A 72,089-nucleotide genomic window follows, 5' to 3' on the forward strand; every position below is an offset into this window, starting at 1 on the left:
AGGCATCTCAATTTTTGGTGACTGTGCCAATAGTTCAGATGATCTGTTCAGTTCTCACTCTGCTTTTCAGAACTCTGACTTACTGCTACACTCTTCTCTGCATCTGGAGATTCCTCTGGTCCATTGATCTTTCCATCGAGTAGGTGACTTTCCAGGATGTGGGATCCCTTTCTCCTCCACAGTTCCCTTTCAGGAGCGCCTGTCCAGCTTGAATTCACCTTCTCTCACTCTCCTCTTTTCTCTTGCTTTACCTAGTAATGTCATGAGATTCTTGCCATTATTGGAGTTTAGGTTCTTCTGCCAGTGATTGGTTGCTGTTCTGTGCACTCATTTATCCTGTAAATGTGTTTTTTTGTGTTTGTGTTTGTGGGAGAGGGTGAGCATGTCCCCCTACTCTTCCACCATCTTGCCTCCTTACCACCTGAATTTCTTATGTTATGAACTTCTTAATCACTAGGTACCTGTGAGGAAGTCTTAGCAATAATTATTTTCATGCCTTCCAACATGGCCAAATATGCACCAGGAATAGCTGATTATAATACTAAGAAATAGTGTTAGGCCTTGATTGAAACTTGATTCTTACAGTTCTTATCCTGAATTTGTGGTCCTAAATGCCTGAGGATAAAGTATGAAAGTATTTATTTTCACTTTCTCATGAACCTGATATGATAAGAAGCAAAAAGTTAGGTTTACTTGAGGAATTTCCAGCTGGCAATTCTACAATCTTTTCTAAACATAAGTAAAAAAGAGATATTGCAAATCTATATTAACCTTGTTTTCTTAGAAAGGATATCAATAGGTTATTTTTCATTGACTTTGAAGATGTACCTCTCCCATTAACTTTAAAACTTGTGTTGCAGATTTAATATGTTAACCCATTCTCTGCATTTTTTATAAAATGCTCCCTTGCAGAATAGAACATGCATGAGGGGAGAGTAGTAAGTAGATTGTGCATCTGATTATTTAGGGAGTACATAATAGATATGTTATGCTTTTACCTGAATGTACAAACACACACACACACACACATATAATGTACCTATATACACACATAAGTACAAATATGTGTATAAAATTTTGCTATTATCAAAAATATGACAGATCAAGGGAAAAGAGAGGGATGTGTGCTTTTTCACTTTAAAATGTATTTTCTATTTTTCTTACCTTCTATTTAAATTTTTAGAATGTATGCATGTACATGTAAGTGGGTTACCATGCTGTACAGTTGAAAATTGACAGAATACTGTAAACCAGTTATAATGGAAAAATAAAAATCATTATATATATAAAAATAATTTTTTTCAGATTTATTGAAATATAGTTAATATATAACACTGTGTAAGTTTTATGTGTACAAAATGCTGATTTCTAACATTTATATACTACAAAATGATTACCACTAGAGCATGAGCTACCATCTCTCTCACCCCACATAATTACCATTTCTTTTTTATGGTAGGAACATTGAAGATGTACTCTCTTATCAAGTTCCATCATATAACACTGTATTATTAACTATAATAGCTCTGTTGTAATTAGATCCCAATAACTCATTTGTCTTATAACTGTAAGTTTGTACCCTTTGACCTCATCTAGAGATTTTCTCCAACCACCATCCCTTGGCAATCACCATTCTACTCTCCACCTTTACAAATTTGGCTTTTCTTATATGTCACTTCTGAATGAAGCCATACAATAATTGTCTTTCTCTGTCTGACTTATTTCATTTAGCATAATGCCCTTGGTCCACCTATGTTGTGCAAATAGCAGGACATCCTTTTAGTGATAAATAACATTCCATTACAAAAGCACAAACACACACACAGACACACACACACACAAACCATATTTGTTTTTGGAAAATGTGGATCACAGATCTATTCATCTATTGATGGATTTTTAAGTTCTTTTCCTTTCTTGTATATTGTAATTAATGCTGCAATAGATATGAGAGGGAAGTTATTACTTCAATATCCTGTTTTAGTTTTGTTTTTTTTTTTTACTATAACCTGAAATGGGGTTGCTGGATCATATGTAGTATGGTAGTTTCAGTTTTAATTTTTTGAGGAGCCTTTGTATTTCAATCATGTCAGTTGCAATGTCTCTTCTTTCATGTATGACTTTACATATTTGAATCTTCTTTTTCCCTTGGGTATTCTATCTAAAGTTTTGTTAATTTTGTTTATCTCTAAAGAAAAAATAACACAGCTCTTAGTGTTGTTAATTTCTTTTTTTTTTTTTTTGGTGGGAGGGGAAGTCTCCATATCATTTAGCTCTTCTCTGTTCTTTGTTATTTCTTTCCTTCTGCTAATTTTGGTCTTACTCTAGTTTTTTGTAATATAAAGCTAATTTATTTGAGAACATTTTTTCTTATTAATGCAGGTGTTAATACCTATACACTTCCTGCTTAGACTGACTTTGCAGCATCAATATGTTTTGATATATTATGCTTTCATTTTCATTTATTTCATGATTCTTGTTTAAATTTGTCTTTTGATTTCTTAAGTGATTGGTTGTTCAAGAGCATATTTAATTTCCACATATTTGTGAATTTTATATTTTTATTCCTATTATTGATTTCATTTTCACATAATTTTAATTGGAAAAGATACTTAATAATCTCAATCTTCTTATATTGGCTAGGACTTGTTTTACAATCCAACATAGGATCTTTTATTGAGAATGTCCCATGTGCCCTTAAGAAGAATATGTATTCTGTTGCTTGGATGGTATGTTCTATATTTGTCTATTATAGCCTTTGGTCTAAAGTATGTTTCAAGTCCAACTTTTTAAATTCTTATTTTCCATCTAGATGATCTATCCATTGTTGAAATAGGGGTAATGAGGTCTCCTACTATTTTGTATTATTATCACTTTCTCCCTTTAGATCTGTTAGTATTAGCTTAGTATATTTAAGTGCTCTGATAACATATAAACATCAGATTATTATGTATTGGTGAATTTATTATTACATTATGACCTTCCTTGTATCTTATCTTGTTTGGCTTAAAGTCTATTTTATCTAAGTATAGCTATCCCTATTATCTTTTGTTTTCAATTGTATAGAATATCTTTTTCCACATTGTGGTTGTGTTCTTAAAGCTGGAATGAGTGTCTTGTAGGCAGCATATAATTGGATGTCATTTTTTTATTCATCCATTGACTCTATTTTTTTGATTGGAAAATATAAGACATTTACCTTTAAAGTAGGTGCTCTGTACTTCACTTGTTTGTATTTTCCTCTTTTATTGCCTTTTGTGAATTTATGATTTTCTAGAAGGATGTGCCTTGATCCCATGTTCTTTATCATTTGTGAATCTGCCACAAGTTTTTTCTTTGTGGTTGCCAAGAAGTTTATACAAAATAACTTGCACATATAGAAGTCTACTTTAGGCTAATAACTTGCAATTGCATACAAAAACTATATATATTTATCTCCATTTTATACTTCTGATGTCATAATTTACTTCTTTGTGTACTCATCAACAAATTATTATATCTTTGGTCATTTTTAATACTATTTTATTTTAACCTTAATACTAGTTAAGTGGTTGATGCTCCAAAATATTACAGGATTATAATATACTGAGTTTGAGTATATACTCATCACTACCAAAGTGTAGTATATTTTCATATGTTATGTTACTAATAAGCATTCCTTCATTTTAGCTTGAAGAACTCCTTTAGCACGTCTTATAAGGAAGCATATGTTTATAAGTATGTCTTAAAAATAAATAAGTATGTATAGAAGTATGTATGTATATAAGTATATATGTATGCATATAAGTATGTCTTATATAGGTATGTGTTATAAGGAAGGATTGATGAATTCCTTCAGCTTTTGTTCATCTAGGAAAGTCTTTATCTCTCCTTTGTTTCTGAAGAATAACTTCCCTCTCAGCTTTTGGAATATATCATTCAACTCTCTCCTGACTTGTTAAGGTTTCAGTTACAAAATCCACTGATAGCCTTCCTGGAGTTCCTTTGTAAGTTATAAGGTTTTACTTTCTTGCTAGATTCCAACCTTCTCTGACTTCTCATAGTTTTATTTAAATGTGCCTTTAAAAGGATCTCTCTAATTCAGTTTTGCTTGGTAACCTATGAGCTTCATGAACTTGGATATCCAAATCTTTTCCCAGACTGAGAGATTATTAGCTGTTATTTCTTTAAATAAACTTTCTGCCTCTTCCTCCCTCTCTTCTCCTTGTAGCTCTCCGGTGATTCATAAATTGGTCTTTTTGATAATATCCCATAGCTCATGAAGGCTTTCTTCACTCTTTGGCACTCTTTTCCTTTTTTTCTGTGATTGGGTAATTTTAAAATTCCTGTTTTCAATCTCACTGACCCTTTTTCTGCTTGATCAAATCTGATTTTGTTTCCTCTATTCCATTTTTTATTTCATTCATTATATTCTTCCACTTGGTGGGATTTGTTTGAGTCTTTGTATTTGTTTGGTTCTATTGATTCTTTTGCATGATTACTTTGTTAAACTTCATTTTTTTCCTGATTTCATTTCATTGTCTTTCTGTAGGTTATTCTGTAGCTCACAAATTTTTCTTAAAACATGTATTTTTGATTTCTTTCTTTGGTAAAATGGATATTTCCATATCTTTGAAATCAGTTACTAGAAGATGATTCTGCTACTTTGGTGGAATCATGTTCCCTTGATTTTCCTTGCTTTTGTGTGTGTGTGTGTGTGTGTGTGTGTGTGTGTGTGTGGTTTTGTGTTGCTATCTTCTCATCTGAAGTAACAATCACCTTCTCCAGTCTTAGTGACTTTGTGGGGGAAAATACTTAAGTCTGTCCTGCTAGAAATTCTGCAACTTTCTCTGACCATCCACAGATGCATTTTCTCTTCACTTTTTGCTTCCTCTTTTGGCACAATTTTTACACTGGTAAGCCTTCGCTGGATTCTGCAACACAACAGATTCTCCCAGTTTTCTTCCCAGGCAAACCAGCCATCTGCCGAAGCTGACTTGTGCCACCACTAAGAGTGCACAGGGATCTGACCACAGGGTAGTGAGGGATGTGGTGTATAAGTGAGGTTCTTAGGGCATTGAGGGTGCCTGTGGGCCATTCCAGGGAATCCAATGATGAGACATTCTCAACAGCTCATGAGTCTTTTTATTGATGAAATCTGAAACACAATTAGGATCCTTAACCCTGTAATATTTCCCACAATTCCTATTCACCATTCTCCCAGACTCTTACTGCCCTCTTCTCTGTAATGAAATCCAATCTATATTCTGGGTGGAGTGATAGGAATAGTCCCACACATTTGGGGAAACCAAGTGTTCACTCACACATTCTCTTTTCCTTTATGGGATAAATTATAGACTGTGAAGTTTAGTCTTGGCTCGAAGCTGTGTCTCCTCGGGGTATCACTGATATGCATAAAATCAAACTGTTCCTCCTACCCATTCCAATGTGTCCAAAGTCATATTTTTGGGGCCTAACAAAATGCTGTAAATTTTTTGGAATCTGGGGACTTCCACAAAGGCTCTCTCATCATTGAATGATTGTCTTTGGGTTATAGGCCACAGAAGGGTTCACAGTCCAGAGTAAGATTTGTCTCCCTATAATCTGATGCATGGGTAGGTGAACCATTCCTGTCAAAACTTATTCTAAAGAGATAAAGTGTTGAGACAGTCTTGACTGACTTACAATGTTCTATCAATTTCTGCTATACAGCAAAGTGACTTAGTCATTCATACATACATACATATATACAATATTTTTTAATTTTAGTATTATTTTCCATAATGTTAATCCCAGGAGACTGGATATAGTTCCCTGTGCTATACAGTACTAATTGGTACTTCTAATAGAAAAGAGTTTATAGCCCTGAGTCTCAGTTTCTTTCTCTTTTCCTTTCCTTTTCTTTATGAAAAGGCTGATATATTTTGCATATAATTTTGCATGCCTATTAAAAAAGGCCACAATTTGTCCAAATAAGCGGCCACATAAATGACAATTATTCTCTAAAACTGCAGACCCAAAGCCTTAGTTGTCTTTCAATACTTTGTGGACTTGATTCACATTCTTGTTAGCCCCTGTCTGTCTCTGAGCTAAGAGTAATTTTCTTTTTTCTAATAGTATCTTAGAAGTGAGCCAAGTATGGATCATGGATCATCTTGACAAGTTTCTCCTGCTTGAGAAAGTGAGTGACTCAAGAGAAGCCAATGAGTCAATAGGAAGAGACACAATACCCCTTTCTTTCACATTTCAGCTTCCAGTGGGAGCAGACATCCTGAACAAAATTTATCATTAGAAAGAAAGATCTTTTTTGTTTTATTTCTGGTATTACTGACCTGACCAAAGTGTGAGAAACTGATCTTTTGTAAGAGAGCCTATGAGATTTTGAAGCCTGAGAATTCATTACCCCTATCACTGAAGGTCAGCATTGAGTCTTTTTTTTAGGAATTGAACTTTTAAAAGTTTAGCAGCTTAACTATACTACTGTAAATGAAGCTGAAGGCTAAAATAGAGAGAGAAATCAGACAAAGTGACATCATGTCACAAAATTAGACTCAATGCATCCTTATCCAAGTTTCCACTCTTTCTCCCGCCTCGTATCATAACATGCACATGTACACAAGCTAAGAAAGGCAATCTTTTACTGGGAGAAAATAATCACAGACCTGGAAAAGAAGGATTATGGGTCTTGATGCAGGGCTCATGCTAATGTGTTTAAGAAAGATTTTTTAACATCTATTTACCCCTTTTCAAATTTACATCACTGAGGGTTATTGTATTTTTTTTTTTTTTTGAAGGCCCAAATCATTCTCAAAGTTGACTGGAAATTACCTCTTTAAAGTCTGCCTATCTTGTGCACTTGTATTGTGTTAGGTCTCTCCATTCCTCATCACTGAGCTGACTCCTGCACCTGGAAACATTTGTCACGAAATGGTCACTGTTCTATACAAGTGCAATCTGTTACTTGAAACCCTGTTTGATAAAAGAAATAAACCTGCTTAAAGAAGAGAGTCATTGTACACTAGAGAGATAAATTAAATGTTCTCTAAACTCTTAGGAGTGTTTTCATTTTTTCTAACCACTTAAGTCATCTTTTGGAATTAAAACAAGAAATATCACTGACTAGCCTTGCCCCCAACATATTCCTCCTGACTCAGCAAAGCTCTAAGTATTAAACCACATTTTTCAAAGATCAGCATACATTATAATTGTGTGGATACTATTTTTGTTTTATCTTGCTATAATTTATACAAAGAATTTGAAGGAATAAAGATTCACTCATAACGCAAAAAAAAATTAATCATTTTAAAGTAGACAAGAAAAATTAAGTACCATTATATAAAAGGGAAATTTTAGATTCAGTTAAAAATAAATTGTAATAGCTATTCACCTATAAATTTTCTTTCATTATAGTAATTGGGGTACATTTGTAGGACAGAGAGAAAATTCTATTTTATTTCAAAAGTTAAATATATTAAGAGGACTGTTTCTTTGAAATTAATGTTTTTGGATTAATAATTATAAATGAAATTCCAGTAATAATATACACATATATGCACACTGCTGACCAATACAGATATAGATGTTTAAATTTTCTGTGCTCCACTGAAGCCTCAAATCTAAGTGCACTACTATTCATCTAGTATAATCAAATAACAATTTCCCATATTAAAAATTTACCCAATAACTTCAACTGACCTTAAAATTTATTTTTTTTAAAAATTTATCCTTTTAAAGTACAAAACAAAAAATTGCAAAACAAACACAACTAAGAATATACATAAATATGAAAATAAATAAAATTAAATAAATAGGTAGGTGGATTGATAGATAAATGAAGAGTGGCAGTTATTAATCTTGGCACATAAAGTTAGTTTCTAGATTAAGTTTATTACCAACTTTGGTTTTCAATGTAATTTCTCTTACCTTTTTTTTTCTTTTTTTGCTTTTTAGGGCCACACCTGAAGCATATGGAAGTTCCCAGGCTAGGGTTCAAATCAGAGCTGTAGTTTCTGGCCTATGCCACAGATAAAGCATCACCAGACCCAAGCTGTGTCTGCAATCTATACCACAGGTCACAGCAATGTCTGATCTTTAATACGCTAAGTAGGGCCAGGAATTGAACATGCATCCTCATGGGTTCTAGTCAGGTTCATTATAACAGGAATTGCTAATTTTTCTCACTTTAACTTAGGGTGTCTTAAATTTTATGTACTATTATTAATTACTTATAATGTTTTTAATAAGATGGAGCACAAAAAATACTAAGTAACTATCTGACATAAAATTAATTGTATTTACATTATCTTCATTTCTTAAAAACTATGCTGACCCTGTTTAAATATCTTTAGTGAGTGAGGATTATATCATTTACATTAACTGTATTACTGTACTTTTATGTAGTGACACGCTGAAGGGGTACTGAGACTTTATAAAATTATTTGACTCTAGGATAAATGATATTATCCCAGTGTGATTTCTACCACTTTGTTTCCACCTTCTATTATCAACTATGCTATTTCTTGGTGTATGAGTTTGTGTGTGTGTGTGTATGTGTACAATAAATACGTCCAACTGTGGATATAGTGCAATTACTAAGTGGTCCTCTAAGGAAAAAGTTTCTTTCCAAATGTGAAAATAAAATAAAGATGCTTTTGGCAAGCTAAAGTAGCATAAGGACTCTTAAGCATAGTACTTATTTTAATGTTGATGAAAGAAATTAAAGAAGACACACACACACAAAGAATCCTGTGTTCATAGAATGGAAAAGCATACTATTAAAATGTGAATTCCACCCAAATTTATCTACAGTTTCAAAGTAATCCCTATCAAAATCCCTATGGCATATTTCACAGAAATAAAAAAAAGTGCTAAAACTCACACAGAATCAAAAAGACCCTGAATACCCAAAACACTCTTGAGAAATTAGAATAAAGCTTGAGGCATCATGCTTCCAATTTCAGTATATATTACAAAGCCACATAATTGAAACAGTACTGGCATATACAGAAAAATCTAGATCAATGAAACAGAATAAAGAGCCCTAAAATAATTCTATGCATATACAATCAATTGATCAAAAGTGCCTACAATATGGAGAAAAGATAGTCCTTTCAACAAATGGCATTGTGAAAACTGGATATCTACATGCAGTAGAATGACACTGGACCACTATCTTACACGATATGCAAAAATCAACTCAAAGTGGATTGAAGAACTTGAATGTAATGCCTGAAATTGTAAAATCCTAGAACAAAACACAGGAGAAAAGCTTCATGACATTTGTTTTGCAATGATTTCATGAATACCACATCAAACAACAATAGCAACAATAAACAAATAGAATTACATCAAACTAAAGACTTTCTGCACAGTAAAGAAAACAACTAAGTATAGAAGCAACCTATGGAATGGGAGAAATATTTGTGAACCATGTGTTTAATAAGGGGTTAAAATCCAAAATATACAGGTAACTCTAATAAAAAAAGGAAAAACACAATAAAAAATGAGCAAAGGTCTTGAATAGACATTTCTCCAAAGAAAACAGGCATATAAATGGCCAATAGGTATATGAAAAGATGCTCAGTTACATTATTCATAGTGAAATTAAAATCAAAACCACAATGAGATTTCACTTCGCATCTATTAGGTGACATCAAGAGTTGTTGAGGATGTGGAGAAAATGGATCTCTTATACACCAAAGGCAAATAGAATGCAAAATATGCAGTAGTTCTGGAAAACACTATATATTTTCCCAAAAATATTAAAAATAAACTCTCATATTAAATATTTTTAATATTTCCCCCAAATATTAAAAATAAACTCTCTAGCAATTCCACTTTGGATATTTATCCAAAAGAATTGTAATCAGAATCTTAAAGAACTCTCTTCCCTCCCCTGTTCACTGCAGCATTGTACACAATAGCCAAGAGGTAGAAACAACCTAAATGCCTATGAATGGATGACTGGATAAAGAAAATGTGGGATATATACAATGGACTATTAATTCACTTTAAAAAAAAAGGAGTACTACCACATATGACAACATGGATGAACACTAAGGATACTGTATTAAGTGAACTAGGCTAGTCACAGAAGGAAAAATGTTCAATGATTTCATTTATATGAGGTGTACAAAATAGCCAAACACACTGGAGCAGAGATTAGAATGGTGGTTACTTGAGGGGGAAAAAAAGGAAGAAACAGGGAGTTGTTATTAAATTGGTAAATGTTTCAGTTAAAAATGATTAAGTTTTAGAGATCTGCCATATTATCACGCCTATGGTTAACAATACTATATTATACATGTAAAAATTTGTTAAAGTGTAGATGTCATGCCAAGTTTTCTTGCAATAATGAAAAACAAACACAAATAATCAATGCCCTGCCAAAAAGAAACCATTAGTCCCAGATGGTTTCACTGCTGTATTCTCAGAAATATTTAAGAAAAATAGGTAACCAATTCTTTAAAACTGCTTCTCAAGTAGACCAAATACTTGGAAACTTATTCTATGATGCCAGGATTAGCTTAATACCAACATTAGATAAAGATATAATAAGAGTGAAAAAGTACTTACCTTAATCTTAGGAAAAGATGCAAAAATCCTTGACAAAATATTGACAATTCAAATCCAAAAATAAATAAAGAATTATACACCATTACCAAGTGGGATTTATTTCGCATATACAAAGCTTGTTCAGCGTTTGAAAATGAATTGGTCTATCACATCATTAGGCTAAAGAATAAAAATTACCCAGTTATATCAAGAGTTTTTTAAGGCATTTGACAAATACCAATATCCATTCATGATAAAAACTCACAAGTAAACAAGAAAAAAAGGGAAACTTCCTCAAACTGACAGAGAACACACACACACACACACAGAAACACCACCACAGCTAACCCTATACTTAATGGTACAAAGTAGATGCTTTACAATTAAGATCAAGAACAGGCAAATATGTCCCCTTTCACTACTCTCTGGCAATGCCACACTATAAGTGTTAGGCAATGTAGTTAGACAAAAAAAAAGAAAAAAGAAAAAAAGAAAGAGAAGAAGAAAAGAGAAAAGTAAAGAGAAGAGAAGGGAAGGAAAAAGAAAAGAAAGGAAAGGAGGAAGGAAAGGAAAAAGCAAAACAGATTTGGAATAAAACTGTTCATAGATGATATGATTGTATATAGATAAATCCTAAGGCACCAACAATAGCAACAACAACCCCCCCCTCAAAAAAATCCTGAAGCTAATAAGTAATTATAACAAATGTGCAATATACAAGGTTATCATACAAAATTCAGTTGCTTTCCTCCTATATACCAGTAATTAACAACTGTAATTTGAAAATAAAGACACAATACCATTTAACATCATCTGGCAATGATTTTTTAATACTCAAAACTAAAAGCACAATTCATTTTAAAAACAGGTTAAGTTTGACTTTATGAAACGAAATGCTTCTTCTCCACAAAATATAATGTTAAGATATGAAAAAGACAAGACCGAAGGAAAATATCTGCAAACAAACTCAAAGACATATCAGATAAAAGACTTATACCCAAAATATACAGATAACTCTTAAAACTCAACATTAGGAAAACAAAAATATCCAATTTAAAAATGAGAAAAAGATCTGAAAAGTCACATCAAAGAAGATATACAGAATTAAAATAAATATATGGAAATAGGAAATAGCCACAATAGTATTCATCATTAGGAAACTGCAAAATAAAAGACACCACTACATATTTACTAGAATGGTTAAATTCCAAACTTTGACAACATCAACTGCTGGCAAGAATGCCATGCAAAAGAAACACTCATTTATTTGTAAAACAGCACAAAGATTCTGAAATCCTGTCTGACGGTTTATTATGAAATGAAGCTGATTCTTACCATATAATTTACTAATCATATTCCTAAGTATTTACTCAATCAATTTTAAACTTATATCCAAAGAAAAATGAGCATACAAATTCTTGTAGCTTTCATAATCACCAAGAGCATGAAGTAACCCAAATGCTATTAATGGGTGAATGGATAAACAAGCTGTATTAATCCATACAATACTTTTCTGTGATAAACATATACATATGACTATAAGTGTATAAAAAGAGCAGGCTTAAAATTCATATTGCTAAGTGAAATAAGACTGTCAGAAAATGGTGCATGTTATATAATTCCAATTTTATGACATTCTAGATAAAGTAAAACTATAGATACAGTGAAAGGATAAATAGTTGCCAGAGATACCAGAGTGGGGAAGGAGAGGGTTAACTAGATGAAGCACAGAGGATTTTTAGGTCAAATAAATTATTTTGTGTAATACTGTAATGGTAGATACACATTATTATGAATTTTTGAAAATTCATGGAACTTGAAATACAAAGAGGGGATTTTAATGTGTGCAGGATGGAATGCATAAATACCCACGTTAGAATTGAATGAATCAGTCTCTCTAAGGGATTGGGGGAAATGAAGACTTAAGAAACTTTGAAATTGTATAAAGTATGTCAAAATAAAGGCAAAAGAAACTGTACATACATTGTACATTAGTTGGTCAAGTTGTTTTGCAAGGATAACAGTTTTGATATCACTATACACATCCGCCATGTTACATTTTGTTTTACTCTATATCTGTTTTTTCTACTTTTCCTCTAATATGCTATTTTGCCTTAAGTGAACATATTTAGGGTAGTAATACCCCTTTAAGGATTTTTTTCGTTATACATTTTTTTACTTAGCATCTTAGTGTTTGCTCTAGGGCTTACAATATCAACATATTTTGCCAAAATCTGCTCCTGATCTATGCTAATTACAGTGAAACAAGTAATTGTCACTCTTTTATAGCTCTATTTTGTGTTGCCTCCCTTTTCTGTGCTATTATTGTTAAACATAATTTATATATGTTACAAATGCGGCAATGAATTTATTACTTTATATAATTGGTCTTTTCCACATATTTCATGTTTCTTTGTTCCACAGTTCCTCCAATACTGCCTCCTTTTGTGTTAAACAGATATCTTACAATGTGCCATATTGTGTCCTGTGTTTGTTTTAATATATGTTTTGGGTTTCTTTTTAAGTGGCTGCACTGAGGATTACCAGGAATATCTCAATTTACAAGATTCTAATTCAAGCATTCAAAAACTTACATTTTTTCATATTTTTTCATATATCTGTTCTATCCTCCTTTACCATGTTATTTCACAAATTATATATTTATCCACCATAATTCCATCAAAAAGCTTTATCATTATTGCTTTTTACAGTTGTTTTTAACTCCCATAGGGTAAAATAAAGGAAGTTTCAAACAAAAATACATTTATCCTATCCTTTTAGAAATAGCATTATTGAGATATAGTTAACATACCATAAAATTCATCCATGTAACATCATTAATTTGTTTTTACTATATTCACAGATATGTACACCATCATTAGAGCTAATTTTAGACCATTTTCATCACCCTAAAAAGAAACCCTAGACTTCTGGTTTCCATTTCTGCATGCAAGGAGTTTGGAAGTTGCCACTCCATTCTTGTTAGTAAGATGCATTAAAATATTAAAAAAAAAAATCAACAACTTTGCCTGGATCAATGAGATAGGGGAGAACAAAGGGAAATTATTACTTCCAAGGTTGGAAAGACAACCAAATAAGAGTCTTGACTTACCTGAGCACAGATTTGCCATCAGAAGCTGCCCTGGAAACCAGTGTTGGGGAAGGAAATCTTGAACTGTAATTGATAAGGAGCTGGAGGCTCAGTGTGGACAATTTTGATAGTTAAAAACTTTAGGAAGGCTCAGTAACAAGGGGAATCCCACAATATTGTGAGATTTGGTCCCAGGAGCTCAAACTGCTTCTCACAGTAAATGTCTGAGACAAATCCCTTCCTGCTTCTGTCAGGAGGAGAAGAATAGGAACCATTTTGAAATACCCAGACTGAACTATTCTTCTTAACAAAGCCTGCCAACAAAAGAAACTAGTTAACTGAAATGTAATCAGCTGGGTATTATCAGAGCCTAACTGAAGTGGGGAAAGAAAATAATGAACTGAAGCTGGCTCTAGCCTTCCCAACTCCCAACTACTCTTCCCATCCTGTCCCACATAACGGGAGAGAAAAAAAACAACTGAGAAACTACTCTTATGAAATTAAAAGTTCAGAGGCATAACCTTACTAAAAGTCCAACATCTATTCATAGGCTTATAAGCACATTTCCCCTCCTTCAACTCCTCACCATCACGTTACTAAAGGACCATTAAAGCAATTTTTTTTACCGGTACATTGTGTCCAGCTATCAAAAGATTGAAATCCTGAGAAGACCAAAAAACAAACAAACAAAAAACAACAACACAGGAGTTCCTGTTCTGGCTCAGTGGAGACCAATCTGACTAGTCTCCATGAGGACACAAATTTGATCCCTGGCCTCCCTTAGTGGGTTAAGGATGTGGTATTACTGTGAGTTGTAGTGTCGGTCACAGACATGGCTCAGATCTGGTGTTGCTTCAACATGGCTCAGCTGTAGTTGCCAGCAGCTACAGCTCCAATTTGACCCCTAGCCTGGGAACTTCAATATGCGCAGGTGTGGCCTTAAAAAGACAAAAAAAAAAAAAGCACAGCGTTGCTATGAGTCCACACCTATATTTAATTTAAAACCATCAAATGCCAAAATAGCTTAACTTAGTACTATATACTCAGGTTCTAAGAAGTATAATGAGTGACCTTTGATTTGAAGGAGTTTATGGACTACTTCAGGGAAATGAGAGATAGTAAACAAAAAGAAAAGAAAGAATATATAATAGTTGATGATAATATGAGATATTATAAAGCAGTAAAGTGTTAATTACCTGATGGTTGGCGCAGACATTAGGAATTGTAGGAGCTTACGAGAGAAAATGATCATAGACAACAGGAAGAGAAAAGCTTCACAGAGGGATAATTTGTATTAGGTTGTATATCTAGGTATTTAGTGTAAAGCACAGCTATGGATCTTGTATTGAATTTTGAATATTTATGTGTGTAAATCCATCTTCTTTTAAATTTTTGCATTTGTGTGTCTGATAAAGGAAGTGTATATTTTAATTTATAAAGCCCACTTCTCAACACAATGAAACTTTTCTTCCCCAGTTATTCTTTCACTAATCATAATGTTAATATCAAAAAAAAAACACACACCATCTTACATGAATCTTCTATAAAGCTATAATTTAAAAATACAATTGTGGGAACAGAAAAACATAACTTAAAAGTTTGGCAAGGAGCTTATAACAAATTTTGCCCAAGGCCTATCTATATCTAAGGCGATCTCTTTCATTTTCACCACAATTAGCTACCTGTGTATACATGCCAATTTTTTTTTTTTTTTTTGCACATGAATGTTCCCAGGCTAGGGGTCGAATTGGAGCTACAGCTGCCAGCCTACACTACAGCCACAGCAATATAGGATCCAAGCTACATCTGCAGCTTGCACCACAGCTCAAGGCAACGGAAGATCTTTAACACACTGAGCAAGGCCAGGGATCGAACCCACAACCTCATGTTCCTAGTCAGATTTGTTTCCGCTGTGCCATAATGGGAACTCCTACATGTCAATACCTTTTAAAAATGGTCTTTTTAATCTGCTGTGTTATGATGCAGACATGTCATGATTAACTCTGTGATGTGCAACAAATTTATTTTTAATGATAATTTAACACTAAAATTCAACGCTGTGCATTTGCTAATAACTGCCTCATTAACCCTAGTCAAAATCTTTACATAGTCTCTTGAATGTGAAATAGTAAAATATAGTCATAACTGTCAGGGAGAGAATTATGCACAACACAGTATGTGGTCATGAGAGTGTATCATGAGAAATGGCATGGGTATGTATCATGAGTATGTGGTCATGAGACTGCTATGAATAATGTCTATTAGGAGACATATGTAACCAACTCCTTTAAAGAACTGTCGGGAGGGAGAGATGAATAAAAAATTGTAAGACTAAACTCAGACTCAGTGAAAGCAAAAATAAATGGTAAGCTTCAGTATGTTCCTTCTAAAACATGTTTTTAAATGCTGTATTGAACCATTTATTGAAAATGTATATTTTTTAAGAAAAAATTTCATATTGTAGTGGCAATTTGCCAAGGTAAAATAATTTTTAAAATATCTAAATGCACTGATGACATCATGTCAAGTGAATAGTATTATTATAGCAAAAAATACATGAGTATGAGTTTTATTTATACCAAGAGTTTTTAAGGTAAAGCACAATTATTTCTATTAATCAAGTATCTGATAAATTATCCCACAATAATGTTTCATCATGGTATTTTTTAAATTTATCCATTAAAGGAATATATTATATATGCTTGTATCAAAATTTAGAAGAAATTTTAAAAAATTGTTTTGTCCTTTAAAATGATTATTTTTGATGCCCTATGTGACTGACAAATATTTAATTAATATCATGAACACTTTTTATCAAGGAAAATTAAAATGCAGCATTCAACTGAAAAAATTACATGAAAGGAGTCCTTAAAAAGAATAAAACTAGAATAAAATGTGAGATGAATAGGAGAAATTCTCAGACATCAGATGATAGACTTTTATGTTTTTGTTTAAGTCTTGTTGATGATGTTGAAGCCAGTTTCAGTAATTATATATATCTTTTATATTGGTCTCCATGAGATTCTTATTCAGGATCAGTTTACTACATATTTTGTTTACCACAGGGGGCATGAATTAGAGCACTCTTCTGGCCTATTTCTTCAGATATTGTATTTTCAAACCCCTATACAAATCTCTGTCCTCCGCAGGAATAATGCTTTCAGAAAACACCTGATAAAAGGAAGGCATCAATTGGTGGCTACGTAAATGACAAGTAGATAGCTTGACAGGAGAAACTGCAGCATTATCTAAAAGCTGACCTATCCAGCACAGCTTTCCCCACCAGTAGTAATTAGCTGTTAGTTCCCAGTGATGTGTAGCATTGTTCAGTTCCCAGGTGTGATTCTCCCTGAAAATATACCCAGATGGGTATCTCCAATAAGTCTAAAAATCATTGTGCTTGTTTATACTGGTATAAAGGAAGTAAACATGTCCCTGAACAAGAGAAGGTAGACAATATCTCAAATTCATGGAAGAACAGTCTAGTGCTTTCCTTATGCATGTTTTATTCAATACTAAATTTCCTATTAACATTTACTCACCAAATGATTAGAACCGTAACTATTCCCAAAGCATGTTTTAGAAGACTTATCTCTCTTTCTTTTGTAACTGTAATCTCTTTCACCAAGCATTTCCTCTGAGTGACATTCCTACACAGACAAAGACACACACATGCACTTATGCATGCATACATGCACAATGGTCAGCGGCATACCCTGCCAAATACAAGTACAAAATTATGGCAGTTATTCAGGTTTTGAATGAGAATATAAAGATACATAAGAAGAACAGCTAGAATACTCCACTGAAAATGACATATCTTCAACTCAGCAATCATACTGCTGGGCATTTTTTCCAGATAAATGAAGATCTATGTTCAAGCAAAAACTGTACATGAATGTTTACAGAAGTTATATTTGTGAGAGTAAAAAAAAACCTGGAAACATCTCTGATTTTTCTCTATTTTAAATGAAATAATATCTGCAATGCCCCTAGCATCATCAATATTGTACTAGTTTAAATTAATGTGTTTGTGCAGATTCAGAGTCAGCAATAGATACTTTTGATTGGTTATTTATGTCTATATATGAGCTTGCAAATTCATTTTATGTCTTGGTTAGAACTTCATGCGTTTCCCATGTGCCCCATGTTTTCTTTGCTATCTCAAGTGTCCCTGTTTGCCTCAAAAATGATGGTAAACTTCCACTAATCTTCTAACACCCAATCCAAAAATCCCCTTCTTTAGGAGTGTTTTCTTTCACATCATTTGTATTATCTATACCTACATAGTTATATCTTCCCTCCATTTTATTATGATTATTATTTATTACATATGTTGCTAGCAAAGTACCAATTAGTGTATGCTATACATGTCTATTCATGTATAACCTATGTGTTCAGTAACCATATAACTTACTATCAAAATTGGAATACTTCTGAAAGCAAAATATAATCCTGTTAGTAGTAATGCCAGGCTAACTGCTATAAATCCAGATGATAATTTAGAACCTAGGATTAAACTCAATACTAAATAATAATCATATGGAGTCTGGGGACCATATATTATACTACTTATATATGAGGACTCAAGCAATTTGCTTTTCATGTAATTAATGTGTATTAATGCTCATGACACCTGAATATATAAATGAACCCAAAGATAACTCAAAGTGGACATACTCTCGCCATTGATTTCTGCTGACTCCTTTGGTACCAGTTTATAAGCTTCTTTCTCTCAGTGATTTGTTTTATAATGCTGGGTAGAGAACTCTATACACCATATTTTTGTTCTGCTGTCTTGTTCCTTTTCAGCCTCTGCCAATAACAGACATTTGAGAGAGACTGAGAAGCCATGGGAGAGAGGAAGGCCTTGTTTTCTGCTTGCCTCCTATTCCTTTAGCAACCCTGCTTCTTCACCATAGCACCAGCAGTTACTTACAATGGAAGCAGTTGATTCTAGTTCACAGCTTTTTACAAAAGTCACAAATACAAGATTATTGTTTCTCCTCAGAGACCCTAGTACCTTAGTCTGCCACCTCATCTTCAAAGGTCTAATATCCAATATTTATTGTATTTCTATTTTTACTCATCAGGCATAATATAATAATCATAACATAATATAATATAAAAATATACAGATTTATAAGGTTTTAACCATACCCATACTTAATTTCTGGACACCTTCTTATTTTAATTGATGAAGTGAGTTATTTCATTTAGCTCTTGTAATCACAAATAATTAACTATGTTCATATAATTTTTTAAATGACCAAATAATTAACTATGTTAATATAATTTTTTAAAACTAGAAATAGTTTATTAATTTGGTATGTGAATATTTTTGTAGCCATACTCCAGCTTCTGGACATTTGATTGTTTATACTAAACCACAAAGAATATGTTTGTGCATATATATACACACATATACATATTTACATCTATTTTTCTCTGGAATGCATTTTTAGTGAAAATACCTATTTTTAGAAATACTGAGTCTGAGTGAATAAAATAACATGCCTGAAATAAACTCAGAATATGCTATCCTGATGATAGGCTCCTCTAGGCTCTTCTAAGACAGGGGAAATCATTGCAGCCTTTTCTTTTATAGCCAAAAGATTATGCATCAAAACTGGTACTAAGAAATAGCATACTATATTCATGGAAAGCTTATTGTTTGTGTTGGGTTCTTCAGGTATTTGGTAAGTAGAAAAGGAACGGGTCTAGTCATGTTGGCACTGAGTAATCTAGTATGTTATTACTAGTAAGTTCTTTTTGATACCTAGCCTGCACATGAGATGAGGTTGATAAGTAGAAAGTTGAAGCTTCTTAAAAATAATTTAAGATTACATTTTGGACCTAGACTTGATAGTCAATTGAGAGAGATTGCATTATTGACAGAGAGATGTTGTAGAGACTCCATCTTCTGAGCACAATGGTAATTTGCTCTTTTTTACTTCCTTCAAGGTTATATGGCTGACCATCTTGCTTTACCAGAGAAATATAAGCATAAATGACAGTTTCAATAACTTAGGTCAGAAAAAAGAAAGACATCATATACAAGAAATTCATACAGGAGTTCCTGTCATGGCGCAGTGGAAGTGAATCTAACTGGGAACCATAAGGTTAGGGGTTAGATCCTTGCACTTACTCAGTGGGTTAAGGATCCATTGCCATGAGCTATGATGTAGATGTGGCTTGGATCTGGTATTGCTGAGGCTGTGGCATAGGCTGGCAGCTATAGCTCCAATTAGACCCCTCGCCTGGGAACCTCCATATGCTGCAAGTGTGGCCCTAAAGAAAAGAAATTCATACAGCAAAAGGTAGGAAAAGTTGAAGCAGAACCTCAATCAAACCCAGATAGAGATACAGGGAGCTAATAAATGCTTTTCTTGTATGAATACATTTTTTTAATTGAATACATAGAGTTTTAAATCTATGAATATATAGATAGTAGTAGCAATAATGGAAGTGGATAATATAGCCAATTATTGTATAGAGTGACAAGAAAACATAATCCATGGGAATGAGGCAAAGAAATCTTCAAATTTAAAAAATACTTCAGAAAATCACTATGGTAGCCAGCTTTCAAAATGCACCTTGGAGGTCCTGTCGTGGCTCATCAGTTAACAAATCTGACTAGCATCCATGAGGACGCAGGTTTGATTCCTGGCCTTGCCCAGTAGGTTAAAATCCGGCATTGCCAAGAACTGTGGTGTAGGTCGCAGACGTGGCTCAGATCAGGCATTGCTGTGGCCACGGTGCAGGCCAGCAGCTACAGGTCCAATTTGATCCCTTGCCTGGGAACCTCCAGATGCCGGGGGAGTTGGCCCTACAAAAAAAAAAAAATGCACTTCAATGAGTCCATCCTCCTATAATCCATCCTTTGTATAATCACTTCCCTTCAAGTTTGGGCTGGACCTAATGATTTGCTTCTAACATGTAGAATATGCCAATGTAATGTAATCTCTTTCCAAGTTTAGACTATAAATCATTATGATCTCTTTTTTTGCTTACACTCATTTTCTCTCTGTTGTCCATTTCTGCTTGCTCAAATTGATGAAGCCAGTTGCCATGCTGTTAAGTACCTATGGAGAGGCTCATACTAGAAGGAATTGAGGACAATCTCTGGCAAATAGCCAGTGAAGAACTGAAGCCCCCAATCCAACAGCCTGCAAGGAGTTGAATGCTACCAACAACTAGGTGAGTATGAGTGGATCTTGGCTTCTTTTAAGATCAAATAGTGAGAGCACTTTGGATTGTATCAATGTCACATATCGCTATGACTGTATCCTGGATGACACTTTGATTGCAAGTTTGTGAGAGTTCCTAAATCTAAGAATCCAGCAAGCCATACTCAAATTCCTGCCTTACAGATATTATAAAATAATAAATATGTGTTTTTGTGTAATTCTAATTTTTAGACAATTTGTTATGCAGCCAAAAACTACTAAAATAATATTGCACAATAAGACCTATAGCTACCATTAGAAAAATTAAAACATGACAAAATCAATGATGAAGGTAATTCTTCTCTGCATCATGCCCTTAAAATTCACTATAACATCTTAAATGTTCTAACATTATACACACACCAGAAAAGAAAAACAGAAAGAAAATATTCTGGGAATCACTCACCTAATATAAGAAGGAAATCTCAGAAAACAGTGTCTAAATACATGGTTAAAACTGGCTTATCACCATTACATCTACATTTTTTACTGTTGGAAGTATAAAGAAGATATACACAGCAAGGAGTTTTCCCTTAAAAACATGACACTGAAATTGTGTACATTTTTCTATTCACATCCTCTCATCTAGACTTAGGAACATGGAGCACAAATATTCAAAGGAAGCTGGGAATGATAGTTTCTAGCTGGCAACTTATATGTCCAATAAAACTCTCAAAGCAAGCATGGACTTTGGGAGTCACGAGCAGTATCTGCTTCAAAACTCAATTCTTCACCAAGGATACTAGATATTCATGAAGAAAGAATAACACAGCAAGGTAGACAAAAGAGCTAAAAACGAGGTATGACAGAAGTTGTCATTTTCATATATTCTGTCTTCAGTGTAAGGGTGTAATGATACATTATGGGTGAGGGAGTTTCAATGAGCTTTTTGTTGTTGTTGTCTTTCTAGTGCTGCACCTGCAGCATATGGAAGTTCGCAAGCTAGAGGTTAAATCAGAGCTGCAGCATCCAGCCTATGCCACAGCCACAGCAATGCGGGATCCAAGATCCAAGCCACATCTGCAACGTACCCCATGGCTCACGGCAACACCCCACTTGTAACCCACTAAGTGAGGCCAGGGATCAAACCTGGGTCCTCATGGATACTAGTCAGGTTTGCTACCACTGAGCCACCACAGGAACTCTGGATAGTTTTAAGTCATATTACAATTTGTGGTTCAGTTTTAAGGCACATTAGAAATAGAACCATGGAAGCAAGAAAGAAGAAAAGACAGTTTAAAGGATCCACTTGAAATAGAATAAACTAAATTAGGACAGGATAGGATAGGATATGATAGGACAACACAGGATAGAATAGGATAGGACAGACATCACAGCATAGCATAATGTAACATAACGGAAAATAACATAACATAATATATAACATACAAATTGATAAAAAGTTGAATGCAAAGAATGAGCCAGAGTAAAAATTTGACTATGACTGCAAAAGTTTCCAAGTTAAAATTCTCCCTAAAGAGATAGTACAATAGAAATGATAGGTTTGTTTGTTGGTTGGTTTGTTTTTTGAAAAAGAGATGATGTGTTCTGTTCCGCATGTATAGAATTACAAGCACTTATGGAATGATCTGATATAAATTTGTGACTACAATCATAAATTATATTTTGGTTTGCCCATGTTTATTATCTTGGATTTATTTTAGAACACAATGCTTTTATTGTGCTGAGTTGATTGATCTAATATTCTGTCACCAAGCCAGTATATCCAGAACCTATTACCCAGTTAATGCCTTTCACTAGCTCCCTTTCTCTCCATCAGCATGTGTTGAGCAATGAAGCACAAAAATTGCATATGGTACCTTAATTTTAATACTCAAATATATACTGCTTTACTGTTGTATTTATGATCTTTCTTTTCCTGAAAGCTTATTTGATTGAATTTTTGGCTCTAATTGAGAAGACTGAAATAAACCAGGTTTTACTTTGAATAATGATTTTCCACTACTTGTTCTTCTTGAATAATATGTACTAATATACCTAACCAGACAGAAATTAAATTTCTTTGGGAGATTCTGAACAATACTTTTAGGATTTATTTCCTTTAACTAATAATTTTAAATGCTGGTAAAGATGTAAAAAAAGAAAACCAAAAGGAAAGGGTATATTGTAATAATAATGAGCTTTCTGTGAAATTACTTCAGTTTGAGACTTCTTTTTATTCTATCAATGAACTAATATACTGCCCTGTTAGACAAGGTCCTTAAACCAATTATATAAGGTTAATTGTATAAATTAGCATACCTAATATGATAGCAAATGCACTAAGTGGTTGAATAATGAGTGTTTTCTAACTGAAAGCATTACATTTGTCTCTGTTCATCTACTAATAAAAGCAATAACCTATTAAACATTAAATGGAATAACTATTTTTATAAGTATTTGGAATTTTAGAGAAAAAAATATATGAATCATGCTCCTTCCTATTTATTTCTAATCTGGATACTATAGTGATGTTCTCACATATCACAATACTTGTATGTATTTCAAAAATAAAATTGCTATTTGATGATTAAATACAAATGCAGAATGTAAGCCTAAAGGATGACAATCTATATTGAGAATTTTATTTATATTTTGTGTTTTTTAAAACAGCTTGATAGATTTAGGCAAACCTAAGACAGCCATATTGAAATCTGTAAAGTGTCATAAGAGGACCTTCAACAGGATTCCGGTCCATCTCCAAAATAGTTTTTATTCTGTACCCTTTGTTATTCTGCCATACAACTACTTCCTGTTGCTTGAAAGTGCCATGTTCTCTCATAACTATAAGTTCGATGATTTCCTTCATTCCTTCTGGTATTTCTATCATTTCTCTATTTTGAGTTCTTACCTGCTCTTCCTTTCCTAGGCCATCATTTTACTACACTTCTGCCATCTTTTTCTCCTTCTCCTTCTTCTCCTTTATCTCACCAGAGTTATCATCTTTTTTGCATTACCAATTCATTACCTAACATTCAACATCATCATAAATAATTCTATACCTCTGTATGCAAATTTAAGACTGTTTTTATTTTTCTAATTCCAAAAATCACTCTCTTGGGCTATGCAAATTTAAGACTGTTTTTATTTTTCTAATTCCAAAAATCACTCTCATATGTCTATGATTTATAGACATATGCCTCTTTCCAAGATTATATAGATTTGAAAGAGATTGACTATGTTTCATTCACATTTTTCTTTCTTAGTACTCAGCCATGAAACTTTCACATGCTTAGTCCTTAATAAGTACTTGTTATAAGTACATATGCTGAATATAAATAGTAGCTACTAGCAAGTTAGACTCACTAAAGATTAGTGCTTTTTAATAAAATAAATAAAATTTAATTTTTCAATTTATAAAGAAAAAAAATTAAACAGGATAGCTAAAATTTTAGCTAGCTAAAATTGTTTCCACAGTGGATTCTAGTTAACCATAACAGCTTGGGTAACTGAAGTGAATCAATTTTTTTTTTGACAAAATGAGTTTATAAGAGCCCCCAAAAGAAAGAAAAAAGGTTTCCATTTATAAAAATAAACAGTGAAATTTTTGGTATAGATGGGAAGGGGGAAAAAAAAGTGAAGGGAAAGTCATAGTGGAAGATTACAAGTGAGAGGAAAAGTAATTATATACATATAAACTATAAAATATACTATATAACTATAATTATACATATAACTATACATATAAAGTTTATATATAAACTTTATTAGTTTATAATAAATAAACTAAACTTTCAGGCATTTTTTAAAAAAATGCTTCACAGAAAAAGTGATATTTGAGATATGTGAAAGAAGTAAGAGAATAGAGTTATGTGAATATCTAGGAGGCGATAAATGAAAGGAAGAATGTAGAGGACATATTAAAGGAATCATATAAAGAGCTTCAACTGATTTCCACAGAGAGGTACTAATTTCTTAAATGGATAAATGATTCATGATTACTATACTTCATGGGAAGACACATGCATCAAAATACTTTATAATCTGTGAAATATATTTTATTTAGATTATTTTCAGTCATTTTTCATTTATAAGTATTCTTTTTTACTGTAAATCTAAACTATAATTAAAACATTAATATAATACAACTATAAAAGTATAAATGTAAATATGAAATAATAAATGATAGCACTTAGTAGCACTTTTCTAGATTCTGAGATTAACAGGTGAAAGCCATCTAGGAAGACCATGGTGTTAAATACTTAAGTAGGTCATAAAGATATACTATAAAAACTTGGGAAGATAACTTTGAATTATTCTTATGACCCACTCACTTTGTTCTCTCTGTCCTCTCTCTTTACTGTCTTGTATGTTTTGGTGACTGTGAAAACAATCCTAGCCTTTCAACCAAAGAATTTAAGATATTTCTGTAAGAATAAGATTATTGGTCTCTTAAATGTTATGCTCTTAAATAATTATAACCTTAACTTTACTGCCATTGATTTCAGCCAATACCCACACTGGAGCATGTTGACCTAGATATATCTTGCTCCCTAAGTTCAATCAACACCATATTTTGTTATCCCTTCTCAATTAGTAAATTCCAGAGGAACAGCAGTAGCCTGGTTAGTTAGTCAATGGCCTGAGTTATTTTTGTTGGAATCTTCTGTTTCTACAAAGCAATGAAGCCTGTCAGCTGGAAATAAATCTGGCTTTTCCCTTCTATTGGCATATCCTCCCTGATCAATGCTCCAAAGGACTGAATAGCAGTAAAAGATCACAGTAAGAGATCAGGGAATCCACTGAGATCAAGGCTAAGGTTTTTCTCTCTGACGCATAATTTCATTATTTTAGCTCAAAGCAAATTATATCTATTATTTAAATGCAGATTTTTTTGTTAGTTTGCCAATTATTTTCAGAGGTAAAAAAGCGATTTTGAAAATGGAATAAAAGCATAAAACCACAGAACTCTACTAGGAGTTAGGAGACAGGTTTATATATTAATTAAAAACACCTAATGGTGTTATGAACAATACTGAACCAGGTATATGTATCTACTAATACAGCCTCCTCACACTTACTCTCTAGACTGCTAACGTCATCAAAGCTGCACAACAGTTCACCTCCGGTTTCTTGCCCTGTGCATTCACACTCTTTTAAACCAGTCTTACAGTAGGATCAGGAACTAATTCATGACTACATTAAGGGATTTTAAAATCTTTTTAAATCCTTATGTCTTAACATTCAGGTAGACTTATTTCTGTTTCTATTAGTTTTGACATTCTCTACACATCTTCCTGATTGCCATGCATACTTTCCTAGAATATTCCCTCTTATTTGTCAAAAGACATGTTGGTTATATTGTTTCTACTATGGTTTTGTAGCTTCTACTCATAGCTTCTACTATGGTTTTGTTGCTTCTACTCACAGCTTCTAGTAGCATATGATCCGTTCTTTCAATTCTTCTACACATGGCATAGTTTTAACTCATCTTACCATAGCTGTCATGCCAATCTTTTCTACTTTGCCTCTTTTTATTATTTACCTTGCATGATAGAGGCTACTATTTAGCAATTACAAAAGTGTCAAAATACTTTGAAACAATATGCATGGCTCATTGTAGACTGTAATATTTACTGTTGAACTGAAAATTATTATTATTTTGCTAACAACTAAGTCACAGAAATAATATTTATGGAATCTGAAATTCAAATAAAAATCTTTCTGGTTCTAAAGTCAATTAAGTTTCTGCTCTATTTCCAGCTTTATGCTTTTTATCCTCTATTTTATTTTCCCTTTATTCTATTAGTTTCCTGCAGAGTTGATATAACTAATTACCATAAAATTTGGGAGCTTAAAATTACAGAAATTTATTCCCTCAAAGTTTTACAAGTCAGATGTCTGAAATCAGATCTCTGGGCCAAAATCAAAGAGTTGACAAAGCCATACTTCCTCCAGAAGCTCTATGAGAGAATCTATTTTTAACCTCTTCCAGATGTTGGTGGCTGTGAGCATTCTTTGACTTGCCAACGTATAACTCTAAGCTCTGCTCTTGTAAACACATCGTTTTATCCTCTTTTGTCTCTGTCAAATCTCCCTTTGCCTTCCTCTTTTAATAATACATATAATAATATTTAGCCTACCTTATCATCTAGGGTATTCTCCTCATTTCAAGACCTTTAACTTAAGCACACATGTAAAGTCCTTTTTGTCATATAGGATAACATCCACAGGTTCCAGTATGTAGGAGGTGGCTATCTATTCTTTTAAGGGGAGGGTATTATTTAGCCTACCACACTCTTCATCCTGCTCCACTCTGCTCTTTCCTAAGCTTCTGATAATCATGCCTTCCCTGAATTTCTTCTCATCTATAGGGAGTTACAGCTCCTTATTATTAACCCTGTGGTTCATCACTATTCCTCACACTTCCACTCACAGATTTGTAAATAATTTATTAAACTCTTCTTGAATTAACTTGGTTATATTAATTTGTGTATATCTATATCCTACTTGAATCTTTAAAGTGTTTAATATATAAAATGTAAGTTGGGGCATCAGCATATGGGAAATGAGAAGTCCTGAAATCTCCAGTTCCGCTTCATGCCCAGGACAGGTCCCCTTATGATAAACCCAGAAACTAACTGAGACGCTCCTGAATGTTTGGTGAGCACAGAAGTAGCTGAATCAAAACTGGTAGGAATATTTCACCATGATTCCTACCAGGACACAGCATCATACTATTGAAAGTAAACTCTCAGCTCCCAGATTCTTAATGGACAGGACAGGAAAGGTTTAGACCATACACCCAAAGTTATAATTATACTGAAGTCTTCCTGAGGCACTGACTTCTGTCTCACCTGTTTGGAGCTCTGATGAAACCTGGGGTACTCTAATTCTTGGGGACCACTGAGAACAAAAGCTGTTGTTTGAACTAGCAAACTAACACAGGGCACACCATACACCTCAGATCAGCCCAAAGCAAGCAGACAAAAGAAACCCAGATCCCAGCTTCTTCCAGGGAGGAAAAAAAAAATATGTGAAATGGAGTTCCCATCGTGGCGCAGTGGTTAACGAATCCGACTAGGAACCATGAGGTTGCGGGTTCGGTCCCTGCCCTTGCTCAGTGGGTTAACGATCCGGCGTTGCCGTGAGCTGTAGTGTAGGTTGCAGACGCGGCTCGGATCCTGCGTTGCTGTGGCTCTGGCGTAGGCCGGCGGCTACAGCTCCGATTCGACCCCTAGCCTGGGAACCTCCATATGCCGCGGAAGCGGTCCAAGAAATAGCAAAAAAAAAAAAAAAAAAAAAAAAAAAAAAAAAAAAAAGTGAAATGTTTTGATTTAATATGAAAGTATTACAAATAACTATTACTAAAAATATTTAATGGATATATAATATAAATCAATGTAAACTGTGGTGTCAATGACATAAATTTTGGCAGACAAGGGAAATGTGTAGGGTTTGCATATGCCATTAAGTTGTAATCAACTTAAAACACTGTTATAACCATAGAGTGTTTTATTTATTTATTTATTTATTTATTTATTTATTTATTTATTTATCTTTTCCAGGGCCACACCCACGGCACATGGAGGTTCCCAGGCTAGGGGTCTAATGGGAACTGTAGCTGCTGACCTGCACCAGAGCCACAGCAACACGCAATCTGAGCCATGACTGTGACCTACTCTACAGCTCATGGCAACGCCAGATCTTTAGCCCACTGAGCGAGGCCAGGGATCGAACCTGCAACCTCATGGTTATTAGTCAGGTTCGTTAACTACTCAACCATGATGGGAACTCTCACCATAGAGTGTTTTATAAGCCACTTTATAACCCCAAAGAAAATATCTACAAAAGGTACACAGAAGAAAAATAGAATGGAATCTAATCATATTTCTATTCATATCAGTACTAAAAACATATATATAAATAAATAAAGGAAACACCAAGGAAAATTAGAAAATGAGAAGAACAGGAAAAAAATACTGTGAGGCAGACAGAAAAACAACTAAAAGTTACAATAGCAAGGTATTCCATATCGATAATTACTTTAAATGTTAACAAATTAAATTCCCCAATCCAAAGACATAGAGTAACTGAAATAATTTTTAAAACCAAACACAACAAATATCTCAAGATTCAACTATATACTGTTTATAGAACACCCTAGCTGTAAGAATACATATGAACTCAAATGGAAGGAAAAGAAAAGTACATCAACGCAAATGTTAATCAAAAGAAAATAGGTCTGATATTACTTATATCAAACAAAATAAAGTTTAAGTCAAACACTGACACAGAGATAAAGAAGGACATTCTATAACGATAAAGGGTCAAATCACCAGAAAAGTATAATTTTAAATATATATGCATATATATACATTTATATATATATAGGTCCTAACTATATATATATATATATATATATATATATATTGCTCCTAACATCATAGCATCTAAATATATAAAGCAATTTGACAAAACAGAAGGGAGAAAGAGACAGCAATATAATAATAGTAGGAGATTTTCATGTCTTTCAATAATGAATATAACATCCAGACAAAAAATCAATAAGGAAATAGTAGGACTGAAAAGCATCAAAAGCCAAAGGACCTAAATTACATCCAGAGAAAATTCCACCCAACAGCAACAGAATATACATTATTCACATGCATATATGGAAATTTTTCCATGATAGATCACATATTAGCTCACAAAATAAGCTTTTACACATTTGAGAAGATTTAAATCATATCAAGTATATTTTCTAATCACAATGATATGAAAACAGAAATAAATTACAAGAGTAAAACTGCTAAATTCACAAATATATAGATATTGCATAAGTCACTCTTGAACTAATGGGTTGCAGAAAAAATCAACAGAGAATTGTAAAATATCTCAAGATAAGTGAAAATGAAAATACAACACACTAAAACTTAGGGGATTCATTAAAAGTTGTTATAAGAAGAGTTTCTGTCATGCCTCAGCGGTAACAAACCCAACTAATATCCATGAGGACACAGGTTCAATCCCTGGCCTTGCTCAGTGAGGTGAAAGATCTTGTGTTGCCATGAGCTGTGGTGTAGGATGCAGATGTGGCTTGGATCCAGTGTTGTTTGTGGCTGTGGTGTAGGCCAGCAGCTACAGCTGCAGTTCAACCCCTAGATGGAGAAGTTCCATATGCCGCAGCTATGGCCCTAAAAAGACAAAAAAAAAAAAAAAATTAGTTTTAAGAAGGAAGTTTATAGTGATAAATACCTATATTAAGGAAAAAAGTATCAAACATTCTAATTTACAACTCCAGGAAGAAAAACAAACTGAGAACAATAAGAACAAATCAAGACCAAAGTTAGCAAAAGGAAGGAAATAATAAAGATTAAAGCATAAAAACATTTAAATAGAGCTAAAGAGGCAATAAAAAAGATCAACAAAATTGATAAACCTTTAGACAAACTACCCAAGAAAAAGACAGAGGAGTATTCATGTCATCAGTACATACACTAAAGTTGGAAAACGGAGTTCCTGTCGTGGCTCAGTGGTTAATGAATCTGACTAGGAATGATGAGGTTGCGGTTCGATCCCTGGCCTTGCTCAGTGGGTTAACGATCCGGTGTTGCTGTGAGCTGTGGTGTAGGTTGCAGACGCGGCTCGGATCCTGCGTTGCTGTGGCTCTGGCATGGGCCGGTGGCTACGGCTCCGATTAGACCCCTAGCCTGGGAATCTCCATATGCCGTGACAGCGGCCCTAGAAAAGGCAAAAAGACCAAAAAAAAATTTAAAAATAAAAAAATAAAAAATAAAGTTGGAATGACACAGAGAAGAGTAGCATGGCCCCTACACAAGGATGACATACAAATTAATGAAGTGTTCCATATTTTAAATAAAGAAAAAAAGAGAGAAGACTGCAGTAAATAAATTCAGAATGAAGAGACATCACAACTGCTACCACAGACATAAAAAAAGGATCATTAGAGACAACCATGAACAATTATATATAAACAACCTAGAAAACCTAAAAGAAATAGATGGAAATATAAAATCTACCAAGCATGAATCATGAATAAATAAAAAATTTTAAAAGACCAAGAGAGATTGAACCATTAATCATAAACCTCCCAACAATGAAAAGTTTAGGACTGGAGACCTGTATTGGTGAATTTCAATAAACATTTAAAGAAATAACAATAATACTTATTAAACCCCTCCATAAACTGAAGAAGAGGAAACGCTTTCAAACTCATTCTATGAGGCCAGCCATACCCAGATACCAAAGCCAGACAAAGAGACTATTAGAAAAACTAAAGGTCAATATCTCTAATGGACATATATGCAAAAATATGTAAAAAAATACTAGCAAATATTTCAGCAGCATATTAACAGGATCTTATATCATGACCTAGTGTGACCTATCCCTGGGAGGTGAGAATGGTTTAACAAAAATAAATCATTTAAAGTGAGAGGCCACGTGAACAGAAAGGATGAATGTTATATGCAGAGAAGAAACACTGAATCACGGTGAATATCTTTTCATGATAAATATTGTAAAGAAACATGGTATAGAAGGATTATACCCCAACATAATAAAGGACATATATATTAAAAGCCTATAGCTAACAACATACTCAATGGTAAAAAAAACTGAAAGCTTTTCAGGAAAGGCTAAAAAACAAGGCAAGCATGCCCACTCTCAGCAATTTGATTCAACTAGAAATTCTAATCAAAGAAATTAAGCAAGAAAATACAATAAAATGCATTCAAACTGGATAGGAAAAAGTAGTATGTTTGCCAATGGCATGATGTAGAAAACCCTGAAGACATTAGAAAATATTCTCAGAACTAATAAAGGAATTCATTAAAGTTGTACTATAGAAAAACAATACAAAAAAGTTTCATTTCTATAAATTAAAAATGAGCTTTCTGAAAAGGAAATCAAGAAAACTATGTAATTTAAAAATACAAAGGAATAAACTTAAAGTGAAATATTTATAGACTTAACACCACAGAGCACTGATTACTAAAATTAAAGAGGAATCAAATAAATGGAAAGACTCTGTTCATAACCGAAAGATTTAATATTGTTAAAATATCCATAGATGTTCATTCACAGATTCAATGCACTCTTCATCAAAATTCCATTGATGTTATTTTTACAGAAATAGAAAAAATATCCTAAAACTCATGTGGAACCAAAAAGACCCCGGCTAGTCAAAATAATCAAAAAAGGAACAAAGCTACAGTCATTACACTTCCTAATCTCAGGTTATATTATTATGCCACATTAGAAATAGTATGTACTAAAATAAAGACAGACATTTATATCAGTGGACCAGAGTAGAGGATCCAAAAAGCTTACATAAATGTGATAAATTCCTTTTTGACAAAGATACCTAGAATGCACCATGGGGAAAGAATAAACCCTTCAACAAATGGTTTAGGGAAAACTGGATATTTACATATCCAGGATAAAATTGGACCCTTATCTTAACTATACACTCAACATATACAAATCAACTCAACATGGTTTAAAATACTTGAATATAATGCCTAAAATCATAACACTCCCAGAACAAAACATAGGAGAAAATCTTCATGACATTTTTACTGGCAATGATTTCATGGATATCACACCAAAAGCAAAGGAACAAAAACAAAAATAAACAAGTGGAATTACATTAAACTAAAAAGCTTCTGTACAGCAAAGGAAAAAACAGAGTAAAAAGGCAACCTATGTTGTAAGAGGAAGTATTTACAAACCATGTTTTGATAAGGGGTTAATGTCCAAAATATATAGGGAACTCCTTTAACTTTATATCAATAATAATAATAGTAATAACCCAATAAAGATAGGCAAAAGTCTTAAAAAAATTTCTCCAAAGAAGACATACAAATGGCCAACAAATATTTGGAAAGATGCTCAACATTGCTAATCATGGAAATGACAAAACCACAGATACTACTTTACACTTGTGAGGATGACTATTATTTTTAGAATGACACGTGTTGGTGAGGATGTAGAAAAACTGGAAACTTTTACACTCTAGGAATGCAAAACTGTGAAGTACCTATGAAAAACAGTATAAAGTTTCCTCAAAAATACAGTTTTTGTTTTAAAAAAGGAGAAATTCTTGATTATTATTTCTGTGACTTCATAAGTCAAGATATAATTCAAATGGATGTCTTAGGATCTATCACCCTTGCTTTAAAGTGCTCTCCTGGTATACAATGTCAATCAAAAAGTATATATGTGTCCTGAAAAATACCCAGCTTTTACTAATTACATAGAAACAGAAAAGAGAATCATCTAGTGATGGTTGAATTCTTATTCTATTTATTTGTATATTTTAATTAATCTTAGTAACTTTATTTCATATTGCCTGAAAGTCCTCACTATATTAAAACACTTTATTTTCATTTTTTTAGTTTACCATGAAATATAATTTATTTAATGTTTTTAAAAAATATTTAAATATTTATATATTTTCAGACTTAGAGAAATGTTACAACAATAATACAAAAAACTCCTATATACCCATACTCCTGAATGTGATATAGTCTTTCCTCTCCATCTCTCTTTGTCTCTCTGTCTCTCTCTTCTTACCCTCTGAAATACTTCATAATGTATTTCTGAAAATAAGACATTTTCTGTGTGACCACAACAAAATAATGAAAATTGGGAAATTGACATTAACAACTGATGATTCTTAAGCCCACCATTCCTTAGAAAGTTGTTAGATGGCTTTCTTTTACTTCAAGGGAGAGCTTTCCATTCCTCCCTATTTTCAAAATGATATACAAAGATCTTCCAGGAGGGTGGATGTCAATTAAAAAAATTGCATAATGTGAGAGTTGTAAGTTAAGTTTTATTTGGGGCGAAAGGAGGACTTAAGCCTGAGGGAGAGCATCTCAAGTAATACTGAGAAGACCGCTTGGAGGATGTGGGTGGGGGAGGGTTTTAGGATATAAAGGAGTTTTACAACCAAGGGTAGGTGGTAGGAACAAAAGATTACTGTTAATAACAGAAAATTAGATATCGACTTTCAAAGTATGAACAAAAATGACTTTTCAGATATTAAAATGAAAAACAAGGACCTACTGTATAACACAGGCAACTACACTCAAGAGCTTGCAGTATACATCTACATGTATATATTACTTTGTTGTACATCTTAAACTAATGCAACATTGTAAATCAACTATAATTTAATAAAAAAAAACTTTAATGGGAAAGAAAGAAATGTAGCAACAGATACAACTTTATCATAAGGAAAAACTAAAGAGAATGCAACTTATACAGTATATACTATTATTGATTTTGAAAGCACCCTTCTATTCCAGCCTATCGAGTTGACTTTCTAACCAAATTTTAAAAAGAAAATATAATTGAGAAATGTAGTTAACAAAATTAGCCTCTCTTAAGGGAAATATATTTAACTGCTCCAGAGACAATTTTATATGTGAATTATTGATCAATGAAACATATGTTTCTTGGAAACTAGACAATTTTTGAAACAGAGGGCAGAAAAGAAATCTGGAGGTTATCTTGTCTAGTTCATCTGCTTAGAAGCCTAGCCTTATGTCAAGCGGTGAAGAAGTATTACTTGAGTGCAAGAAACCTGTCCTTATATAACTGCTAATGCTCAAATGGATGTCTGCACAAATGTCAATGAAAAATGTGGGACCATTTATCTTTTAATGTATTCTCTTCCACACCTAACAGTTTAATTACCTTTAAACACATTTCTTAATTTTATGGGTAATTTTTGCCTTTAGCCTATAAACATGTTATATACAGCTTAAATTCCTCCCTCCAGCTTATTAGCACACCAGATCTGCTCATCAGCCTCTCTGCATTAGTACTGGGATGGCTCAGGCCAAGTCAAGCAAGTAACCAAGTAGGAACACAGACTAACCCACCAGCAGGCAAGCTGCTGTAAGACCCCCTGAGCCTACAGCTACTCTGGGACACAGCCCTGCACACTGGAGGGCCCAGGACTCAACCCCACATACCAGTGCAGAGACAGCAGCCCTAGGACCCTGCGGGTCTGCAGCCAGAGACCTTGGGAAGCACTCTGCACACCAGCAGGCAGTTACCAGCCCAAGGAATCCCTAGGCCCCATAGAGGTTCCTAAAAAAAAATAAATTATGGAATTACCACGTGATCTAGCAATTCCACTCCTGGAATACATCCTCAGAAAAGAAAGCGATAGTTTGAAAAGATATGTGCACCCTAATGTTCATAGCAGCACCATTTACAATTGCTAAGAAATGGAAACAGTCCAAGTATTCATCAAGACATGAATGGATGAGGAAGATGTGGTAAACACACACATATATAGTATATATGTGTATATATACTATATATGATTCAATATTAATCATAATAAAAGAATACATTTTTCCACTTGTGACAACATGGATGGACCTGGAGGGTATCAGGCTTAGTGAAATAAAAGATAAGTACTGTAAGTTATCACTTATTTGTGGAATCTAAAAAATAAAAAAATGAATATGTTTAGCATAGACAGACTCAGATATGAAGAACAAATAGTTATTAGCAGTGAGGAGACAGAAGCGGGGAGGGACAAGACAGGTAGAGAGGATTGAAAGGTACAAACTACTATGCATAAAATAATCTACAAGAATATATTGTACAGTAAAGGGAATATAGCCAAAATTTTATAATAACTTTAAATGGAATAAAAGGGCTTGTCTTTTAATGTGAAGCTAAAATTTATGTTAAAGGGCTAATATTGAGCTCAATGTATCTGGCCATTGTTTGCAACTAGGGAGTAAATAGCTAATCATATCCAACTGCCTTCCCAAGTGAAGAAGGCTGCTTTGCCCAAATCATTTTCATAACTCTTTCTATGAACTCCAATAACTCTAGGAACTCTAATTTGACCTCTAAGATCACAGAAAAATTTCCCTGCCTGGAATGCAATGTTTGACTTGAACATTTCCTCACTACCTTTAGCTCTTAGCCTCCTTGCCTGCCCCTCTACTTATATTTCAAATCAAATTGTTCTACATCTATTAATAGTGTACTCTGAGACCCCCTGGTGTTTGTTTCAATACAGTTGCATGTGCTCTGGGAACAACAGGGTCTAATTATGCCTTAAGATCCTTTCTAATTATATTTTGGTATGAATTTTTGGGATATAAGCATATTAAAATGATAATGAAAATAATATGAGTTAAAATACAAAATTCAAATGAATTAGAAGGTTATAAAGTGAATACAGGCCCCTCCTACTCTGATAACTTCTTCCATAGTCCCCAGGAATAATCTCTATTAACTGCATATGTTTACTAAAAATGTTCTACAGTAGGTGGAAGTGGGATCATACTATAATGAATGAAATGAATGAAAAATGAACTTTTTCACTTAAAAGTATATATAAGAAAGTTTTCAATGAGCTATGGTCCTGTGCCCATAATTTATTTCATTGATCAATTGGTTTTTATCTTCCTACTTCATAAGTCTCTCTTGGTTCCTTTCATTTTTGATCAATTCTTTAATAGGTTTGTGTACTTACCTGAGAGTGGTCCAAACTTCCATCCCAGGAGAGTCTGAGACTTTGTTTTACTTTATATTTGTCAGGTAATGGGTTTCATCAAGTGCACACTCAGCAGTATCATGGAACATGAAAACAGGAAGAGATTTCCCAGAGGAACCTGAGCTCTAGACAAGCTTATAAGTCCCTTTAGTGTAACACTATACTTGGCTCCTAATAATGTGAATTTGTTACCCATGTCAGTAGTATAACAAATTTCTCTTATTTTTGATAGCAGTGTACACTACTCAAAGTGACTGGAAAATAAATCATTACTTTAGGTTTATCATAATTTTTATTGAATTCTTTGGAGGAAGGGTTCTGCCTAGAAAGAACATCTATTCCATCAGAACTTAGAGTATCAAGTCAATGCGACAGAAGGCAAGACTTGTTCTACTTTCATTTTCCCCTCAACCATACCCATTTAAGGTAAAACATTACAATTGACCAAGTGCATTTACTAAAATGTTGAGAACATCTCTCAAGGTGTTTTCCCTAAGGTAGCAATTTAGCTAAGGTTTCAGTAGGACACACTATGATTCTTTTAGCCTGTGGGCTTCTAGTGATGTATTATATGGTAGAAACAGTTTGCCAATTTTGGCACTTCCTTTGCCACTAAATAAATACCTTGATCTGAGACAATATTATGTGACCTTCTATGTCAATAAATGTAATTTTCTACAAGCCTTGACACTATTGTTGGCAATGACAGTGCAGGCAGGAAAGGAAAAACCCATAACTGAATTAGTTGTCAGCTCTTGTGAGAACAAATTATTACCTTTGCCAAGATAGAAGGGATATAATTAAATTAATCTGAAACCAAGTAATACTAATTACCTGGAAGAATGGTACAAATGGAGAATTGTGCAAATCTCTTCCAGTAAAGATACCATATATGACAAACCTGCTGAAAATACCACTTGAATAACTTTAATGTTTCATTATTTGGGGTGGGGTGGGGTCAGGGAAGACAAACAGTTAAAATGAAAAGAATGTAATAGAGACCTTTAAAGTCATGGATTGCACTGAAAATTTCAACAATGTCTCCCGGGATGAAATATGTTAGAAATAATGGATGAAGAGCAGTTTTGGGGACTTCGAGTTGGCCTTTTAAAATACCATCTTTCTACATATCAGGTCAAAAAACTGTTGTGAGGACTCTTCTACCACTGTGTGTACATATTAATAATGCACTAAAGTGCCAAGAAAATAAATACAAATGCATCTTGTGTACCTACTGTATCCAATGGAGATGTTTGTGCCAGAGGTCCATATATTATCTCATCCCCAAAGACTCCCTCTAACAAGTAGTCTGTAATAGAATTCAGGATCACTGCTAGTGAGACTCTGTATATAACAGACTTAAAATATCTAGTATTCCTCCTTTCCCAATGGTCTTCTTTGCAGAAAGATTAAAGAGCATTGCAACAATGTCTTCCTTGAAGGAAGCCAATCTCCACTTCAATCAGTGTGTTTTAGGTCTGATAACAGGATTGGATCTAAAAAGTGAATGAAAGTTGCAATGATTTCCTTGTAGCAGCTGACTCAGCTTTCTGTTCACCACCTCTATTTTTTTTCCTAATCACACCAATGAAGCAGCATCCTAGATGACATCCTACTTTACTTTTAGCAGTTCAGGCTATTATCCTGCTCTTTGTTCTCCTAAATAACCCTTGATTTATTTGGTTAATTCAAAAAAAAATTCTCCTATTTTGTCTCTTCCATTTTCTCACCCACTCTAGTTCGAAAGATTTCATTATATAATCTTTTTAGGTACTTACAAAATAATTCAGTTAAAAGTGCCAAATAAACACAAAAATTTTGTCACTTTTGCCTTTTACTTGCTTCAAATTTTCTGCAGTTTTATCATAACTAAATCTTACACTATTCTGTTTGAGGATAAGTCTCATACCACTGCTTCAAATAGTTATATTCAAGTAGAGCATTCAACTAAAAATGTATAAAATTTCATTTGGAGCTTCTAATGGTCATTTAAAGTGTATTCATATTTTCCTCTTATAGATGACATGTAGAATAATTCAGAAATGGGAGAATTCAGATGAAATTATTTTTCTTAAATATATCCAATAGATAAATCATTCAAAATATACAATTATGATGAATCACCACATATATACAATTATGATGGCAAGTGAGTAGTATATTAATGGATGGTATAGATATTTAAATTATTCTCTTTACATATTAGGTTTACATCAATTCTTATTTTTTTCATTTCAATGCTTTTATTTCCTACTTCTTTAGCAACTTATTTCATTTATAAAATATAAAATCCTGTTTAAATTGACTATTTTTTTATATTCCAGGCTATAAAAACATTCTATATTAAACCCAATCACTTGAGTTTTAATGCATATTTTTAGAAATATGATCCATTTATTCTACATTATGTGTTCAAAATGAAAGCTGTTGCTGGAGGTCTTCAGCTACCTGAAATGGATCAAAGTTCAAATGTTAAGGGTAATCAGTGTCTACAATCAGCCATCATTTTCTGCAAGCTGAAGAAACCATTTAGAGTACCTCCAGCCATCAAAAAAAATTAACTGTTTACTTCCGTTCATGTTCTATCAAGCTCAAATATATTAAAAATATATTGATTGTAATTTTGTCCCAATTCCTAAAGGGTTCTGTGGGATGTCTTCTGGCAATGGTTGTCTGTTTTACTTTCTTGTATGCTTAACGAGTAAAACCAAGAGACAGCCAAGTGTGGCAAAGCTGAGGGTATTTTCTTTCATATAAGATGCTTCATAGAAGTATGCAGTGCACAAGCAATCAGCAGTAATACATTAACATACTTATAATCTTAAGTAAGCTGCAGCCTACTTTTCTCTAATACACTTAAAAGCATATGGTTGTTTCTGTTTTCAGTGTCAATTTGGTTGGGTGGGCAATACTTCGGCACAACATAAGACAATTTCATTGATTCTTAAAAGGTCTTTATTCACACTTGAGCTAAAGCAGCTGGTGGGGGGTTAGAGAGCACTCAAGTCACCAAATCTCTGGATATTGCTTTCTGCTGTACCATCTGTGCCCTGTTAAATATGCTTGATTTTTGCCAAGTTTGGGCCAATTTATATGTTAAATCAGTTACTGAAATCAGGCTCCAAGAAGCTTAAGGGAGAAAAAAAATGATATTAAACTGCACAACTCTTATACATTAATCATTAGTATTGGAATGGGAAGTTTAAGTACTGCCGCTCAAAGATCGTTGAGAGAAATCAGGCTCCCTGGATTTTGGGAGGACTGTGAATGTGAATTATTTTCAAAAGCATTCACCCCAGAGAAATATACCCCATCCTAATCTTTCAAGATAGTGAGTGAATTTTGTATGGGATGCTATAGAGCAGCTGCAGACTCAATTCTGTTTACAAATGCTTTTTAATCTTCTATGCACTATAGTCTAGTAAAGCCTAATATAATGGCTAATTACTTTGGTAGCCTAACAATTTACTGTCTTGTACTTGACAACAGCCCCCAGTAACACAAATTAGCCAGTATGTAACTTCTCACTTTAAGGAATTTCAGCATTCTACATTGCCACATTGAACAGGGCTCAGATTCGGACGACTACTGCCCTGCTTATTAGATACTGATTTTCAGCAGTGAATAAGACTGTCATTTCAAAATCAAAAGGATATCTTAGGATATAAAAGTCCAATTACATTTTTATATGCCTTTGACTAAATGAGATACAAAGTTTCACTGAGACCAATAGCCAAGAATGGAAAATACTAAAAACTGACTGGAAATTTTAGTGCGAATAAAGTAAAAGAGAAAGACTAATGGATAATTAAGAAAAAACAATATTAAAAAAGCATGTAGACATAATTTCCACAAATATTTAGCAAAGCTATATATATGAAACCATAATTAATCTAATAAAAAATTTCTCTAGTGAAAGATCAACATATTCTAATATGACTAATGAGACTGATATTGGTTAATATTTGTCAATTATCTTTGTGCTCACTGAATGCACTGACTCATTATCCAAGAATATAAGTGCATACATTCAATGTATAAATTAAGAAAATGTATAATTACAGCGTCTTGTACAAAGGAGATAATAAGTAAATATTTATTGATATCGAAGCAATTTCAAATTCATTCACCCACCAAAGGCAAAGGACAAATGCAATGGGTACAGTAATGCTCCCTTATAAAAATACCCTTTCAAGACCGCAATAAGTAACTATTTCACCTAAATTCATAAGGCAGAGAAAGTTAAGCAAAATGATAATGCAGAGGAACAACTCTTAAATAAAATGACAATAGAATACCCCTGAAAAAGAAATAATAAAACAGAACAAAAAATTAACCAGATAAATAATTTAAAACTTTGGTCCTTGGCAATAAAAAGTTTAACTGAATTAGAGAAAAGAACTTATGTAAATAGTGAATATTTTAATGAACCAAAAAAATAAGAAAGAATCAACCAGAAATGAATAATTCAGTAGCTGAAAATTTTTTAAAAACACAATAGAAGTTCCCAAGTAGCTCAGCAGGTTTAGGATCCAATGTTGTTTCTGCAGTGGCTCAGGTCACTGTGCTAGCACAGGTTTGATTCTTGGCCTGGGAACTTCTGCATGCCATGGGTATGGTCAAAATAAATAAACAAACAAAAACACCCAAACAAACAAAACATACACACACTAGATGAAGTGAATACCAGGATTAAGTGATACAGAAGAACATATAAGTTAGCTGGAAGATAGAATAATGGAAACCCCCCACCTATAGCAGATAAAAGAAGAGCAAATTTTAAAAATGAGAACAGTTTAAAAGATTTCCAGCATAACATTAAGTGTACCAAGATTCTCAATATAGGGGTCCCAGAAGAAGAGAGAGAGAAGACATTTGAAAATGCAGCTGAGGAAATTATGGATGAAATTTTCCAAACTTGAAGAAGGAAACATATTTCCAGATATAGGAAGCACAAAAAGTTCCTAACAATATGAGCCCAAATATATCCACACTAAGACATAATCACAGTGGCAACAGTTCAAGAGAATATTTTAAAGGTAACAAGAGAGATTCAAAGAGTCATATACAAGGGAATCCCCATAAGTTTATAAACTGATTTCTCTGCCAAAACTATGAAGTTCAGAAAGGAGTGGCATGATATATTCAAAGTCTTGAAAGGGAAAAATCTGCATCTTAGGGTACTCTACACAATAAGATCACCATTTAGAATAGAAGGAGAGATGAAGAACTTCTCAGAGAAGCAAAAACTAAATAAGCTCATCAATAATCAGCCTACCCCCAAAAAATATGTTAAAGGATCTTCTCTAAGTGGAAAATCTATAGGATTTATACAAGAAAATCTAAGGAAAAAGAAAAATGTACCAGGAAGGCAAATACATAGGAAGCACTAGGAATTAACCACTTAAGCCAGTGAAAAGATTAAAGGACAAAAAATATATAATAGCAACTATAATTAAATAAACAAATATGGGATAAACATGATATAAAATATGACATAAAAAACATGGCATATGGGGGGAGAATAAAAACCATAGATCTTTTAGAATGTATTTGAACTAAATCTACCAGTTTTTAAAAAGAGTAAATATAATTATAGGACAACATACATGAACTTCAGGGTTAGCACAAATCAAAAGAATACAGTAGATACACCAAAACTAAAAAGAAAGGAACAGAAACACACTACTAAAGAAAATCTCAAATTACAAGAGAAGAAACAAAAATAAGAAGAAATAAACAGTTAAGAATTACAAAAGCAACCAGAAAACAGGTAGTAAGTACATATTTGTCAATAATTACTTCAAATGTCAATGCATAAAATGTCCAATAAAAAGATACAGAATAGCTTATAGAAAAACAAACAAAAATATGCTGCCTATAAGAGTCTCAATTCCAGCTAAAGACACACACAGATTGGAAATGATGGGATGGCAAAAGATATTTCAAGCAAATGGAAGAATAAGAAAATAAGGGTAGCAATATTCTTATCAAACAAAATAGACTTTAAAACAAAGCCTACAACAAAAAAAATGGGAATTGTATAATAATAAATGGATCAATAAAAAAGATTTTATTTTCATTAATCTAAAGGTATCCGATACAGAGGCAACTAAATAAAAAGGAAATAGTATTAGACATAAAAGGAGAAACTGACAATAATATATTAACAGTGGGGAAATTTAACACCCTACTCACCAAAATGTACAGATCTTCCAGACAGAAAATCAATAAGACAACAGTTGTCTTAAATGACCCAACTGGCTTTAATTGACATCTACAGGACATTCACTTCAAAAATAGCAGAATACACATCCCAGGAATGCATGGATATTTCAATACCCACAAATAAATCAATGTGATACACCACATTAACAAATTAAAGAATAAAAACCAGATGATTACCTCAATAGATGCCCAAAAGATTTTGACAAAATTTAACATCCATTTATGTTCAAAATTTTCCAGAAAATGGGCACAGAGGAAACGTACCTCAACATATAAAGGGCCATATATGAAAACTCACAGCTAACATCACACTCAAGGGTGAAAAGATGGAAGCATTTCCTCTAAGATCAGGAACAAGACAAGGATGTCCACATTTGCCACTTTTAATCAAGATAGTTTTGGAAGTGCTAACCACAGCTATCAGGGTAAAAAAGAAAGAAAAGGAATTCAAATTGGAAAGGAAGAGGTAAAACTGTCATGGTTTGCATATGACATGATATATACAGAAAATCCTAAAGGTACCACTAGAAAACTCATACAGCTTATCAATGAATTTGGTAAAGTTGCAAGATGCAAAATTAACATACAGAAATGTTTCATTTCTACACACTAAGGACAAACTATCAAAATGAGGAAACAAAAAAAGATCCCATCCAAAAAAAAAAAAAGAAAAAAAAATACCTAGGAATAAACCTATCAATGAGGTGAAAGAATTCTACTCAAAAAAACTGTGACACTAATGAAATAAGCTGAAGATGATAAAAACAGATGGAAAGATATTTATGGCTTGGAGGAACTAATCCTGTCAAGATGACAATATTGGGTCCCTCTGTTCAGAATCTGAGTGCAGCAGCTCAGGTCACTGCAGGGTGCAGTTTCAATCCTCGGCCTGGTACAGTAGACTAAAGGAACAAGCATTGCCACACCTGAGGTGTAGGTTACAGCTGCAGCTCAGATTCAATTCCTGGCCAATGTACTTCCATATGCTGTGGGTGTCACCATAATAAATGACCATACTACCCAAGGTGATCTACAGATTGAATGCAATCCCTATAAAAATATCATTGACATTTTTTACAGAACTAGAACTAAAACCACTCAAAATTTGTGTGGAAACACAAAAGACCCTAAGTTGCCAGAATAACCTGAAAAAGAAGAACAGAGCTAGAGGAATCACATACCCTGGCTTCAGACTGTACTACAAAGATACAGTACTAAAAACAGTATGGTACTGACACAAGAACAGAAATATAGATTAATAGAACAGGATAGAGAGTCCAGAAATAAACCTGCAAACTTGACAATATTAAATGGCAATTTCTGTAATATTTACTGATGTTATAGAATTATTAAATGTCTTTCAGTTTGATTCTACTTCAGAATTTAGGCAGCCACTAAATTTAATATGATGGGATTATAATGCCGTAACATTTCATAAATACCCTATGTTTCCATATATTATAAAAATTCAGATAAATAACACAAAATTTATTCCAAGTTGAATAGCTATGGCATTTCAAAATTTAGATATCGCAATCCAGCCCAATAAAGAATTTGCATTACATGGGGCAAAGCCCAGTTACCTCAGGGCTACTGCTTCAATCCCTTGGGACCTGGCCTCACCCAGGATAGGTCACCAAAGCCACTGAGACTGGGAGAAATCATGTCTCACATGTGCCTCCAGCTGTAGCCCCTCAAAGTTCAGCCATTCCTCTCATCAGTGCAGTGACTGCCAGTATATCATGGGAGAAGACGAATCTTCTCCTAACTTCAGATTCAGTTTTCTTACTAAAGTCACTGGGCACATGCAAACTGCAGAGGTATGTTGCCACAAAAGGATATGCCTTAAGACCAAGATAGGGAACTGTTTCACCTAATTTCATAGAGTAAAACTAAGAAAGTCAAATGAAATGAGAAGGCGGAGGAATAAGTTTCATACAAAAGAAAAAGACGAAACACAAGGGAATGAAAAAAAAAAAAAAACCCTAATGAAATGTAAACAATCTACCTGATAAGGACTTGAAAGTTAATATAATAAAAATGTTCACTGAACTCAGAAAAACTTCAACAAATAACTAAAAAACATAAAAAAGAACCAACATTAGATGAAGAATATCACAACAGAAATGAAAAATACACTAAAAGGAGTTAGCAGAAGACTAAATGATAAAGAAGAGTGCTTAATCAAACTAGAAGATAGAAGAGGGAAATAGAAGAGCAAAAAAAAAAAAAATCAAATGTGGATAGGGGACATATAGGACATCATTAAGCATACTAATATTCATGTTATGGGTTCCACGAAGCAGAGGAGATAGAGAAAGGGGCAGAACATGTATTTGATAAAGTTATGGCTGAAAACTTCCCAAACCTGAAGAAGGAAACATTTCAAAAATATTGTAGCTATAGTATTTTCAAGATTAATGTTCACATTTCCCCAAAATAGTATTTTGATAGAAGGAGATGAATGGGTAAATTCCTTAACTTAATAATAACAAGCTGTGCATTATGAAGCATTATTTTCTTTTTATGTTTGTTTTGTTTTTGCTTTTTAGGGTGGCACCCATGACATACAGAGGTTCTCAGGATAAGGGCTGAGTCAGAGCTAAAGCTCCTGGCCAATATCACAGCCACAGCAACACCAGATCCTGGCCATGTCTGCAACCTACACCACAGCTCACAGCAATGCTGGATCTTTAACCCACTGAGCAAGGCCAGGGATCAAACCCACAACCTCATGGTTCCTAGTCAGATTTGTTTCCTCTGTGCCACAATATGAACTCCAAAGCATCATTATCTAAAGAGATCAAAATGATTTTTTGGATTCACAAGGCCTAATATTAGGAGAAAATTTAGCACATCGACATACTAATTTCCATATAGGTTATAGATACTGATTAAGGTGGTGAGGTACAATTGATTTGTTTAATGCTTACTTTTTAGATTAACAAGAAAAGGAAGCTAAGAGCTCAAAGCAAAACTTTTGGTCACTTCAAAACCAATGTTTTTCTTAAAAGTAATCAACTTAAGAAGAAAAGTAAAGTTACGTTGTCCATTCTAAATTACTATGAAGTGTGTAGTCTTCACTTTTCTTAAATATAAATATGAACCTTTTAAATTCTTTTTAAGTTTTTCTTAAAATTATAATATATCTTTGCAAATAATGTAAATGAATATATAATATAAAGAGAGGAAGAACATTTTAGGATATATATTAAAAAAACTTATTTTGTCCAAGTTAAAATATTGGAAAGAAAAATGAATAAAACCTGGCTCACAGATCTCTTGTCTAGATAATTAGGATAGTGTCAACATCATCTAAGTTAAAACTGAGAGAAGCAGTTTTCCCTTACTGACACAAGTATGATTAATACAAAGAAATGAAATTTTAGATGCAACATGTAGAATTGGAATCAGGACCATAAATACAGATTTAAGAGAAATCAGAGTTAATGTTGAAGCCAATGTAGTGCTGAGGAAAAGGACAGAACAAAAAGTCACTGAGAGGCTAAATTTTAGAAATTTTTCTTGTATTTCTTTTTTTCCAAATTTACATTCTGAGGTGAGCAACCCCACCCAACCTATTTTATAGAAAACCGACAGTGAACTCAGTATCTTGTCTATGTAGCTAGGAAAAGGAAATCAACCTTTAAGAATCTCAGGCTTCTAGTATTTATAACACATCATTATGCTAGGAAAGAGTTGTTTTAAAGGAAGGGAAAGAATGAGGGTAAAATATTTTTACTGAAGATGTTAAGTATCACTCAAATGAATTAACATAGAAAATTAAAATATTACATTATGATTTAATTAGCCTCTACCTTAAAGACTGATAAAATTATCCAGATTCCGTAAATGATATGATTTCAGGGAGATTGGAAGGTCATCAACATATATCTAAATAAGCACTTAAAAATGAAAACATTTATAGATATAGATTTAAAAATTAATGAAAATCTGATTTTGAAGAGAGGGAATTAAAAAGTGATATATGAGGTTTAATATAGCTACAGATGATACCTTATTTGTACAGTCAGAATTTGATCAAAATTTCCAGCTAGGCTGTTACTGAATACCAGGCTACTAAACAGCCATGGGAATATGCAAAAACCATCTCCAAGTCCAGAAGTAAAATCTTTTTTGTAAGATGCAAAGCTTATGTATACTTAAGTTATGTTGGAAAGTCTGTAAAAGAGTTTAATTTGCTTATGTCTTAGAAAGATACCCTTGAAATAAATTATTTTTTCCTTTTAGCTATAAGCTTTTTAATATTTCATAGTGTGCTGTTGATGATGGGAACTATATCTAAGATCAGAGTTTAACATTGATAATTGGTTTTCTTGTCTGAAGAATGTAGAAGGTATATCTGCTTCTATCTACACTACCTCTGAAGTATTCTGGCTCCTACTGCATTCCCTCTCCCCTGGCTTTGGGAATTTAAACATGCATGAGGATGGGGGAAATGTTCTTCCTACATGATTCACTAGGCTGACAATGGGTAATAAAAACCTGATGTAAATATCTTACTAGGCAAAGGTGGTTCAATAACTGAAGCTAAATTAGAAAAAGAAAACTAAGCTCCAATAATGTATTTAATATATTTGTATATGTTTGCTGAAGAGTGATATGGAGAGGGAAAGAGGTTGCTTTAAAGGAGCAATGAAGGCACACAATTCATTTAATTGTTAGGGTACGTATTTTTAGTGTAATTTTAGTGAACACAAAATTTATATTTTTATTGTGCAATCACAGTGTCGTATAAACAATACCACAAAAAAACACAATAGGAACAAGAAAACCAATGTATTCTAAAATAAAAAACCTAAAAGTTACTAAGAATTAAGGGAAAAAATAAGCTATTTAGTTTTTTTGTTTTTGTTTGTTTGTTTGTTTGTTTTTCTTTTTAGGGCCGCACCTGCAGCATATGGAAGGGTCCAGGCTAAGGGTGGAATTCGAGCTGGCTCCAAGCCTATGCCATAACCACAGCAACTCGGGATCTGAGCCATGTCTGCAACATATACCACAGCTCATGGCAATGCTGGATTCTTAACCCACTGAAAGAGGCCAGGGATTGAACCTATACCCTCATGGATACTAGGCAGGTTTGTTACTGCTGAGCCACAACAGGGCTCTCTGGTTTTTATATGTAATTAGAAACTAAGATTAAAAAAAAATCATTCAAGAAAAAGAGACTCTGAATGTAGATGAAAATACTCCAAAAACTTATAAATGTGTTTAATTAAAAAAATCATAAAAGCCCTTTTTGAATCATGAGTCAGAGTCTCAATTAAGGCAATATTAAAATATGTTTTAAGAGAGGCCAAGAACTCTTAGGATAATAAAATAAAATTACTAAAAACCACAAAGATCAGCACAAAAGCTGGATCTTCTCCAAGAAAACTTGGCATGACAAAGTAGATCAATTTATAAACTGCATCTACTCTGCTAGACTGCTAGGCAATTAGTATTTTTCCTGCATATACTTTATAGTTTTAGAGAAGCAAAAATGTGAAGCATTTATTTTATCAAGCTGGTTCAGAAGTTTTTCTTGAAAATCAGATTACTACTAAATTTTATTTCAGTATTTCTAATGTTTAATATGTCATGAGCCATAGGAGTTACATAGGATAATTTCCTGTTCCCTTATTTTACAAATATCAATGTATCAGCTCTTGTTCACATATATTTTCATGTCAATATACTGGAAAAAGATATATTCTTACATATTGTTAAGTAGTGATGCAGAGAACATTAAGGTGCATGTATCTTTTCAAATTATGGTTTTCCCCAGATAGATGCCCACGAGTAGGATTGCTGGATTGTATGGTACTTCTATTTTTAGTTTTTTGAGAAACCTCCATACTGTTTTCCATAGCGGTTTTATACCTCATTTGTTAAGGAGTGTTCTTTACAAGGTACTAGAGCTAATTTCATATAGCTAATCTCATCAGTGATAAACTACAATACTTCTTTGAAAACATATAAGCTCGATTCTTTTCCTTTACCTTTTCTTTGATAGGGATTTGTATGAATCATTTATTTTCATTTTATTTTTATAGGCATCCATAGGTACTTTCATTATATATATACATTATACATTCGTATATTACAATCAATCGTTGTAGTGCCCGTTAATGCATTTTAATGTTTACTATTTTGCTATTAATTTTATTTTATTTTATAATGCTTTTTATTTTTTCCATTATATTCGGCTTACAGTGTTCTGTCAGTTTTCTACAGTACAGCAAAGTGACCCAGTCATACATAGATATATACATTTTTTTTCTCACATTATCCTCCATCTTGCTCCATCAAAAGTGACTAGATACAGTACACAGTGCTATAGAGCAGGGTCTCATTGCTGATCCATTCCAAAGGCAATAGTTTGCATCTATTATTCTCAGATTCCCAGCACATCCCACTCCTTCCTCCTCTCCCCGGCAACCACACATCTGTTCTCCAAGTCCATGATTTTCCTTTCTGTGGAAAGGTTCATTTGTTCCGTACATTAGATTCCAGATGTAAGTGATATCATATGGTATTTGTCTTTCTCTTTCTGACTTACTTCACTCAGGATGAGAGTCTAGAGACTCTCCATTCTCTTTGCATCCATATTGCTGCAAATGTCGTTATTTTGTTCTTTTTTATGGCTAAGTAGTATGTACACACACACACACACACACACACACACACACACACACACACACACCACTTCTTCTTAATCCATTCATCTGTTGATGGACATTTAGGTTGTTTCCATGTCTTGGCTATTGTGAATATAATCAATGGACATAGGGGTGCATCTGTCTTTTGCAAGGAGAGCTTTTCCTGGATATATGCCCAAGAGCAGAACTACTTGGTCATATGGTAGTTCTATATTTAATTTTGTGAGGTACCTCCATACTGTTTTCTATAGTGGCTGTTATCAGTTTACATTCCCACCAACAGTGCAGGAGGGTTCCCTTTTCTCCACACTCCCTCCGGTATTTGTTATTTGTGGACTTATTAATGATGGCCATTCAGATTGGTGTGAGATGGTATCTCACAGTAGTTTCAATCTGCATTTCTCTAATAATCAGTGATACTAAGCATTTTTTCATGTGCTTGTTGGCCATCTGTGTATCTTAGGAGAAATGTCTATTCAGGTCTTTTGCCCATTTCTCAATTGGGATGTTTGGTTTTTTTTTGCTGTTGAGGTGTGTAAGTTGTTTTCATATTTCAGATATTAAGCCCTTGTCAATTGCATCACTTGAAACTATTTTCTCACATTTTGTAGGTTGTCTTTTTTATGGTTTCCTTTACTATGCAAAAGTTGTCAGTTTGATTAGGTCTCGGTTTAATTTTGCTTTCATTTCTGTTGCCTTGTGAGACTAACCTAAGAAAACATTTGTTTTGCCTATTTTCTTTTCTAGGAGTTTGTTGATGTCTTGTCTTATGTTTAAGTCTTTATGCCATGCGGAGTATATTTTTGTGCATGGGGTGAGTGTGTATTCCAGTTTCATTGTTTTACATGCAGCCGTCCAGTTTTCCAGCACCACCTGCTAAAAAGACTGTCTTTTCCCTGCTTTATATTCTTGCCTCCTTTGTCAAAGATTAATTGATCATAGGAATCTGAGTTTATTTCTGGGTTCTCTATTCTGTTCCATTGGTCTGTATGTCAGTTTTGGTACCAGTACCACACTGTCTTGATGACTGTGGCTTTGTTATATTGCCTGAAGTCTGGGAGAGTTTTGCCTCCTGCTTGGTTTTTGTTCCTCAGGATTGCTCTGGCAATTCTGGGTCTTTTATGGTTTCATATAAATTTTTGGATTATTTGTTCTAGTTCTGTGAAAAATGTTATGGGTAATTTAATGGGGATTGCATTGAATCTGTAGATTTCTTGGGGTAGTATGGCCATTTTTATGATATTAATTTTTCCAACCCAGGAGTATGGAATATCTCTCCATTTCTTTGAATCGTCTTTAATTTCCTTGGTTAATGTTTTATAGTTCTCAGCATATAAGTCTTTCACCTTCTTACTCAGGTTTATTCCCAGGTATTTGATTTTTTGGGGGTGTGAATTTAATAGTCATTGTATTTTTATATTCTCTTTCTAATATTTCATTGTTAGTACACAGAAATGCAACTGATTTCTGAATGTTAATCTTGTATCCTGCTACTTTGATGAATTGATTGATCAGTTCAACTAGTTTTTTTGTGGAGTCCTTGGGGTTTTCTATAGATAGTATTATGTCCTCTGCATACAGTGACAATTTTACCTCTTCTCTTCCTATTTGTATGCCTTCTATTTCTTTTGTTTGTCTGATGGCTGTGGCTAGGACTTCCAATACTATGTTGAATAACAGTGGTGAGAGAGCATCCATGTCTTCTTCCAGATTTTAGTGGGGAGGCTTTCATATTTTTTCCATTGAGTATTATATTTGCTGTGAATTTGTCATAAATTGCTTTCATTATGTTAAGGTGTGTTCCCTCTGTTCCCAGTTTGGTTAAGAGTTTTTATCATGAAAATATGTTGACTTTGTTAAATGCTTATTCTGCATCTATTGAGATAATCATGTGGTTTTTGCTTTTGTTAGTGTGGTGTATGATGTTGATTGATTTGTGTATGTTGAACCATCCTTGTGAACCTGGGATAAATCCCATTTTGCCATAGTGTATGACCTTTTTTTTTTTGTATATTGTTGGATTCGGTTGGCTAAAGTTTCGTTGAGAATTTTTGTGTCTATATTCATCAAAGATATTAGTATATAATTTTTTTTCATAGCATCTTTGTCTGGTTTTGGTATTAGGGTGATGGTGGCTTCATAGAATGTCTTTGGGAGTGTTCCTTCTTCAACCTTTTGGAAAAGTTTAAGGAGGATGGCTATAAGTTCCTCTTTGTATGTTTGGCAGAATTCTTCTGTGATGCCATGTGATCATGTACTTCTGTTTGTAGGGAGTGTTTTTATGACATATCCAATTTCATTTCTAGTGATTGGTCTGTTCAGTTGATCTATTTCTTCTTGATTCAGTTTTGCCATGCTGCAAGTCTCTAGGAAGTTGTCCATTTCTTCTATGTTGTAAAACTTGTTTGTATATAATTGTTCATAATATTCTGTCTTGTTTTGCTTTTTGTATTTCTTCAGTATCCAATGAGATTTCTTTTTTCATTTCTGATTTTGTTTATTTGGGTTTTTTCTCTCCTCTTCTTGGTGAGTCTGGCCAGAAATTTGTCAAATTTGTTTACGTTTTTAAAAAAACCACTCTTGGTTTTGTTGCTTTTTTCTATTGTTTTTTTAATCTCTAACTTATTGATTTCCACTCTGATCTTTATGATTTCCTTCCTTCTGCTGACTTTAGGATTTGTTTGCTCTTCTTTTTCTAATTCATTTAGGTGATGGGTTAAGTTGTCAATTTCAGATTTTTCTTCTTTTTTGAGGAAGGCCTGTATCACAATGAATTCCTCTCCAAGCACTGCTTTTGCAGCATCCCATAGATTTTGAAAGATGGTGTCTTCATTATCATTTGTCTCAAGTTATTTTTTAATTTCCTTTTGATTTACTCATTGGCCCATTGTTTTTTTTTTAATAGCATGTTATTTAGTCTCTGTGTAGTCAGTTTTTTCTCATTTCTTTTCTTGTGGTTGATTTCTAGTTTCATGCCATTGTGGTCAGAGAGGATACGTGAAATAATTTCAATACTCTTAAAATTGTTGAGGTTAGTTTTGTGCCCCAGTATGTGGTCAATCCTTGACAGTGTTCCATGTGCACTTGAGAAGAATGCATATTATTTCTGATTTCTTGGATGTAATGTCCTGAAAATGTCATTTAAGTCTAACTTTTCCTGTGTCATTTAGGATCTCTGTTACCTTATTGATTTTCTACCTAGAGGATCTGTTCATTGATGTGAGTGGGGTGTTAAATAAAGTCTCCTACAATTATTGTATTCCCATCCATTTCTCCTTTTATATCTGTTAGTATTTGTTGTATGTATCTGGGTGCTCCTATATTCATGGTATATATATTGACAATGGTAATATCCTTTTCTTGAATGGATCCTTTTATTATTAAATAGTGTCCTTTTTTGTCTTTCTTTATGGCCTTCATTTTAAAGTACATTTTGTCTGATATGGGTATTGAAACTCCTGCTTTCCTATCTTGAACATTGGAATGAAATATCTTTTCCCATTCCCTCACTTTCAATCTATATGTGTCCTGTGCCCTATGGTGAGTCTCTTGTAGACAGCATAAGGTAGGCTTTTGCTTTTTTATTGAACTGCCACTTTGTGTCTTTTAACTGGAGCAGTCTAGTGACATTTAAGATAATTATTGTTAAATGTGTATTTGTTGCCATTTTAAACCTTGTTTTCCAGTTCTTTTTATTTCTCCTTTGTTTCTTTCTTTTTTTGTTGTTGGATAATTTACATTTATTTTATGCTTGTTTATTTTCTTTTTAGTTGTTTTGAATGTAATGTTTGGTTTTGATTTGTGGCTACCCTGTTTTGTAAGTGTGTTAACTCTTTCCTATATCTGTTCGCTTTAAGCTATAGTCATATAGGTTCAAATACATTTTTTTAAAAAAATGAATTTAGATTTTCTTACTTTCCTTCCCAACATTTTATGATTTTGAAGTCCTTTTTTTTTCCAGCATGTTCATGTTTGTCCTTTTGCTATTGCTTGTGTTTATCATCATTTTTACAATAGTTTTTTTCCCCTTTTAGATCTGGATACTGGCTTTTTTAAGTAATTGCTTTCCAATTGTGATTTCCTCCATCCTAATTCTTCTTACTTCTTTTTTTAGAGAAGCCCTTTTAGTATTTCTTTTAGAATGGGTTTAGTATTTCTGTACTTCCTTGCTTTTTGATAAGACAATATGTGTCATATTTTTCTTGTAATTTCCCTTATATACAGAAATACTCACTTCTCTTAGCACTATCCAAGAGTGAGGAATGATGCTTAGTCTCTAAGATTTGCTGTTTACAGTTGTTCACTACTAATGATGTTTCTGTATGTAGAGCTCAGAAGTAATTTTAAAAAATTAGTTTATATAGACATGCTGAATTTAAAATTAATATTAAATATTTTCTTAATTTTTAGAACTATGTATTTATTGGTTTATTCATTTTAAGACTTGGTTTTAAAAATTGACATATTATGTATTTGCTTATGCTATAATAAATATTAAATAGTTTCAATATTACAAGTAAAATTACTATAATATATCACAATAGTATTATATTTGTATAGTACTTGTGAGGGAACTTTATGATTATAATCTTTTTTCCCCTTCAGCTATATCTCCATAATGATCTGCAGATTACTGTATTAAAGTGTTATTTAGTGTGTTAGGATTTTATTGTCTTCCTTTATGAGTGCTTATAAATGTTTTTGGAAATAATTAATTACATTGCTTGCATATCATCTTAGTCCTTTCAAGTCTTGTTTGAAAGTTCTGTAAGGGCAGGTCTAAAGTATCCTTTACTATAGAGCTAATTAAGCCCTACTGATAAAGTATGACCTTCTGTGGTCTCTACTAAATTTATGATGTTTTGCCTACTAGGGCTGGTGAAAACCCAAATATCACCCAGCATAATCAGAGCTGAGATAATTGTTTAGCTTACACCTTGGGTTTTGTTTGTTTGCTGGTTTTGTTGTTTATTCACATGTGCACGTGTCTGTGTCTGTGTGTGTGTGTGTGTGTGTGTGTGTGTGCGCGCGCGCGTGCATACATGCAAGCACTCTTGAAGGTGTATAAATTACAGGGGTTTTTTTTAGTACCTAGCCTCATTTACATGGCCAAACGTTTAGCCTGAAATCCATAAAAACTCTATGCATATTTCTGAAGCCCCAACTCTGTAGTTTCCTTCTCTCTGTTACTCAGCTGCATAAATTTTCTGGTCTTTCCAAATATTACTTTCACTTTCATCAACTTAGAGAAACCAATGACCAGTTTGTATTTCATAGATTCCCTGATATAGCCATAGGGCATGTGGGCATGAAAATGGTCTCATTTGTTTCTTTTCTCTGGCATCTATAATTGCTATTTTTATCTTTTGTTGAGTTTTTTTTTTTTTTTATAGTTGACTAAAATGTGAGTCCATGGAAATGTAAGCTGGTACAACCACTGTGGAAAACAGTACGGAGGTACCTCAGACAACTAAATATAGAATTACTGTATGACCCAGCAATCCCACTCTTAGGCATGTATCTGGACAAAACTTTCCCTGAAAAAGATACATGAACCGGCATGTTCATTGCAGCACTATTCACAATAGCCAAGACATGGAAACAACCCAAATGTCCATCAACAGACGATTGGATTAGGAAGATGTAGTATATATATATATATATATATATATATATATAATGGAATACTACTCAGCCATAAAAAAGAATGAAATAATGCCATTTGCGGCAACACAGATGGAACTAGAGACTCTCATACCGAGTGAAGTAAGTCAGAAAGAGAAAGACAAATACCATATGATATCACTTATATCTGGAATCTAATATATGGCACAAATGAACCTTTCCACAGAAAAGAAAATCATGGACTTGGAGAACAGACTTTGTAGTTGCCAAGGAGGAGGGGGAGGGAGTGAGATGGTCTGGGAGTCTGCGGTAAACAGATGCAGACTACCACATTTGGAATGGATAGGCAATGAGATCCTGCTGTATAGCACTAGGAACTATGTCTAATTACTTGTGATGAATCTATAAATGCATGTGTAACTGGGTCACTGCACTGTACAGTAGAAAATTCATAGAATACTGTAAACCAGCTATAATGGAACAAACAAAAATCATTATTAAAGAATAAAAATTAAAAATCAGTACTATAAAAAAATAAATTGTGAGTCAAATATCAAGACATTTTTTATAGGTAATAATGGAAATCCTTCCTATTCATCTTTCATTGCTTGATAGATAACATTAGCTCAGTGAGGAATGTGTCTCAATATTTTTCCTAGATTTCATTAAATATATAAATGAATTTAGGTGAAATCATAATCATTAAAATTTTGAACCCTTTTATCCAAAAACAAGTAAGAACATTCCCTTTGTTCAAGTCTACTTTTTGTCTTTCATTTGCTTTAAACTTTCTCACATTTACTTGTATAACTTTTTAAATGTATTACTATATCATATTTTTCTTGCTATTATAAATATGTTCTGTTTCATTACATTTTATAATTGGTTATTTTTGAAAATATGAACGAGTTATTGTATATTACATTTTATCCTATCTTCTAAAATTAATTTTTCATTGATTTTGTCAATCATTTTTGGATTTTCCAGTTATTGAATCATATCATTCAGAAAGAAAAAAAGTTGTATTACTTTTTTGAATGCATTCTTTTTTTTCTTTCTAAATTAATTGTGTTGTCTAATAATTCCAATAATATTTTAAATAGCACAGAAGTCAGTGGTCAACACTGAACTTTTCCTTTCCATGGTGGAAATATTTCAGTTTTCCCATTAAAAAAGATGTTAGTCAAAAATAAATTATATATGCTTTATTAGCATAATAAAGACAGCAACATTTAATATATTCGTTCATGTGGGTGTTTTAACCAGAAATGGGTATTGCAATTTGGTGACAGTCTTTTCATCCTCTCTGAAGATAATCATAATATTTTATCTTGGGCCTATTAACATGAAAACATTAATATTTTCATGTTCTATTCCCTCAGTTATAAAACACCATAATTGTGTAACTAGGTATTTCTTTAAACATACCTTTTAAGGCAAGACATGTTAATATCCATTACACTCCCATAAATTTAAAAATAAACATCATGTCATTAATAAATTATGATAATTTGTGTTTAAAGAACAAAATATATTGAGATGAACATCAATTATAAGTCATCTTGAACCAACTTTCTGAATAAAACATCAGATAAAATTTCATTTGTATTTAACAGATATGGATTATTCAACATCATTTTAAATTAGTAAGAAGCTAGTTTCTTTAGTTTGACTATTGTTCTATACTTCAGACTTCTGATTCTCAATTCAAAAATTAATATTTAAGCCTAAAATTTTAGGAAGGATTGTCTAAACATGTAGACTAATAGAAACAACTAAATATAAGAATCTGAGTATATCTACAAAAATTTTACAAATATATAGCTTTCATCTTAGCAAGTCCACTTAAAAATTATAAAATATAATTTTATAAGTGTAAAAATATATATACAATAACATTCATTATAAATATAGAAATAACTTAAACAACTCAAAGCAATAAAACCAACAACCCAATTGAAAAATGTGCAAAAGACCTGAGTAGACATTTTTCCAAAGAAGATGGCCAACAAGCACATGAAAAAATGCTCAACATTACTAATTATTAGAGAAGTGCAAATCAAAAATACCATGAGATACCACCTCACACCAGTCAGAATGTCCATCATTAACAAGTCAACAAATAACAAATTCTGGAGAGAGTGTCGAGAAAAGGGAACCCTCCTACACTATTGGTGAAAATGTAAATTGGTACAACCACTATGGGAAACAATATGGAGGTACCTCAGAAAACTAAATATAGAACTACCCTATGACCCAGAATCCCACTCCTGGGCATATATTCAGACAAAAATTTCCTTGAAAAAGATATGTGCACCCCTATGTTCACTGATGCACTCTTCAAAATAGCCAAGACATGAAAACAACCCAAATGTCCATTGACAGATGATTGGATTAGGAAGAGGTGGTATATATACACAATGGAATACTACTCAGTCATAAAAAAGAATGAAATAGTGCCATTTTCAGCAACATGCATGGAACTAGAGACTCTCCTACTAAGTGAAGTCAGAAAGAGAAAGACAAATACCATATGATATCACTTATATCTGGAATTTAATATATGGCACAAATGAACCTTTCCACAGAAATAAACACATGGATCTGGAGAACAGATTTGTGGTTGCCAAGAAGGAGGAGGGAGTGGTATGGACTGGGAATTTGCGGTTAATAGATGCAAACTATTGCTTTTGGAATGGATAAAAAATGAGATCCTGCTTTATAGCACAGGAAACTATCTAGTGACTTTTGATGGAATATGATGGAGGATAATGTGAGAAAAAGAATGTATATATATGTATAACTGGGTCACTTTGCTTTACAGCAGAAATTGATGGAACAATATAAATTAACTATAATATAAAAAATAAAAACCTAAAATAAAAAATAATAACTTGTTTTGCAAATATCAAAAATTCAAAAGAATCAATATATTCATCTAGGACTGCTTATGTAAATTATAGTGTATATATACAACGGAATATTCTTAAGCCATTAAAAAGAAAGTGAAAATTAGTAAGTGTTGACATGGAAGGATCTCAAAAATATGATAAAAATGAAAGTAATTTTAAAATTTGTGCAGTATGATCCCATTCGAAAATTAATACACACCCAAAAAATTTCTGAGGGAGATATACAAAAATTTTTATCTTGTAAAGAAGAGCTCAACATGATGGCGGTCTTTTTTTTTAAGAATATTAAATATGTTCACATATTTTATAATAAGCAGTTTAAGTTAAGAATATGCAAAGGTATATCATTAAATGTGTTTAAATAAGAAGAATCAAATCATGCATAGAAAATCCATGATTCAATTTTCATAATCAAACAGAAATTTTATTATTTTGTCCTAACAATTAGACTCAAGCAAAATTTTCCAAATTATATAAGCTAGAAATTGTGGACTTCAAATAGTCACTTCATTTTTTTTTTTTTCTTTTCTGGCTTTTATTCTTCAGAATCAGAGAATTCAAAGTTGAATATATTGGGTTGTTTGGTAATGTACCCTGCAGAGGTGAACCTATTTTTTCCTTCCTTTGCTCTTATTTCTGTATGAAATTTATTTTTCTAGTATGCTAAGAAATAAGAGCTAAGGGGCTCTGTCTATGCTCCTCTATACCTTACAGGTGCATAGTAATCGGAGATGTCATTGAAACTCCAGTGGCCAAATAGTTTAAATCCTGTATCTGAGATGTGCTGGACTCTTTGATTGCTTACCAAAGAGCCAAATGAACCTATGAGAAGCCAGCCTAAAATTCAGAGGCAGCATATATGTATCTAGAAACTGCTGAATCTCAAAATAACCACACTACAGATCCCAAAAGTGAAATGAAGCTAATAAAAAATGTCCTCTGGCAGTATATTTTCATTAGCTACTCTGGCTCTCGAGGTTTTAAAAAATGACAGTCTCCTCCTCTTGCCTTTCCTCCCAGTGCAGAAGTTTCTAACCAAGTAGTTTTCCCCTTTTTTACCTGAAAAAAAAAAAAAAAGCTGATCTGTTAAATACTTTTCAGTGTCTAGTTATTGAACTTACACAGTAGGGATCACTTTTAGATAACTTTTATATTTTTCAGTTCAGGGTGGGTGAAACAAGAACATGTTATAAAGTTTTCACTATGTGATGAGCTCTTGGGTAAATAAATAACCTAAATAAAGTCAAGTTTGCCTATAGGGGTAGTATTAGAGAAAATATTAATTTCATTGACTATATAAGCTTTAATGTATTTTCGGCCTTAAATGATACATTTGGGCACCACAGTAGATCATGAAATTATAAGCTCTTAGTTTGGAAATGAGCTTTAGCGGTCACAGAGTGTTAGTCCAACTTTTCATCTTAAGTACCACTTCTCCCTCTTGTGTGGTGGGAAAAAAAATGAGAATTTATCTTGAACACGAATATTTTCAGTGGGACTTTACAATTCATGAGGTTGCCGTAATAATTAGAAATATCTTCTTTGAGCTAAATTCTGTGTCATTGTGTCTCTACCCAATAGTCTTTGGTTTTCCTTCTAAAAAACATAGAACCAAGTCTCCCAATTTTATAATACAACTCATTAACTATCTGAATATTTCTACTTTAACTCCACTTCTGTTCTACAAGTTAGTAGTCTTCTGACTGTTAAATCATTTAAATCAATCTTCTTTGAACATGACAGCCAAACAATTCAATGTTTAAGTGTAATACAGTGTTTTAGACATACTTTTCTTCTGGTTTTCAAATTCTTGGCCATTCTTAAGAATCATATAGCATATGCTGGAGTTTCTGTCATGGTGCAGTGGTTAACAAATCCGACTAGGAACCATGAGGTTGTGGGTTTGATCCCTGGCCTTGTTCAGTGGGTTAAGGATCCGGCATTGCCATGAGCTGTGGTGGACGTCACAGACATGGCTCCAATCCCGAGTTGCTGTGGCTCTGGCTGTAGCCTAGCCTGGGAATTTCCATATGTCGTGGGAGCGGCGCTAGAAAAGATAGCATTGCTACCTCTTGCTCCAATATCAACTTTAAAACACTACTTTTTGTCCACTCCATCATCATATAAATTTCAAAGCATTGAAAACTCTGTATCTAATTTAAAAATCCATGCTTCATGTGAGGTTTTCTTCACTTTGGAACAAACATTCTACAACAGTTCTCAGCTTAGTTTAGCATGGCTAAGACAATTTTAAGGGACTTAAAATGTCAAAATTATTTTTTAATAATACTAAGACATCATTTTTCTTTCACCGCATTATCTTCTCTGTTAGTACAAGAAATAATGATAGATAAATCTGAATCTGTTCTACAAATCATGGTAGTGATGGCCATTTAATTTTCACCACCATGCTCTTAAAAGAAAAAGACTGTTTAACTTAATATTACCTTGTAAGTAGTAAAAATTATTATTTTATTAAAGCTCAATCTTTATTTTTCCATAAAATCAAATCAAATATATATATAGATATAAAAAACTTGGGAAATGATAAAAAAATAGATATGATCAATTCCAAGGTATTACCATGAGAGAAAGGGACAAAATGGAGAAAAATGAAATTGAAAGTGAATAGTTTTAAGAGACTGAGGAACCAAAGTGTTTGTAGATCCCACTATGGATGATGAAGTCTTTGAAGTGATGACAGCAGAGATGGAGGAGAAAAAAGCAAGGTAGAATACAAAACACTCTTCCATGATTAAAAAAAAATCTTCCAAAATGTAGATATCTAAGGGGCAGGTAAATTATAAATTGAGCTAATGTTTATCTTTTTTTTTTTTTTTCTGTCTTTTTGCCTTTTCTAGGTACACACCTGTGGCATATGGAGGTTCCCAGGCTAGGGGTCTAATCGGAGCTGTAGCCACCAGCCTATGCCAGAGCCACACAAGGTGGGATCCGAGCCACATCTGCAACCTACACCACAGCTCATGGCAACACGGGATACTTAACCCACTGAGTGAGGCCAGGGATCGAACCTGAAACCTCATGGTTCCTAATCGGATTCGTTAACCACTGCGCCACAACAGGAACTCCAACTAATGTTTATCTTTTAGTAGTAGATGGCATGAGTTTCAAAGATGCTGACATTTTTTAAGGAGTAACTTAGATAAATGGTTTTCATTTTGGAGTGAAATACAGGAAAACAGTGATACTACCCCTGGTGTCTAGTTATAAGGAATAAAAGGGATAAAACATCTTCCACCAGAGAACTCTACAAGGGAAAGTGATTCATCAAGAAGCAAGATAACTCCGGCTTTCACTAAGAGTGAAAAGATTAAAGAAACATTAAGAGACGGTCTTTAAGTTAGAAAGCCCTGTTAAAAATCACATGTCTAAAGAGTGGGGGAGGAAAAGAGTATGGCATTAGGTCTATGAGAATATGAGTGGACTAGTATGATAATGAGTGTTCCCTGGATAGTTGATGGCCTGAGATAAATGGGGATAAAAAGGATGATGATGTAAGTCCTGCTTTAAAGTAAGCAGTTGAGTCAATTCAAACTGTGGTTCTGAGCTAGATTTTAGCATGGGGAGCTCATTGCAAATTCTCCATCTAGAAACTGCTAAAGATATGTCTGTGAGGGTAGAAGAATGGAATAGTTGGTTTTTGTTTGTTTCTTTGGGGGTTTTTGTTGTTGTTGTTGTTTTGGTTTTTTTTTTTGTTTGTTTTTGTCTTTTGGGGGCTGCACCTGAGGTATATGGAGGTTCCCAGGATAGGGATCAAATAGGAGTTGTAGCTGCTGGCCTATGCCACAGCCAGAGCAACGCAGGATCCGAGCCTTGTCTGCAACCCACCCCACAGCTCATGGCAACACCAAATCCTTAACCTACTGAGCGAGGCCAGGGATCGAATCTGTGTCCTCATGGATGTTAGATTTGTTTCTGCTGAGCCATGATGAAAATTCGGAAGAGCAGGAGGAAAATCTTTTTTCTTTTCTGTGTTCTGTGTCTCACCTTAGGTGCTAGTGAAATACCACAATGTGAAAAACTCTATTGTTTCAAATATGTTGCTACTTCTGGTAGTACAAGCCCTTTGATGTGATGTAAGAGGGTGGTTGACAAGAAAAGAAGAGAAAAGTCTTCTTGGCTCATATCAGTGTGATAAATGAACACAGCTGGAAAAAATAGGGCCAAGATGTACTTGACTGGGGGCTGAAACTGGGTGTTACTATGCGGTGGCTTACTTGAGAGAAGCTGACTAAGAAGGATGAAGTTGAAAGCAATGAAGTGATATTTAACAAGCATGGGAGCATGGCTCAATGAGGAGTAGAAATCAATGAGGCAGAAACAGACTCCTCTTGAAAACAAATGAGGATAAAATGGACCAACTCCCAGCCCTTTTCAGGATTATATTTTTGTTTGCAACTAAGTCAGCCAAACTGAGTTTTAGTCATATTTCTTCCCACTCTGAATTGCCTATATTTATGTCCAGTTATGGACATGAAAAATAGCCCACTAGAAGCATAATTGCCCATCCTCTTTACTCCTCAGCCAAAATTACTCTTTATACTGCACTAGTTCTAACTCACAATGTGCTTAAATGTCATCACTCAGTCAGTGTCCAGCTTAAACCAAATATATCATCCCATTTCTCTTTTCAGAATATTGGGTTTGGAGTAAACAAGGACATTAGGACACTGAGCTAATGGATAGGAGTAGAAGTCACACAAAAATATAAGGATCCAAAGGAAATATTCAGACCAAACATTATGTTGTATTCCTAGGAACAGGTCTGCAATTTTGTAAGGGTTCTGTGAATGATATTTTTAGTTTAGAGTTAAGGGGCCATCTTTAAAAAAAAAAATGGTTGAAAAGCATAGTATGAGTTCACTGTTTTGTAGGAAATAGTCAAGCAATGATATGGGGAGAGAGGATTAGTGTATGAGAAAAAACTATGGAACTTTAAAGCAGGCAAGAATAATTCACTCTAAAGTTCCAGGTAAAAGTTCAAGTTCTCCCGCACGGTTTTCAAGGCTTTCTATGATCTACTGTCTACTTCCTCACCAGACATATTTCCCACAAAAGGCATCAATTATATATAAGATAGTCTATACTTCCCTTGCAACTTTTCTCCTGTTGTTTTCAGCATGGAATGCAAAGTCCCAGTGCTCAGAATATAAAAATATTACTTTCCAAAGCCAGTATTACCTCTCTTTTTCCCACCCTTATAAGCCCATAAATGACTGGGGGAAAAAAGCTGGGACATTTTTTCCCTCTATATTGAATATAACACAGTGTTTTGAAATAATATACATTGAGTTTGAACTTAGAGATGACACACAACATGGAGAATAAAAAGTCTTGGGGACTTGGAGCCATAGATCTGATACTTAATTCTGCCTTTACCGTGTACAAAATCTGACACTTTATAAAAATTTAGACTTTCTGTGTTTATATAATGATAGCAGGTCAAATTAAGTATAGCATATAAAGGGGCTTAACACAATATAACACTAATGTTAATTCATTTTATTTTCAAGCCTAAAATAATACCGCAGACAAAGTAAAATGGATATCAAGCTTGACTAAGCTTTTTTTTTCCTCTTTTTGCCCTTTCTTGGGCCGCTCCCACGGCATTTGGAGGTTCCCAGGCTAGGGGTCTAATCGCAGCTGTAGCTGCCAGCCTGTGCCAGAGCAATGCAGGATCCGAGCCACGTCTGCGAGCTACACCACAGCTCACAGGAACGCCGGATACTTAACCTACTGAGCAAGGTCAGGGATCGAACCCGCAACCTCATGATTCCTAGTCAGATTCGTTAACCACTGTGCCACGACAGGAACTCCAAGCTTGACTAAGCTTTTAAACAAAGTGTAGAGACAGTATACCTCTGAGAAGAAAGATATTTCTTTTTTTTTCCAAAATTTTTGTCTCTCTACGTTGCAATAAAAAAGGAGAAAATCTGACTAGAGCATTTTCCAATGAATTTTTAAAAATTATTTTATGTGTAAGGCCAGTGTTATGTATACAGTTTGGGGCAAAGATTGAGGCCCAGGGGAGGTTCTGTTGTTGTTTTGTAACTTTAAATGAGGAATGGAGTGATGTGGTCTAGATTCCCTTATATTCCCTTAAAGAACAAAGAACACAATTCTTTATGATCATAGCATTTCTTATGATTGTACTAGTGTCACTGAGCAAAGAATATTAAGACAATCAGTCATGGAGTTGTAGAAATAGATGTAGTAATCTTAAATTTTATAATCTTAAATTTTATTATTTAAAGAACAGCTACTTTTAAGACAGACATAGATTTAATGATATTTCAGATAATTACAATTCAGAATGGACTCAATTTGAGCTCAGAAGTAGATACATTGTAAAAAGGGAGTATCATTGCAGTTTGCCATTTATGTCTTCACTGATTTATTTATTTATTTTTTGCTGTTAAGGAAACAAATTTATTTTTTAATTACTCAATGAAATTTATTACATTTATAGTTGTACAATGAATATCACAACCGAATTTTACAGCGTTTCCATCCCAAACCCTCAGTGCATCCCCCCACCCCCCAACCTGTCTCATTTAGAAACCATAAGTTTTTCAGAGTCAGTGAGTCAGTATCTGTTCTGCAAAGAAGTTCAGTCTGTCCTTTTTTCAGATTCCACACGTCATGATAGCATTTGATGTTGGTGTCTCATTGACTTACTGACTTTACTTAGCATGATAAGTTCTAGGTCCATCCATGTTGCTAAAAATGCTGGTATTCCATTCCTTTTAATGGCTGAGTAATATTCCATTGTGTATATGTACCATATCTTCTTTATCCACTCCTCTGTTGATGGGCATTTAGGTTGTTTCCATGTTTTGGTTATTATATATAGGGCTGCAGTGAACACTGGAGTACATGTGTCTTTTGGAGTCATGGTTTTCTCTGGATAGATACCTAGGGGTGGGATTGCTGAATCAAACAGTAGTTCTATTGTCAGTTTTCTGAGTAATCTCCATAGTGTTTTCCACAGTGGTTGCACCAATTTACATTCCCAACAGTGCAATAGGGTTCCTTTTTCTTTCACCCTCTCCAGCACTTATTTTTTTGTAGACTTTTTGATGATGGCCATTCTGGCCAGTGTAAGGTGGTACCTCATAGTGTTTTTGATTTGCATTTCTCTAATGTTTAGTGATGTTGAACATTCTTTCGTGTGTTTTTTTGGCCATCTATATGTCTTATTCTTTGGAGAATTGTTTGTTTAGGTCCTCTGCCCATTTTTTTGATGGGGTTGTTCTCTTTTTTTTTGAATGGTAGACAGTGTTTATAAATTTTGGAGATTAATCCCTTGTCAGTCACTTCATTTGCAAATATTTTCCCCCATTCTGTGGGTTTTTTTGCTTAGGGCTTCCTTTGCTGTGCAGGAACTTTTAAGTTTAATTAAGTCCCATTTTTTTTATTTTTGTTTTTACTCTCATTACCCTAGGATGTGGATCTGAGAAGACGTACTGTCGTTTATGTTGGAGAGTGTTTGGCATATATTTTCCACTAAGACTTTTATAATATCTTGTCTTATATCTAGGTCTTTAATCCATTTTGAGTTTATTTTTGTGATTGGTTTAAGAAGTGTTTTATTTCATTCTTTTACATGTGGCTGTCCAGTATTCCCAGCACAACTTATTGAAGGGGCTGCCTTTTCTCCATTGTATATTCTTGCCTCCTTTGTCATAGATTACTTGACTGTAGATGTGTGGGTTTAATTCTATACCTTCTAACCTGTAACACTGATATATCTTCTGTCTTTGCACCAGTACCATAAGGTTTTGAGACTGTAGCTTTTTAGTATAGATCAAAGGATCAATCAAGAAGAAGGTATAAAATTTTAAAATATTTATGCACCCAGCATAGGGTCAGCACAATATATAAGGCAACTGCTAACAAAATTAAAAGGACAAATCGACAATAACACAATAATAGTGGGGGACTTTAACACCCCACTTATGGCAATAGACATATAATCCAGACAGAAAATCAATAAAGAAACACAGGCCCTGAATGAAGCAATAGACCATATGTACTTAACAGATATTTATAGGACATTCCATCCAAAAGCAACAGAATACAAATTCTTCTCAAGTGCACATCACACATTCTCTAGGATTGATCACATCCTGGGCTACAAATCAAGCCTTGGTCACTTTAAGAAAATTGAAATTATATCAAGCATCTTTTCTGGTCACAGTGCTGTATGAATGGAAATCAACAAGAAGAAAACTACAAAAAACATAAACACATGGATACCAAACAACATGCTACTAAACAAACAATGGATCACTGAAGAAATCAAAGAGGAAGTTAAAAAATACCTAGAAGCAAATGACAACAAAGATACAACACTCCATAACCTATGGGAGGCAGCAAAATCTGTTTTAAGAAGGAAGTTTATAGCAATAGAAGCCTACCTCAGGAAACAAGAAAAAGCTCAAATAAACAAGCTAACTTTACATCTAAAGCAGCTAGAAAGAGAAGAACAGATAAGACCTAAAGTTAGTAGAAAGAAAGGAATCATAAAGATCAAAACAGAAATAAATGAAATAGAAACAAAGAAAACCACAGAAAAGATCAACAAAACTAAAAGCTGGTTCCTTGAAAAAATCAACAAAAATAATAAACACTTAGCCAGACTTATCAAGAATAAAAGAGAGAAGGCTCAAATCAATAAAATTAGAAATAAAAAGGAGAATCAACAATGGACATCACAGAAATACAAAGAATCATAAGAGACTATTACATGAAACTATATGCTAATAAAATGCAAAACCTAGAAGAAATGGACAAATTTTTAGAAAAGTACAATCTTCCAAGTCTAAACCAAGATGAAATAGAAAAGATGAATGGACCAGTCTCAAGTACTGAAATTGAAACTGTGATTTTAAAACTTCCAAACAAATTTCCAGGACCAGATAGCTTCACAGGTGAATTCTATCAAACATTTAGAAAAGACCTAATACCAATCCTTCTGAAACTATTTCAAAAAACTGCAGAGGAAGGGATACTCCCAAACTCATTTTATGAGACCACCATCACCCTAATACCAAAACCAGACAAAGATATCACAAAAATAGAAAACTACAGGCCAATTTCACTGATGAACACAGATGCAAAAATCCTTAACAAAATACTAGCAAACTGCATCCAACAATACATTAAAAGGATTGTACATCATGATCAAGTGGGATTTATCCCAGGGATGCAAGTATTCTTCAATATCTGCAATAAATCAGTGTGATACTGAACAAACTGAAGAATAAAAACCATATAATCCTCTCAATAGACGAGGAAAAACCCTTTGACAAAATCCAACACCCATTTCTGATAAAAACTCTTCAGAAAATGGACATAGAGGAACCTAGCTCAACATAATAAAGGCCATATATGACAAACCCACAGCTAACATCATTCTCTATGGTGACAAGGTGAAATAACTCCTGCTAAGATCAGGAGCAAGACAAGGATGTCTGCTCTCACCAATACTATTCAACATAGTTTTGGAAGACATAGCCATGGCAATCAGAGAAGAAAAAGAAATAAAAAGAACCCAATTTGGAAAGAAAGAAGTAAAACTATCACTATTTGCAGATGACATGATACTATACCTAGAGAATCCTAAAAACTACCAGAAAACTGTTAGAGCTCATCCATGAATTTGGGAAAATCACAGAATTTACACACAGAAATCGACTGCATTTCTATATACTAACAACCAAAGATCAGAAAGAGAAATTAGGGAAGCAATCCCATTTACCATCACATTCAAAAGAATAAAATACCTAGGAGTAAACCTACCTAAAGAGACAAATGATCTATACTCTAAAAACTGTAAGACAGTGATGAAAGAAATCAAAGATGACACAAATAGATGGAAAGACATACAATGCTCCGATTAGAAGAGTCAATATTATCAAAATGACTATTTTATAGTACCTAAGGCATTATATTTTATACTACCTAAGGCATTCCACAGATTCAATGCTATCCCTATTAAATTACCAAGGACATTTTTCACAGAACTCGAACAAAACATGTTAAAGTTTGTTTGGAAGCCTAAAATGCGCAGAATAGCCAAAGACATCCTGAAAAATAAAATGGAGCAAGATGCCTTAGGCTCCCTGACTTGAGACTATACTACAAAGCTACAGTCTTCATTGATTTTATTTTGTTTATTTTCATTTTTTGCATTAATTATATCTTCTTGGCATTTTATTTATTTTTTTCATTTTTTAAATTGTTATTTCCCAATACAAATTTTTTTTCTACTTTCCAGCATGGTGACCCAGTTACACATTCATGTATACATTCTTTTTTCTCACATTATCATGCTCCATCATAAGTGACTAGACATAGTTTCCAGTGCCTCAGAGCAGGATCTCATTGCTAATCTATTAGTTTGCACCTAACCCCAAGTTCCCAATCCATCCTACTCCCTCCCTCTCCCCCTTGGAAACCACAAGTCTATTCTCCAAATCAATGATTTCCTTTTCTGTGGAAAGGTTAATTTGTTCCATATATTAAATTCCATACATCAGTGATATCATATGGTATTTGTCTTTTTTTTTCTGACTTATTTCACTCAGGATGAGAATCTCTAGTTCCCCCCATCTTGCTGCAAATGGCATTATTTTGTTCTTTTTTTCTTGCTGAGTAGTATTCCATCGTGTGTATATACCACCTCTTCCTAATCCAGTCATCTGTTGATGGACATTTGGGTTGTTTCCATGTCTTGGCTATTATGAAGAGTGTAGCAATGAACATGCGGGTGCATGTGTCTTTTTTAAGCAAAGTTTTGTCTGGATATATGCCCAAGAATGGGATTGGTAGTTTTATGTATATTTTCTAAGGTATCTCAATATTGTTTTCCATTGCGGTTGTATCAGCTTACATTCCCACCAACAGTGCAGCATTTGTTATTTGTGGACTTAACAAACGATGGCCATTCTGGCTGGTGTGATGTGGTATATCATGGTAGTTTTGATTTGCATTTCTCTTATAATCAGGGATGTTGAGCATTTTTTCATGTGCTTTTTGGCCATATGTATGTCTTCCTTCGAGAAATGTCTATTCAGGTCTTATGCCCATTTTTCAACTGGGTTGTTGGCTTTTTTGCTGTTGCGTTGTAGAAGTTGTTTGTATATACTAGAGATTAAGCCCTTGTCAGTTGCATCCTATGAAAGTATTTTCTGCCACTCTTTAAGTTGTCTTTTTGTTTTCTTTTTGGTTTCCTTTGCTGTGCAAAAGATTGTTAGTTTGATTAGGTCCCATTGACTTATTTTTGTTCTTATTTCTGTTGATTTGGGAGACTGACCTGAGAAAACATTTGTAAGGTTGATGTTAGAGAATGTTTTGCTTAAGGTCTCTTCCAGGAGTTTGATGGTGTCTTGTCTTATATTTAAGTCTTTCAGCCATTTTGAGCTTATGTTTGTGCATGGTGTGAGGGTGTGTTCTAGTTTCATTGCTTTGCATGCAGCTGTCCAGATTTCCCAGCAATCCTTGCTGAAAAGACTATCTTTTCCAAATTGTATGTTCTTGCCTCCCTTGTCAAAAATTAATTGACCATAGGTGTCTGGGTTTATTTCTGGGTTCTCTATTCTGTTCCATTGGTCAATCTGTCTGTTTTGGTACCAGTACCACACTGTCTTGATGACTGTAGCTTTGTAATATTGCTTGAAGTCTTGGAGAATTATGTTTCCTGCTTGGTTTTCATTCCCTAGGATTGCTTTGGCAATTCTGGTTCTTTTGTGGATCCACCTAAATTTTTGGATTGTTTGTTCTAGTTGTGCGAAAAATGTCACGGGTAATTTGATAGGGGTTGCATTGAATCTGTAGATTGCTTTGGGTAGTATGTCCATTTTTCCAATATTAATTTTTCCAACCCAGGAGCATAGAATATCTTTCCATTTCTTTACATCTTCTTTAATTTTCTTGATTAACGTTTTATAGTTCTCGGCATATAAGTCCTTTACCTCCTTGGTCAGGTGTATTCCCGGGTATTTGATTTTTTGGGGTGCAATTTTAAAAGGCATTGTATTTTTGTATTCTTTTTCTAATATTTCATTGTTAGTATACAGAAATGTGACTGATTTCTGAATGTTAATCTTATATCCTGCTACTTTGCTTGAATTTGTTGATCAGTTCAAGTAGTGTTTGGGTTGAGTCCTTGGGGTTTTCTATATATAGTATGATATCATCTGCATGAAGTGACAGTTTTACCTCTTCTCTTCCTATTTGGATGCCTTTTATTTCTTTTTTTTTGGTCTGATTTCTGTGGCCACAGCTTCCAGTACTATGTTGAATAACAGTGGTGAGAGTTGACATCCTTGTCTTGTTCCAGATTTTAGTGGGAAGGCTTTCATTTTTCTCCATTGAGTATTATATTTGCTATGGGTTTGTAATAAATGGCTTTTATTATGTCAAGGTATGTTTCCTCTATACCCACTTTGGTAAGAGTTTTGATCATGAATGGATGTTGGACTTTGTCAAAGGCTTTTTCTGCATCAGATTTTAAAAGTGATTAATTTTGCCTGATTATTTGACACACTAATTAGACATTTTGCTTATCAAAGGTGATTAAAAGTTCACCAATCTTCATGTTTAATATTAATGATTTAACAAATATGGTATCATCATTCTATTTTAATCTATCTATGCACAATTCTAATAAAAAAATTACCTTGTTCTATATAGTAGTTGTGTTTTCCACCAACAATTACTGTTCTCTTCTATCCTAATACATGGAAAATTACACTTCTTTGAACCGTGAAACTAAGTGTAATCATGTGACTTACTTGGCTTATAAAATGTTAAGGGAAATGACTTATATTGCTTCTAGGGAGAATTCTTTTAACAAGATGAGTATTTAGGTTCCTTTCCCATGCTACTCTAAGTGGTCTGCCTGTGTGAGTGGGAAGGACATAAAGCAGAGTCACCAGTTTACATATTGTGGACTTGTCACATTACTCTAAAACTTTTTAGGTCATTCATGTAGTAAGGCTATTTTCAACTGCAGCATTATACTCTTTTCGGTTATCAATAAACTGAAACCAGAAGTTGAGTGTTCTCATAGCAAAATCATAGGATACATTGCATAGACTTAATGGTTAGGTGACTGATGGCAAGGAAATTATAATCCAGGATTTGAAATATGGCCATCCATGTAAAGTAGTAGCAAACTTTTTGGTAATACTGTTGCCTTTGTATACTAAACAGGCACTCTGGGAGAAGTCAGACAACACAATATTAGTTCTAGGTATTGCCTGTAGGAGACTGTCATTGGTAGAGTATAACAGGAAGGAGATGACCTCAGAAAACTAGTGGACAGTTTGATAACAGGAATGAAAGGGATTAGAGAGACTACTATTGAAAACTTTTAGGTTTAGAAGAGACAAGTTATGCTCAATTTAGCATAGTAAAGTTATAGGTAAAAAACAGCTTAAAGTAACAAAGACTTATTAAGGCCACCAGTAAAGGCCATTAAACCATTATGAAAACCTGTAAGTAAACCAAAGCCTGTGAGAGTAAATATCCAACCATGTGTGTATTGCAAGTGAAACATGACCATTGAAAATGGTAAATATGGCCTATAAAAACTAAGAAGCTGTGCTTTCCATTACATGATGAGCTTTAGGCACTCATAGTTACCTTGAGAGAGAGAGAGATGGGAAAAAGAAAGGAAGGAAGGAAGGAATGAAGAAGGAAGGAAAGAAAGAAAGAAAGAAAGAAAGAAAGAAAGAAAGAAAGAAAGAAAGAAAGAAAGAAAGAAAGAAAGAAGGAAGGAAGGAAGGAAGGAAGGAAGGAAGGAAGGAAGGAAGGAAGGAAGGAAAGAAAGAAAGAAAGAAAGAAAAATTGTAGATATGAGAATTATAACTCACAAGACACTTGGACTGTAGCTACCGATGCGTGGAGCTCTTTGGAACCAGATAAGAAGTTCACTCAATTTTTGAAAGCGATATAAGGACAAATTAAAGTACCAATTTGGCTTAAAATTACTTATTTGCTAAAAATAACCATTGGGCCCCAAACTATTTGCAGAGTAGATGAGCTGAGAAATCAGTTGAGTTTTTAATAAGTGCAAATATATCATTATCTACTTGAGTATGTACCTATATTACATTATTTACATGAATGGAAAAGTCTCCTAGGTGTCAGTGCCAGGCTAGAAGCAATGGACCAAAAAGCTATGTATTAGGGTAGCAGACTAATGAAAATCATCTGTTACAGGATAGAATGGGAATTTCTCAAAAACTTTGCTCTTTGAGGTGTCAAAATTCCTATGGTGCA

Source organism: Sus scrofa, chromosome 1 (genome assembly GCF_000003025.6).
Source record: "Sus scrofa isolate TJ Tabasco breed Duroc chromosome 1, Sscrofa11.1, whole genome shotgun sequence".
NCBI classification, from domain to species: domain Eukaryota; kingdom Metazoa; phylum Chordata; class Mammalia; order Artiodactyla; family Suidae; genus Sus; species Sus scrofa.